The sequence below is a fragment of the Neltuma alba genome, unplaced genomic scaffold (genome assembly GCF_004799145.2).
Source record: "Neltuma alba isolate B1F8T4 unplaced genomic scaffold, ASM479914v2 tig00012824_pilon, whole genome shotgun sequence".
Classification (NCBI taxonomy): domain Eukaryota; kingdom Viridiplantae; phylum Streptophyta; class Magnoliopsida; order Fabales; family Fabaceae; genus Neltuma; species Neltuma alba.
In genome coordinates this window covers 389,106-460,692 of record NW_021637216.1, presented here as the reverse complement: position 1 = coordinate 460,692, position 71,587 = coordinate 389,106, and the positions used below count along the sequence as shown (strand labels likewise).

At 32.4% G+C, this 71,587-nt stretch overlaps 7 protein-coding genes across 7 annotated transcripts; 6 read left to right on the top strand and 1 right to left on the bottom strand.

Moving 5' to 3' along the window:
- Positions 1-3,493: 3,493 nt before the first annotated feature.
- On the top strand, positions 3,494-4,257 carry LOC114731354 (uncharacterized). The gene is made up of 3 exons (XM_028918495.1): positions 3,494-3,588; positions 3,672-3,784; positions 3,884-4,257. The coding sequence occupies exons 1-3, from the start codon at positions 3,494-3,496 to the stop codon at positions 4,255-4,257; spliced, it is 582 nt and encodes a 193-aa protein (XP_028774328.1).
- A 7,705-nt stretch (positions 4,258-11,962) lies between these two features.
- Positions 11,963-17,173, top strand: LOC114731353 (fatty acyl-CoA reductase 2). Its single transcript, XM_028918494.1, has 8 exons — positions 11,963-12,359; positions 12,610-12,713; positions 12,792-12,991; positions 15,265-15,365; positions 15,458-15,641; positions 15,756-15,917; positions 16,512-16,593; positions 16,769-17,173. The coding sequence occupies exons 1-8, from the start codon at positions 11,963-11,965 to the stop codon at positions 17,171-17,173; spliced, it is 1,635 nt and encodes a 544-aa protein (XP_028774327.1).
- A 9,860-nt stretch (positions 17,174-27,033) lies between these two features.
- LOC114731352 (fatty acyl-CoA reductase 2-like) lies at positions 27,034-38,064 on the bottom strand. Its single transcript, XM_028918493.1, has 9 exons — positions 37,806-38,064; positions 30,741-30,965; positions 30,515-30,618; positions 29,695-29,894; positions 28,443-28,543; positions 28,174-28,357; positions 27,893-28,054; positions 27,613-27,694; positions 27,034-27,435 (listed from the first exon to the last, which is right to left on the bottom strand). Exons 1-9 carry the CDS (start codon positions 38,062-38,064, stop codon positions 27,034-27,036), a joined length of 1,719 nt encoding a protein of 572 aa, XP_028774326.1.
- A 142-nt stretch (positions 38,065-38,206) lies between these two features.
- LOC114731351 (fatty acyl-CoA reductase 2-like) lies at positions 38,207-38,652 on the top strand. The gene is made up of 2 exons (XM_028918491.1): positions 38,207-38,486; positions 38,576-38,652. The coding sequence occupies exons 1-2, from the start codon at positions 38,207-38,209 to the stop codon at positions 38,650-38,652; spliced, it is 357 nt and encodes a 118-aa protein (XP_028774324.1).
- A 6,901-nt stretch (positions 38,653-45,553) lies between these two features.
- LOC114731350 (disease resistance protein RFL1-like) lies at positions 45,554-50,539 on the top strand. The gene is made up of 10 exons (XM_028918490.1): positions 45,554-45,687; positions 45,821-45,911; positions 46,007-46,096; positions 46,212-46,310; positions 46,427-46,588; positions 47,690-47,792; positions 48,270-48,748; positions 48,897-48,927; positions 49,010-49,925; positions 50,233-50,539. The coding sequence occupies exons 1-10, from the start codon at positions 45,554-45,556 to the stop codon at positions 50,537-50,539; spliced, it is 2,412 nt and encodes an 803-aa protein (XP_028774323.1).
- Positions 50,540-50,559: 20 nt separating this feature from the next.
- On the top strand, positions 50,560-54,571 carry LOC114731349 (uncharacterized). The gene is made up of 5 exons (XM_028918489.1): positions 50,560-50,707; positions 53,433-53,502; positions 53,590-53,702; positions 53,802-54,369; positions 54,466-54,571. The coding sequence occupies exons 1-5, from the start codon at positions 50,560-50,562 to the stop codon at positions 54,569-54,571; spliced, it is 1,005 nt and encodes a 334-aa protein (XP_028774322.1).
- Positions 54,572-58,537: 3,966 nt separating this feature from the next.
- On the top strand, positions 58,538-62,780 carry LOC114731347 (fatty acyl-CoA reductase 2-like). The gene is made up of 11 exons (XM_028918488.1): positions 58,538-58,950; positions 59,398-59,501; positions 59,575-59,774; positions 60,714-60,814; positions 60,898-61,081; positions 61,213-61,374; positions 61,425-61,457; positions 61,563-61,644; positions 61,865-62,057; positions 62,131-62,254; positions 62,630-62,780. Exons 1-11 carry the CDS (start codon positions 58,551-58,553, stop codon positions 62,778-62,780), a joined length of 1,734 nt encoding a protein of 577 aa, XP_028774321.1. The 5' UTR covers positions 58,538-58,550.
- The last annotated feature ends 8,807 nt before the right edge of the window (positions 62,781-71,587 follow it).

Genomic DNA, 71,587 nt, shown 5'->3' with positions numbered 1-71,587 from the left:
AAACAGTACTACTCCCAACAGACATCAAGAAGTTGTTTATAATAGCATGTTTGCTAGGGACAGGTGGTAGATCCCTATGCAATATTTTATCATATGCCAACAACAATAATCCACCACAAATTGAACTGCGGAGAATTAGCGGCTGTGAAGATGTGGAGTGCTTGTGTTGTTGCTCTAGTAGTTGCCCCTTTTGTTCCTCTTCCCAACTCGTTGGACATCTATACCTCCGGGAAATGAACAACTTGAAAGATTTGGTGTCACCATCTGCTGATTCCTTGCATCAATCCACCCTATTTTCTCATCTCACACATCTCCAAATGTGGCGATGTAACAGCATGAAGGCTCTGATGCCGTTTAGGTTATTAGCACTCCTCCAAAACCTGCGCACCATTTGCGTTCGTTTTTGTGGGCAGATGAAAGAAATAGTTGGAGAGGATCATTCTGTAATGGAACTTGCTGCTAATGGCGACCTCATGGCCCTTCCTCATCCTACTATCATTCTTCCCAACTTGACATCTCTGGAATTAGACGACATGCCAGAATTAGATTTCGTATACAGAGGCATCATGCTTTGCCCTTCCCTCCAAAGATTCTATGCTCATCATTGCAAGAAACTAAATCCCCCTCAGATAGCGATCTCAAATAATGGAAGTGTGCTTCTGATGGAGGACTTATGTGGTGATTACTATTGGGGAAAGTGATTAATCAGGTCCATATCCGCCCCACTCTGACTTTCTTTTATATTATGTTTATGATGAATATCGTTACTGTCTCTGTTTATTTCGCCTCGTGCTTCAAACAATCATTCATATGTTTCCTTTTGTGTTCTTTATTTCTCTCCATTTGCCTGCGTTGTAGTTGATTTTTGTGATCATCACCAACCTTGCACGCTCATATCAGTTTCTGAATGCCTGCCAATAAAAAACAATTAATGTTCCAATAATTGGCATTTTTTTGGTTATAAATTATTACATCGGATATCATAAATAAATCTCTACAAAAGGAAGCCAACTTGTAAGATATATAACCTCATCATCTCTTAATTTTTTTTTTTTTTCACTTGAATGATCGAAGTGTGCACCAGCGCTACTACTCAATCCGGGATATTAATCATTATGAATATATCTCATCTCCTAAGTTGCTAATGATATTTTCAATTATTCACTCAGTTAAATATAGTTGCAAAGTTGTTTGTGACATGCGTCTTAATTATTCTAATTCTTTTTTGTAATGTCATACGCAGGATACGGTTTTTACTGCGTGGGACGCTGAAAGTGATCAGGCCTAGCATCTTTTAAGACATCATTTAAGAACTGCTTTTGATTCTGTATTTATATTGTCTGCTTCTATATTTGTTCAACTGCACTATTTTAAACGGTACATTTATGGTGAAACTAAGTTTGTAATGCAACTACTTGCTTGTTTTAACTAAACTATTTGTTGGAAGAATGACACGAAGACTTATTCAAGGGAATTATTTATATTGAACTCAAGTCGCATTGCATAGATAAATTTACATATAAACTCTGAATATGGGACTTGTTTATGAATAAAACCTTGCAAGTTCTACTAAAATACTCTCAAATATCTTAAAATCGGTTGTCCTCAGTTTCTATTTGTAGGACAACATTTTGGAGAGTAATATTTTTTCCTACTGATAAGATAAATTAGAAAATTCGAGAATTATTTAGTACTTTTTTTTTTATTAGTAGTGACCTAAGGGAGAAAATGTGGCTCATTATAAAGGTTCATATATCATAATTACAATGATTCCGTCTTTTTCTAATTTATCTCTTTACAAATTAACATAGCTTGATCTAATAGGTGCGCTAGTAGTTGACTGGGAAAACACATCTTTAATACTCTTGCGGTCCTTAATATAGGACTTAATTCTTCAGTTAATTTTGATTTTAAATATAAGACATATTTTTTATATTTGTCAATTTTTTTTAAATTATCCCTATAGATATTTTCTTAACTATAATTAAGTAAGTAAAAGGGAGGATTATCATTTTTATCATTTTAAAGACAGCAATTTATTTATTTTTTATTTTTTTATTATGTACTGTTATATTTAAAATGAAACCATTTATCAATTCTCGTTAAGTTGTCAACGTTTTGTTTAAGTGAAATTATTATAATTTTATATGCATTAGATTGTACATAATTTTCAACATTTATAAAAATAAGTATTCCAATTACAAATACAAATTGATTGTAAACTTTTAAAATTTTTATGTCACAAATTTACGAAAATGCACACGGCATATCTATCCTTCGAGATACTACATGTTAATTATGAATGCCAGCCATACAGAACAAATAAGTATTTCGTCATCATGCATCAAAAAGCTGACTTTGAGAAAAATATCATATTGGATTTGCAGTTGAATTATTTTAAAAATTGAGGTTTAAAATTTAATCAAACTTTTAAAAACAAAAACGAAAGATGCCATATGAATGGCAACGGAAAGAAAGAAACAGAATTCATCTCTTTTGAGAATAACGTTGTGACAACAACTAACGATTAATTATAATTATAAATGGATAAGTAGTGTCTTATGTAAATAATATGTTTTATATAAAATTGGAAAACAGGTATGAGAAGATCCAAATTATTTATAGAAAACAGGCACACACCAGCACTCCACGTGTGACTCTATTTTCAGCAGGCCTGCATTATCTTCACTTTATATAGCAAACCAAATTATTTAATTCAACATAAGTCAACATGTTGAAAACGACAAATCAATCAGACATCGAAAGGCAATATTGGGTTCTTATCAGTTCCTATTTTAGTAGCTGCCGGCACCATGAGAGACAGAGATCTTTCTTCTTATCGCATGTTAAATGATTTCCAGAGTGTAAGTATATATTGCCATTGCTTGCTTGTGAAGTAGCAGAGTTAAGCTTGTGAATTGAAGGAAAAGAGATCTGAGATTGCAGCACACACGCACAGAGAGAGAGAGAGAGAGAGAGAGAGAAGGGAGATGAAAGGAAGTAAAGGTGGTGAAGTGAGAAGGATTCATATAGTGTACTTCCTCAGTTTGATGGGTCGTTCTGAAGAACCTCATCTCGTACGTATTCATCATCTGGCTCGTAACGGGGTCTATCTTCGAGGTGGCTTCATTTCCCTGTTTCTTTCACCGCATATTTGTTAGACTTAAGAAAGTTGCTCTCACTTTTGACCTCTGTATTTGGTACTTTGTTTCTCATTTGCACATGTCATAATTTGTTGATTCTCACCTCTAATGTTATATGCTTCCCTCTTCTGTCTTTTAATACTCTGTTTCTTAAAGGTTTTAGACTTGTCTTTATAACATGAAAAACCACATTATTAAGCGTTTTATTCGTATGTTAAGATTTAGCTTAAACAAAGAGACAACAATGGCATGAATTACGGTTGTGGTTTTTGAGATGGTGGGTTTACGAATTACAAGCTCCTCTGTCTTTGTGTGTAGTGCCCTCTTCTCGCTTTTAGAGGTCATGATTTATGAACTTTGTTTATGTGATCAAAGATGTGAAGAGATGGATTGGAGAAGTGAGAGGGAAGGATTTGACAGAGACACATGCATGGTCCTACAAGAGGTAGAATGAATGGCATCTTTATACTCTGTTTTTGATTTTGAATGAGTTGAGGTGTGTGATTTGTGGATTCAAATTTTAAGCAGGAGATACAAGACAGGTTACGTGTGGCAAGACTTGTTAGATGATGATCTCATTACTCCAATCTCTGATAATGAATACGTCCTTAAAGGATCTCAAACACACCCTGCCTCTTTTGGTATGTCCTTCAAATGAAATAGTGGAGTGTTGTCATTTGGTAATAATTTTCAAAATGAGTTATGTATGTATTTGTTGAGAAGCCTCTTTGATTATGCAGAAACTTTTATATTTGGTGAAAGGAAAACTTCCATGTTGAACAAGGAGATTCATGTTCAAGTACATGATAGAGAGGGCAAGCAGTTGAAGCAGAAGCAACCATTGATACCGGAAGAACTTCAACTTGAAAGATTTCCATATTTCAAACCAAATTCTCTAGATCAGGTACTATCAGAAATAAGCTCTGATAGGTCCACATTACCAGATGGAAGTGAATCTTGTAGAGTTAAACCAGACAAACTCGTGGACAAAGGCAAACACAACCCAGACACATCATTTTCAACTTCATTATCATCTTCTTCTTCATCATCATTATCTCCCTTGAAAGGAAGTAAGAGATTTTCAACAGGAGCTTCTGGTTTGTTTGCAACTTGATCACCTGTCGAGCCTGAGATCCAAACGACGACGTAGTAGTCATGCTGAACCAAGCTCATAAAACTGTTTCTAAGAACTCTAACACCCTCAATGATGGTAATGTTAACGCACAGATTCACAAACATGATAGGTTTGGAGGATCAGCTAGGAATCTTGGAAGTTGTTGGAATCCCCAGCAGGAGCATGATGAAGCCAGGTAAGTAAATAAGAAATTGGGCCCAGAATATTTCAAGTTACAAAATATGACAAAATCGAAGTTTTTCTTCATAACATGAGCTTTCATATTTGCAGAAAAGGCTGTGATGAGAAGAGCACAAACAAGAACAAGAAGCTAGGCGAGTTTCTGAATCAGATTTCTCACAAACCATTTGGAGGGTCAATTTTCTCTAGATGAGAGGAGGCAGAAAATACAAGAAAATACGTTGTAGGGAAGAAAAACAGGGCATGTTTGGAGCCAAAAAGCCCATCAGGGTGAAAGATCCATTTTGTTGGACCATCATATATAGATCATCAAGTACAAGATTTCAAGTTTCATTTAGTCATGCAATTTTTTAAAAAATGCCGAAATGATAATTCTTTTTGGCTTCATCAGATTCCACGAGCACTATCCAAATTAATGACTTATTTCATGTTATATGTTACTTGTTAATTAAACTAAATTAAGAATTCAATCTATCTTCGACCTCTACTTTTGATTTGTAGCTACAATTCTTCTGCCCGCCACCAATTTTGGGGCTGGGCTTTTTTAAAAAAATTAAAAATTAAATTCCAGTCATAATCTAAAATTTCATAACCTATATTAATTAATTCAACTTTTAAAAATCATTATATATACTATGGTTGTAGTCTTGTGGTCAAACTTTTTTTTGTGTTGAAGGAATTAATTCTCATCACCATGAGAGCGTTGAAGCTTAAGCTTACCTCCTCGACTTTTCCTAGCACTAATTAAGCAGAATTAATAGCTGCTTCTATATTCAGAACATTGATTCATCTCCTATCATCGTTTACCATTAATTTTTTATTTATAAAAAGACAGTTATATGTATCAGATAAAAAGATATTATAACACAGAGTGTATATAGGGACAAACATAAGAAGAGAATAAGTTCCTAAATTGAGGTTTGATGAGTCTTATTCATCTCCCAACTGAAGACAATTTGTCATTAATTCTTTGATGAGTCTTTTGAATTTGTATTTACATTAAAGACAAAGGTGCCAATGCCACAGCTTCTTGTCTTTGGTTGCGGGTGTATTTGGAATCACATTTGGAGACCCAAATTGACTTCCCAACTGGCAAAAAAGGTTTTTTGAATTTGGGGTGTGTTTGGAATCACAGTTTTGTAATCTAATTTATTTGTGCAAATGGGCTTCAGGGAGAAGCTCCCTTTTATTGCTTTCTCCGGTGTGTCCAAAAAAACGGTTGGAGCATTAATGGTAATTTAAAATTTTCACCTACTTATCATATATTCATTTTGGGTGTTTGCATGCGTTTATTTTCAGTTGGGAAGTCTGAAAAACGAGAATAACAGAGGCGCAGCTAGAAGTCTGAAAAATATTTTCAGTTGGGACCAACAAAGTAATTTATATATATCTATTAAATATATTTAATTTAGTATTTTAGTATTTTTTTCAATTTCTTCCTAACAATAAATTAAATTTCTTTATTTGTAATAATTTTATTTTCAATACTTTTTATAAAATTATCACATTATATATATAAATAATATTATATATGTATTACTTAATAAAATTCGTGTCCTTTTAAGTCATTTTGCATCTAAACTTACTTTTTTATTAATCATCCAAACAGGTTTTAGTTTCTCAAACAGAATTTTTTACAAAACTCAATCTTAATATAAATCACATTACACTATCTGACTTTTACTTAGGGTGTGTTTGGATGAAACAAAACCGTGGTTTGGAAAAGTGATTCTGGAGAATAGATTCTGGGAAGAATAGATTCTAGAAAGAATAGATTTTATGAAAAAGTGATTTTGAGAAGTGAGAGTGTTTGGATAGTTTTTATTAGAAGCACTTTTTATATATATAAATTACTAAAAAAAACATAAGTTAATATGATAATTACAGAAAAGATAGATTTTATGATATATTTTAATTTGAAGGAATAAAATTGTTAATAATATATTTTTTATTAACATAATTAATAATACATAAGATAATATAATTAATAAATAATTAATATGTATATATATTTATAAAATATAAGATTAAATATGTTTATAAAAAAATAACAAGATACATATCCTATAGGCTCTCACACTCTCCCTTTTTTCTCCAAAAGCAAAAAAATTTTGCTTTTTCCAAAACCATGGTTTTGGTTTTTGGGTGGGTGTTTGGGTGATTTAGTCCCCAAACCATGGTTTGAGGTGTCACCCAAACCATGGTTTGAGGTGTCACCCAAACACAGTCTTAATCTGACTTCTGTAAAAGTCAAATTAAAACAAAAGTTACTTCAACCACTACTAATCCAAATACATCCTGCAATTGGTAGATGCTATGGTCTTTTCCCCCTAGGCTTTTAATTAATAATAAAATGCACAAAATATTTTATTTAAAGTTTTCATTTATTGACACTAATGTTAAATTGTAAATTACCATAAATTGCATGGTGAGTATCTGTAAAGATAGTTTTTTTTGGGGGGGGGGGCTTAAGGGGTAGAAAAGGGTTCCTTGATTTTCATGATTTTTCATCTCTTCAAGACCAGAATTTAAAAATTGGTTTAGTTTCATCTCCAGAGGACCAGAAATGAGAAGAAAGGGGATTAAGAAAAAAAGAAGAGGGAAAAGTCAAAAGAAAGAAGTTTTACCTCTTTTATTTTTCTTCAATTAAAGTAACCCAATTTGATGGGCTAGCCTGCCTACTAGTAGCCCGTGACCAAACTAGGTGGGCTAGTTAGGCCCTTCTTGCAACAAAGTTTGCTTGTATTCCCAACTCTACACCTATCAATAAACAGTGGTTCTTGGGAGAGGAATTATGATGAGTTAAATATAAACAGGGATTGTGAGGGATTAGTCTCTTTGCTACATCTAATCTCTGTTGATTCTCGGTTTTGACTTTTCAATCCGTGTAAATTTATTCAATCCTGTTTTGGATCTTATAACACTTTACTCTGACTCATAATACTATATAACAGATGGTGTATAAAAAAATACACACAAAAATGCTTTTGCAAACCTTAACCTGCATTTTACTAACTAAATTTATAGGGAGCCAAACTAATAAAAAATGGATATTTATGAGACTTTCAATATGAATATCTCTAAATGTTTATTTTATACATATATATATATATATATTAGGTATACATTTTCCCTGCTTCATTATTTTTTACAGTTATGTCTATATTAAATAGGGATGGAATTAGAAAGTTATTAGATTTTAAAACAGAGTTAATAAATTTTAACATTTTTTATTTGATAAAATATGTTGAAAGTGCTTTATAAATAGGATTAAAAAAAGTAAAATAAATTATGAAATTCAGGTTAATCTTATCAATAACAGGGGCTACTATAATTTGGTCAGCACAAGATAACTCACTTGGCAAATAAAATCTAGTTAAGAATAATCTACTCTTTATCTTGCATATCTTGAGAAAAATTAATGTTTATTGTGATAATAAATATCTTGGTCATATGAAAAAACTTACGTAGATGAAAAGTTGAACGCATCCGATCAGTGTTCTGAATGTTTTGTTTATCAAGATTTAAGAATACTTCTGCATTTAGGCATCCATTAATTGATTAGATGGAATATTGAAAATACTACCCCTCCTCCTTAATATACAAGTTAAATAATTAATTTATGAACATTAAAAAAATTAATTAAGTTAATTCTTCGTAATAAATATGTATTATTGGTTTTCCTAAACTAAGAGATTTAATCATATGCATTAGAATTACTTCTTAATTGGAAGTTCCCTTAATATAAGCAATCAATAAGGATATTTTAGATAAGAAATTATAAATTTCATAGGCAAAGTGAATTAAGATATGATATCTTAGATTAAAGTGAGTCCGGTATGTAATTGTTATAATTTCTTCTATTTTTAATATAAGAGCTAATTTGACATTCAATTTGGTCTTAAATATAATATCCCAAATTACTTTATCTCTCATATTTATCCATATTTTCTCAAGGTAGTCCTTATGGTAACTGTCAATGTTAAAGGTTTCATCAAATGATAATTCTAACTAATATACATAATTAGCAAGGTATTTTGAAAAAGACAATGCTTATTTATTATAAATAACTAATTTAATTAATTTTTTTAATTTATTTAAATTAGTCAACTAATTTTTATATTGAAGATTAGATATACTATTTAGGACAAGAAATAATATAAAGAGAAAAGAAAAATGAAGAAAGAGTTAAAGTTTAACGCACATTGCCCAAAATAGGCTGTCCGCCGAACTGAAACTGACCACAACGACACTGCCATCTAACTAAAATTGATTCAACCAATTCCTTTGATTGAATTGACTACATTAAATTGATGAATAAATGAAAAATACTACTCCTCCTGTCCTTAATATAAGACCCATTTAACTAATTTGATTAGATTAAAAAAATTAGGTAAGTTAGTTAATTATAAAAAAAGTGACACATTTTTCCTAAAACACCGTAATCATCTTTCTTAATACCCCATCTCCCTCTTCTACTTGATTATGGTTGAGGGAGTATCCATAGGGGTAATTTAGAAAAATTAATAAATATGAGAAATGGGTCTTATATTTAGGACTAAAACCAACCTAAGAATTGGGTCTTATATTAAGGATCAGAGGAGTAGTATTTAGAAACCGAATTTCATTATTTATTTATTTTGCGTTCAACCCATCAGTTTTGACATTATATTACATATTATCTTCTCAAACGTGTATTCATTTTTAAACAATATATTGGATTGCGGAGGTAGGAAAACTATTAATTGATTTAATTCCAAGAATAAGTGATGTTTTTTCATTAGTATTTTTTACACACTCCTTCTCATTGGTATGACGGTATAATTACTCAGCCTCAGGGAGTCGTTGCCTGTCATTATTGTCGTATCCCCATTTTCATAAAGTTCCAACTAATAGCGACAACCACACTATCCGTCAATGATATTGACGTTAATATGTTAGATAGTACTATCCTTAATATAAGATCCTGTTTAACTTTTATTTTAATCCTAAATATAAGACTCCAATTCACTTTGTCTCTCATATTTACTCAATTTTTTCTAAGATAGTTCTTCTAATAATTATAGTTTTAGTCAATACACTTTATTAGCAATGATATTTTAGGAAAGACAACACCTATTTAGGACAAATAACTAACTTAACTTACTTCCTTAATCTCCTCAAATTAGTCAACTGGCTCTTATAATTAGGACCAGAGGTAGTACTACTTTGATCCAAAATATAAAATTTATTTTATAATATAAATTACATTACAAAACAGGTCTTATATTTAGGATCAGAGGGAATATATGGTGTTGTATTTCATTTTCATATCTCTATGTGTGTGTCTAATTTTATATCTATAAATATATAGAGAAAAATCATTATATGTTACCCAAACAACTTAGAGGATTTTTTGGGGTTGAGAGATGACTTTGTAACATATTATAGGCCAAGACCAGCTGTCATGAAGGAAAATGGAGTTAAAAAGACTGTTAGGGTAAGGCCGTAGGGGTGAGATTGCTGCGTTTTTTATTATATTAGGACAAAATTATACCAATAAATATTTTAGGGTACTAAGTGCATATCCAAAAATAATTGAGAGTGTGCTGGGTGCATCTTTGCTCTTATTTTAATCTTTTTATTTTCTGAAATATGTGCTTCTTTGAATTTGATGGCGAAAAAAAAAAGAGTACGTGCTTCTTTAATCTGCTATGAAAATACCTTAATTAATTCGCACATGCCAATAACAATTAAAAGCATTAAAACAAGGGCTAAAGTATATATTTGGTCCTTTAACTTTGCACAAGGTTTTAATTTAGTCCCTTAACTTTAAAAATTATACATTTGGTCCTTTAACCCTAAAATCATTTGGATTCGATGATATTTTTTGTAATAATTATGGATGTTTTGAAAATTAGACTTAATATATTAGTATTTAAGAATATTTTATCAACATTTAAGATTTTAATGTCATCATTTTTTAAAAAATTTTTGAGGTTAAAAGACTAAAAGTATACTTTTTAAAGTTAAGGGACCAAATTGAAATATTGTATATATAAAGTTAAAGGACCAAAAGTATACTTTAGCCTAAAACAAATGGGGCTTGGGTCTAACGGAAGAGATTAGTATTTTACAACGTTGTGAGATAAGGTTCAAATCCGTACTGGGATATGTGTTTACATTTAGTACCTGACAATACCTCAAACATAATTGCTCTCAATATGATGATACCTGTGCCTACAAAAAAAAAAAAGCATTAAATTTGTTGTAAAATTCAAGTGGTTTCCAACATTACTTTAATTTTTTTTTGCCAGAATATTACTCTAATTAATTATACTAAGTTTTAACATCACATTAATTTCTACTCTCCCACTGTGGTTATTAAATATAAGCATATATGAAAAGAAGTATATAATACTCATTAAAACTACCAAAATTTCGTATAGGAAGAATAAAAAATTGTCCCTTCTAAGATAGGATGAAAATTTCTTTTAAAAGGCTTCTTGTAAAAAGGACTTTTCAGACAATTCTCCCTAGCTCATCAATAAACGACCCCACTCTTCCCATCTCTCTTTGATTTCCCCGACCTCCACGCCACACTCTCTTTCCCTTCCCCCTTTTCCCCCCGTCTTTCTCTTATTTGTATTCCTTGGTGTATGCCATTACTCAAATAAATTCCATGTTATCTTTTTCGTAGTACATAATACTTCACTTATTTTTCCATTTAATTGAAAAAATAGAATTAAAAGGTAAAAATCTATATTTAATTCTTTTTTTCCCTTCATATTTCATCATGCTCTTGATTTTTTTTTTCATAATATCTACAAATATTTAATTCTATCTTTTTATTAAATTAAAAAGTAATTAAAGATATTTACTTTAAAATCTATTTTTATACAATTCAATGAAAAGGTAAATAAAATAATATGAATAAAAAATGTCAACTTGAAATTTATTTTGGTAATGGCACACATACAAATATGAGAGACAGAGATATGGCAGGGGAAGGGGAAGGAGAAGAGAGAGTGGCATGGGGGGAATTAAAAAGAGATGGGTGGAGTGGAGTCGTTAATTGATGAGGGTGGGAGAGTCATTAAAAATCGAAGAAGAATTATTAAAAACTTTTAATTAATTTTTCTTTTACTGCTCTCTTTATCAAAATTGTATAACCTCGCTTCTTTAATTTTTGAGAGAATTATTAAGAGGTCTCAAGAAAACAATTTAATTATCAAAAAGTTCTAATAACAAGTAACTAGCCTGAACTTGTTGTCATTTCCTACCCTAGACGTTGTCATTGCATGCTTTTCACTTGTCAATAGACTTTAGGGTAATTAAATTCCTTTCTTAGGATCTGATTGTAATTTTCCTTTAATTTTTCTTGCTACACCTGTAAAATATTAATAACGAAACTGTTTGTGTATATATAGGCGCATGCTCACAGATGCACGAGTACGAGCCATGAACTGAACCTACTGAGAGACCAAAGAGTGTTGGTATCCCTGCGACATTCACTTACCAAACAATGAATCCTTACCTGATGAGGCCCCTCTTCTCAGTTTCTGCACCTCAAAACTCTTCATCATCCTACAAGAGTCACCCTGTGATTCTTCAATCCTTACTCCCCTATCACTATTTTTCTGCCAACAGTATTCTTAACTTCGAATATCGTCAAAAGCACATTCAGAAGAGTCGTGGGGTTGTCTGGAGCCAGAATAACAGTGAAAGCTATGGCAGAAACCTCAGTATTATCACTGGTGTTCTTGAGAAGCCAAGAGAGAGTCTTTTTGATGAAGCAAGGACGACGACGTCGTTCATTATGCCTTCAGAAATCAAAACCTTTGAAGGCGGTATTGGTATCGTCAACTTTTTTAAAGGCAAGAACTTCCTCATCACTGGTGCAACAGGGTTTGTGGCCAAAGGTAATAGTGTTTCTCTTTCTTTTCCTTGCATGAAATTTCCCAGAAAAAGTCGGGTGCGTTTCCTTGAAATTATTTTTAGGCCTGATGCGTGAGTACTACTCACACACACACACACACACGCACACCTACTTTCTTATCTGTTGTATAACACCACTTATCATGAGGCCATTTGCCCGATGGCGTCATGTTTTGTGTTGTATTAGTTTCGACAGTGACTAATAATTAACACAAAAGCATTCCAAATTTGCAGTTCTTGTAGAGAAGATATTAAGGACGGTTCCAGAAATTGGAAAGATTTTTGTGTTGATCAAGGCAAAAGACAAGGAAGCAGCTATGGAAAGACTCAAAGCTGAAGTGAGTTTTTTGCCCCTATTATATAGCACAATCACTTGGAGATACTAAATTAACATGTATATTGTGATGAACATACAGATCATAGAATGTGAAGTGTTCAAGAAAATCAAAGAAGGTCATGGAAAAAGGTACGTGGAGTTCATGATGAGGAAGCTGATCCCAGTGGTTGGGACAGTGTGTGAAGCTGATCTGGGGATGGATGCTCACACTGTAAATGAAATTGCAAATCAAGTTCATGTGGTCGTCAACTCTGCAGCCACCACCGCCTTCGATGAGAGGTTAGTCATCATATATCACTCTGGCCTTGTACGCTACGCTACTCACCTGTAACTCAGTCTCGTCTATTAAGACGGAAATATGTTAACTTGATAAATTTTTTTACGTTTGTCTTATTAAAGAAAGCGTATTGAAAAAAATATTGTGAATTTTCTCTCACATATTTTCGTTAATTTATTGTATTTATATGAGAAAAATTGGAAAAGATCATTAATTATCCTATAAATGACTTACATTTAGAATTAGATTTTTTTCCCCCTACAAGTGACTTACCTATAAGAATACAGAAGTATTTTAGTTATGCACGCATGTGAATTTATGACATGAGTACGACCATATTGGGGGCGTTTTTAATGTCATAAGCTTATTTAAGTTGTTGTAATTAACTTCTCATGGATGTGGCTTCTGTCCATGTGAAGTTTGACACATACCCATACTGATATGCATGTGCGTATATATAATTTTATTTCTTTCTTCATTTTTAAATTAATAAGTCTCCAAACACTTAATTTTTATATTATTATGATTTTTATATATAATATATTTTAATATTATTGAATTTTACATCATCATCAATTTACAAAATTATTGCTTTTGGATAGTTCATATTTATAGTTAATTTTATTTTTATATTATAAATAATTTTTCATTTTGATCGTAGTGAAAAAAGCAAGAAAACCCTTGAATTTTACAGCTGAAAATCTAAAATAAAAATTATTTTATAATTTTCCATTAAAAATAAATTTATCTTTTATGTACTTTATATAAAAACTTTTAATATTGATTATCTTCCCAAATTAAATTTAATTAATTTAAACAGAATGTGGTCTGATCAATGTCGATATCACGTTACGAACAAAATGAGCAATTGATTGAACATTAATTACGATAGGTGTGTGCGTGTAGGCGGCAAAAAAAAAAAAAAAAAAGGGGGTGCGCGCATGTATATATGGTTAGCGAAATATATACATACTAACCTCATGTTCTTAATATAAAAATTAATTTGATTAATTAAAGTAGATTAAAAAAATTAGTTAAGTCAATTGTTTGTAGTAAATATATATTGTTTTCACTAAAATACCTTTACTAATCATGTATATTAGTTTAAATTATTATCTGATAAAACATTTAACATGTACAACTACTATAAGGACTGCTCTGGGAAAAATAGATATATGAGAGATAAAATGAGTTAGGATTTTATATTTATAACTAAGATCTTATATTTAAGACCAAATTGAATATCAAACTAGCTCTTATATTAAAGAATGGATGTAGTATCTACTAATCCTTCCCAAAAGAAAAACGGGAAAAGTAGAATACTTATATTAAGTTCTCTATATCTATTATATATCAAGTTTTTTAATCATATATGATCATATGTTCTATTTATAAAATATTATCATTTAATAGTATTTAATTATAAGAACACATGAAACCAAAAAAAAAAAAGACACATAAGTATATATGATCAGATAACATAACATAATATAAAAAATTTGATCTAAGTTTTTTCCAAGGGAAAATAGCTCATTGCATCAAATAAGGAAATAATATACTCCCCCAACAGCTTGTTGTATAAAATAAAAAAAATCATGAAAGTTACATAGACCATATTAATTAATATTTTCTACTTTTATCCATATTAAAAATTACTAAAATAAGAATTTAATTATAATTTAATATAATTTAATATTTTTTATGGCTCTTTGAATGTCATGTGTTTTTTTTCTCCTTTGATAGGAGTAAAGCTAGAAAATTTTAAATTTTAAAGATATATTTAATAAATAATTGCTCTTTTCGATGATGTCGTGAGAAGTACTTTCTTTGATCCCCAGTATAAGTCACTATCAACTAATTCATCAAAACCCAAAAATAATAATTAACCCATTAAATATGTCTTAAATTGAAATTTTTTCCCTGATTTTATTCGTATTAAATGAGGTTTTGAAAGAGAGAGAAAAATATAGAGAGTACTGTTATTTAAACATGAATTGCAAGAGTAAAATTGACAAATAAGCAATAATTATTATGTAAGTGATGACCAATATATATTATGAACCCACAAAATGGTTCTAAAAATGATTTATATATTGTGGATCATAGGACGTGACTTATAATAACAATGGGAGGAAGTACAACATCTCAAAATAACAATTAGAAACTCGTTCATTAATCACATTTGGAAGAAAAGCAAATAGCAAAACATACCGGCCCCTACTTACATATGAGCTGGAAACGCTCAAATTTCTGTTCTGAATCAATTCACTTTCAGGTACGATGTGGCTCTAAACACAAATACCAAAGGGCCTTTTCGTCTCCTAAACTTTGCCAAGAAATGCAAGAGTCTTTGTCTTTTCTTTCACATATCAACAGGTATAAGACTAGAACGTACAGTAATATATAACTGATTTTTTTATATATATAAATAAGTGAACTTAAATCCAATATATGCATGTGATATTCAGCTTATGTTGGTGATGGAAAAAGACAAGGGACAATAATGGAGAAGCCACTTTACATCGGACAAAGAAGAGTTAGGGCAATAACAGAACAGGATATAGAATTTGAACTAAAGTTGGCATCAGGAATGCTGGATTCATTCCAACAGGATCAAGCAACTCAGAAGATGAAAGAGTTGGGTATGAAGAGGTACATACAACGTAGGATTGTTTTTATATATGTTTACTTGAAAATTGGAGATCAATTTGTTTGGCTCATAATTGTTGCTTAAAATTATATATTGAAATATATATATATGAACAGGGCGAATATGCACGGATGGCCAAACACGTACTCATTCACAAAGGCGATGGGAGAGATGTTAATAAACAGCTTCAGAGATGGCATACCAATGGTCATTCTTCGTCCCACTGTGGTTGAAAGCTCTTATTCTGAACCTTTTCCTGGTTGGATTCAAGGATACAGGTCCTATATATATATCCTATCCTATCATCCCCCCATTTTCATTTTTCGTTGCATAATCGAATTCAGATTCTCTTATTTTTAAATTAATCATCACCTTCCAATCAGTTTTAAAAATCCATATATAATTAACCAGATGGTCAGATTTTACTTTGAATAATGGCCATGTTTTTGCCATCGCGTGAGAGGATCCGTACGTACACAACAAAATCCTTTCGAATTAACTTCATATATATATGCTTGCCCAAACAAACTCTAATTACAGTATTCTTTCAAAGACTTTGGATAATTTAATGTATTTGTTCTATGTAATGAAACTTTATGTAGTGTCCTTTCAACTTTAAGTTCAGAAAACTTTCAACAATAATGCTTTTCTTTTCACAATTTACGTATGTGATCATATTTGTTCTAAAATTTGGAACAACAACAACCGCAACCAGACAATGAAAAATCGATCAAACAATATGGCGGCTGAATTAAAGATTTTAGTCAAACCACAATAATAAATTGTAACTCATCATAATTATTCCTTAATATCATTGGATTTTTCTGTGCTATTTTTCATCCCATAATTATTTATTTTTTTCGTCATGACAGAGTTGTTGATCCCGTTATATTTAATTATGGGAAGGGTCAACTCCCAGGATTTCTTGGAAAACCCAATGCAGTTGTAGACATGGTAAGTTTAGGTCAATTATTTTTCATTCACAAATAATAAAGGTTAATTTCCCATTTTAAAATCAGTATGTATGACTTTGAATAATGGGTGGCATGATGCCATCAAACTATATATATATATATATATATATATGTTTAGCCAAAATATTAATGATTAAATCGAACGCATAATGCAGATTCCAGTAGATATGGTTGTGAATGCCACAATGGCAGCAATTGCAAAGCATGGGACTGCCGCAACGTCAGATTTAAGTGTCTACCACATTGGATCTTCCGTAGCAAACCCTATTTCATTTGGAGCTGTGTTTGATTATGCTCGTAGCCATTTCAACTCTTTTCCATTGGCACAGTCCTCAAATGGGAAGCAAAGTCTCATTCAGAAGATGAACTTTTTAGACTCTTTGGATGACTTTTCGTCTTACATTTCAATGGAGATTGCTAGGCAAACTGGATTGTTACATGCAACAAAGCTTGGACCTGATCTCCATAAAACCCTCCAAAAGAAGTCCACAAAGAAAGCAAAACTTTTCATTCACATGGCTAAGCTCTACGAGCCATACGCGTTTTATAAAGCATGGTAAGCAAAATTCTCAGATATGTCCATCTTCTATATCGATATATAGTTATATAAAGAAGAATGATATATAATTTTGGACCTGATTAGATTATACTATATTAATGTCAAAGAAAAACCTTGACACTTCTTAAGCTTCCAATTTTTATAACTTTTTTACAACTGAAATGTCCTGATATTTAAAGTTAACTTTCCAATTAGACTTTTGTCATCCTTCGTAGATTTAGTTGTTCAAATTTTTTTTAACAAGAATCAGTAAGAAGCACACTGTCCTTTTGAAAGCACATCAGATCATTTTCGGTTCCTATTTCCCAATACTCTAATTAACATGATTTTAAACATCTTATATTCTCAGTTTACAAAACAATATTCAGCTTGTAGAGAATAATTGTATATAGTCTGTAGAATTGAGGGCGGAAGTACTGTGGTTTCGTAGGTTGATAATGGAAATACCCAGAGGCTATATGGAGAAATGTCAGCTGAAGAGATGAAGGACTTTGGATTTGATGTGAAAAGCATAGATTGGGAGCATTACATATCCAAAATTCATATCCCAGGTGTGAGAAAGCACCTTTTGAAGTGTTGAATTCTTCAAGGAAGGGCTACGTGTAATAGTAATTTCATCACTTGATATCTGATACTTATTATGTATTTAATTATGCTTATTTCGATGTTCTGCTTGTTAATCGATCGGTGTATTATGTAGAAGAAACAATGTGCGCTTTTTATTTCGTTAATTACTATTAATTGATCACTCATTTCATGAACTAAAGTTTGTAAGAAAATATTCTAATATATTATGGAATAATCAAAACGATAATGATATCCTTAAAAGATAATAAATGCAACGATCATACGAAATAAAAGAAATTATTCTAGAGGTCAACATAATTTTTTGTCCTTGAAATTTAGGCCTATTTTGATTTTGGTCTCTCAAATTTTAAACTTGTGGTTTTAATCCCTTAAGTTTAGTTCATTTTAAAATGTTAATACTTAGAGATGTAATGGTGTTAAAAGCTACTAAAATACTGCCCTGGTCCTTAATATAAGACCTCGTTTGACTTTTATTTTGATTCTAAATATAAGACTCCAATCCACTTTATCTCTAATATTTATGCATTTTTTCCAAGATAGTCCTTCTAACAATAGTAGTTTTAGCCAATACACTTGATTAGCAAGGATATTTTAGGAAAGATAATACCTAAATATTACAAATAACTAACTCAATTTCTTTCCTTAATCTCCTCAAATTAGTCAACTAGCTCTTATAATTAGGAGTGGAGGTAGTATCGTAAATGGTATTAAAATGGTAATATGGACTCACCAAATGACACTTATGCGAATCTTATATGGATAACAGAGGATAAAAAAAAAAGAATAAGTCCTCAAAATGCTGCTATTTACCTTCATTTTTTTCTCATTGTTTGTTTGAGGAGTTATTTAATTACTATGCTATGTTTTGAGAACTCATCCCCCTTTATACAATCATTCTCTACGTTGCATTTTGGGGACTTATTGTCTTTTATTATTCACACAAGATCCAGTTACATGCCATCTAGTGATTCCATATCATCATTTTAACACCGCTTATGATGATTTAGCAGATTTTAATACTGTGTATGCTCTGGGAACTAATGCGTGTTTTAAGATAGATTAAATTTTAAGGACTAAAACCATACATATGCTTGAAATTTGAGGGACTAAAGCCAATTATGAGCCTGAATTTCAGAACAAAAAATCATATTAACCCTATTCTAAATCTTTAAATTAATATTGAAATCTTTAAAAATCTTTTAAATCTATTTTTTCCCTTCCTTTTTGTACTTTCGTCAGTGAGCCAGAGATTAATGAGCTGAAAGATGTGTTAATTGGGTATACTGTTAACCTTGTGAAATTCATGTTATTTATACACATTTCTCTTATGCCTCGTTTGGTACAATGAAAGAGTTTTTGAAGAAAGTGGAAGTAGAAATGGAAATAAAAGTGAAAATAGAAGTGGAAATGAGATTAAAAGTGTGTTTGGTGTGACCATGGAAGTGGAATTTAAATTTTAATTAAAATATATATTAATAATATGAAAATACTAAAATATCCTTGCTGAAAAAAATCACTCTCTTTTTCCCAAGGGAAAAAAAAAATCCATGTTCGAAAAGAAGCACTGCACGCCGTCGGGGGAAACTATTCAGGAATCAGAACTGTTGTGATAGGATTCTTTCAATTGCAAATCTGATCAAACCACTTTCCCATAGCAATTAATCCACTCAAAACACCCATATCTTGAAGAAGTTAGCTTTGCTTCTTCTCATACTCCACATACCGGTTCCTACAATCCAGCTACGCTGCTATCAATGGCGGCTATTAACACAGGATTTAAACAAGAAATCTTCCAAAAAATTAGCATAAGAACAAAAAAAAAATTACAAAGAAGATGGTGGCAGCTATCGAAGTCAAGAACCAAAATCATAGGACAAAAAATAATAGCAGAAAATCTGACAAGAAAATACTTCCATTGTTTCAGCATCAAAGCAAAGAACCACCTCTGTTAGAAATAAAAATAGGCTGCGAATTGTAACAGAGATTTCTTCAGCTTTACACAAAAAAAAAAAAAACAAAGCACTATCGTCTCTGGAGAAGAAGACTCGCAGATCTGGAGAAATCTCTCCCTCTCGATGGTAGAAACCACACTCTTTGGAGAGATCCGAATGTTGATATCTTCCATTGTCATTGAGGGAAGAAATAGATGAAGAGGATGAAAGATCGTGAGCACCCAAAATGAAAATCCAAGGTTGAAACCGCTGCAATCATACATCATCATCGTCGCAAGGCCAACCTTGCCTCGTCTTCATCGTCCTCGGGAGGTCAGCGTTGTCAAAGGTGGAGGAGGAAGCGAGAAGGGAGAAGATGAGATCGAAGGGGATGCCGGAGGGGGTACATGGTCAATGATGGAGATGGACGCTGGAGGAGGATGGCGTCAGGTTTGAGGGAGAAGGGATGGGCAAATTGGTCAATTGATAAAACAATTGAGGGTACAATGGTCAAAAAATCTCACTTCCATGGAACCATCTCTGTTCCCTGGTCTACCTAAGGAACCGAATTCCATCAAATTTGGTGGAACTCAATTCCCCAGAGAACCCATTTCACACACACCAAACACACAAAATAATAGATTCTACTTCTACTTCCACTTCCACTTCCACTTCCACTTCTCTCTCCCTAGTTCACTCCCACCAAATGGGGTATTATTTATCATACTTTTTGGTGAATTAATATATATTTAAAAGTATTTATGATAGAAAAATGTGCATAGTTAACAGTTGGGCTAAAGTTATGAATTTTTGGTTAATTGTGAATACTTTATCCCTAGCTCATCATCTTGGCTTTAATAGTTTGCCTTGTTTTGTTAGGTGGTTGAAGCTCACCAATGGAGCCATTTGAAGCAAATATTGATCCCATGAAGTTGGAGAGATGCATAGGAAGCCATGACACACTAAAAAAAATCAAGAAAAGAGAAGATGCAAAATGGAGCATTGTTGGCCTCGACCAATAAAATCTCTTGGCCTCGACCAACAGCATTCCAGAGAGTAATTAGCCACAACTAAGGCAAATCTTGGGTACAACCAAGATCAAGACAGAAAGGAATTGGCTATAGCCAAGAGAAATCTTGGCTACAGCCAACGCAGAATTACTGATACTTTGCGTTTTGAAGACAACATATGTTCTAGGGCTTCATATACTATAAAATTTGAAGGGATGCATCGTTTTCACTGTTCTTCACCTTTGCTTTGGAGGCTCATTTTGGGAGGTTGCTTTGCTAGGGTTTGAGGTATTTAGAGCTATGGAAGCTAAGATTTGAAATTTTGAAGAGATCCAGGCCCATTTTCTTTGGTTTTGCCATCTCCTTCCTCTTTTCTTTTCATTTTTCTGATATGGCTATAGTTATGTCTTGTAGTTATGGTTATTTTCTGAACATGAGTAGCTGAGTTTTTATTCTAGGATTATTTTGAACCCTTATATGGACTAAGTACTCATTTGCCCTTTATATTTGTGGTTAATGATATGATTATGTTGATTTTACTCCATGCTTAATGCTTCTTGTTGATTGGCCACCAATGAGATTTTTGGGTTCACTTGATTGATGTTTGAAAGGGCTAGGTTAGTGTAGAACTTGGGTAAAATTACGTGAGAACTTGAAGTTTGCAAGTTGAATGGATGGTTTTGTTAATAAGATAGAGATATACTCATTAACTTCACATAATCATATAAGTTTGCAATGAAAATTAGGGTTTAATTGATAAATTGAGAGATTAATGAATTAATTGAACTTAAACACCTATTTAGAGACTTGAGAGAACACTTAGAAGTAATTTAGTATCCTTGACTAGCTTAATCTATAATTAAGAAGAAAACATGATGGGGATTTAATTAAGTATTTTTGAAATACAATGAGAATAAATAAGGGAAAATGACAATAAAATACCACTTGAATTTCAAAAAGACAAATAAGGCACCTGAATAAGCAAAATGACAAATAGGGCACTGGGTACCAATCTGGAATTCATATTTTCAGCCAAAAGACCAAAATGCCCTGATGAAATGCGGGAAGACAGACGCTGAAAGTGAGAGAAAGGAGAGAGGAAGACCGACGCAGTGAGAGAAAGGAGAGAGGAAGACCGACGCTGATGAAATGCGGGAAGAAGGAAAGAAGAATGTTGGAAATGCTATTATCTTACTCCTTCGCATCACCATTCTGTAGAGATTGTTGATTTTGGTTGTGGGAAAGAGGATTTGTAGTGAGAGAGGGAGTGAACCGAAGCGGAAATCAGAAAACAATGGCAAGCAATTACGTAACATAACTGCTGTCATATGCCTGCTGGTTTTTGGTAAATCCCACTACGTGAATGGTAAATTTCACTATACATGTAGTTAATTATGAAAGTTAATAGTTCAATGTTTATTGTGACGTACTTCAAATGCACGTTCACTGAATGATTTATTTATGCTTATAAGTTGCCTTTCCTGTGAAAACAGGTTTACAAAACCCATTGAAGAAGTAGTTATTTTCACTATAAAAGTTGTAAATCCCAGTATATGTTTTGTAAAATTCAACGTGAAATTTTATTGGTTTTTACAAACAAGTTGCCCATCCCTTGAAAACTGGTTGCAAAAGCCATTTAAGAAGTGATCATTTTCACTATAAAAGTTGTAAATATCACTGTGTGTTTTGTAAAATTCAGCGTGAAATTTTATTGATTTTTAGAAACAAGTTGCTCATCCCCTGAAAAGAGGTTGCAAAACTCATTTAAGAAGTGGTAATTTTCACTACAAAAGTTGTAAATATCACTCTATGTTTTGTAAAATTCAGTATGGAATTTTATTGGTTTTTAGAAACAAGTTACCCATCCCCTGAAAACTGGTTGCAAAAGCCATTTAAGAAGTGATCATTTTCACTATAAAAGTTGTAAATATCATTGTGTGTTTTGTAAAATTCAGTCTGAAATTTTATTGGTTTTTAGAAACAAGTTGCTCATCCCCTGAAAACTGGTTGCAAAAGCCATTTAAGAAGTGATCATTTTCACTATAGTGGTTGTAAATTTGATTATAAATGTAGTTAATTATGAATTTTACAAAATACATATTGTGATTTACAACTTTTGTAGTGAAAGTGACTACTTTGTTAATGGGTTTTGCAACATGTTTTCAGGAGATAAACAACTTGTTTGTAAAAACCAATAAAATTTCACGTTGAATTTTACAAAACATATACTGGGATTTACAACTTTTATAGTGAAAGTGACTACTTCTTCAATGAGTTTTGTAAACCTGTTTTCACCGGAAAGGCAACTTATAAGCATAAATAAATCATTCAATGAACGTGCATTTGAAGTACGTCACAATAAATATTGAACTATTAACTTTCATAATTAACTACATGTATAGTGAAATTTACCATTCACGTAGTGGGATTTACCAAAAACCAGCAGGCATATGACAGCAGTTACGTTACGTAATTGCTTGCCATTGTTTTCTGATTTTCGCTTCATCTTTCCCACATGTTCATCTTTCCCACAGCTTCACATTCTCTGAAAATGGTTTTATGCGAAGAACAGAGACAGAACCAAAATTTTTTAGAGAAATGCTAGGCAATAACATTTTAAGATGTGGGAACCCATCGAAAATCAGCGTTTTCCTCTCTCCTTCCTCTCTTCTTCCCGATTTCATCAGCGTTTTCCTCCTCTCTCCTTCCCGTATTTCATCAGTGTCTTCCTCTCTCCTTCCTTTCTCCTTCCTCTCACTTTCAGACAGGGCATTTTGGTCTTTTGGCCAAAAATCTGAATTCCAGATTGGTACCCAGTGCCCTATATGTCATTTTGCTTATTCAGGTGCCTTATTTGTCTTTTTGAAATTCAGGTGGTATTTTATTGTCATTTTCCCAATAAATAATCCTAGGACCCACTTTGTCCTTAGAGTTGAAGAATCACTTTTTCTTTTTCTTTTTATTAATTCCTAATTTTGAAAATAGTTTTCCTTCACTCTTGATATATATATTTGTGTAACTCAAACTAAGCAAAAGTATAATAATCAATACTTGACCAGATTTTATAACCAAATTTTTATAAGAATGATACTTTACTCACCACTTAATTATTTGTCCCTATCGGCGTACTTGCGGAGTGAACACCTACGAGGATGGACTGACATTGAACAAGCTACTAGCAAGCTAGATCGTTTAAACGTGACATTGAAAACACACACAAAAAAAAAAAAAAAACCTCTCCTCCGTGAGAGAGAAACTCTCTCCCCTGTGAGAGCACAAATAGCCCCCTGGTGAGAGCTTCAATTCGGCGTTCTCTCCCCGGCGGTTGCCGGGGGAGAGTGAGTCTGGTGTGTGTGTGTTAGATCTGTGGATGGTTCAACTCGGAGCTTCAATAGAATGTGCGAGAATGCAAACGGAATGGCTGAGGACGAGATTAGAACTAATGAGGATATATCTGAAGGTAGAGGAGTTTGAATTTGGACAAAAGAGATTGGGTGATGACGAGATCTACAACTTACAGGCCAATCGGAGGTTTCAACTGAGCACATTCGATTGATGGATTTTCTGTTTTTCCGGCAATGGCTTTGGGTTCGAATCCGCAGCAGGTGAGGGATCCGGTTCTGAAGATTCTGGTATAGCCCGCCCTCTCAAACATCTAAGCTTTGGATCGAAGAGTCTGAGTGTAGAGCTGTTTTCGAAGGGCTATGATATAGCTCAAGGTCAGAAGAATCTTTTGCCTTGGCTTCATAAAGGAAAAAGCTCCGGTACTCTTTCTTCCTATGGCTTCTCAGATCTAGTTTTGCCTGGAATCCGTGTTTGGCTAGTTCATCTAGTTTTTGCATCTTGGTGGGCTTGGATTTATGGAAAACCTTATGATTCTGTAACAATGAGTTCGAATGGTTGTGTTTACTGCTGGTTTGTTCCTGTGGTTTTGTTTGAGATGGTTCTTGCTATGACCTTTTCAGAGGTTATTTGGAGCTTTAGTTGGTTTCTCTTTCAATATAAGGATGTTATTGAGGGAGTTGTTTTCAATCTGAGTTTTACTGGTAGCTTAACTGCTCGAAGGGAATCAAGTTTTGTTTCAGTTGTGGTGTTTTGGAAGTTTAGGGGCAAGTCAAATTTCATTGTCGTAATCAGAAGGACCTTGCTGAAAATCAAGGATGATTTAAGATGGGTGCCACGTGGTTACCTTTGGTATTTGATTGATTTTAAGAAACAAGTGTTTTTTGATGGTCCTGGTTTATTTTGGTTGAATGCATTTGTGGAGGCTATGAAGACATATTATCGGTGGGCTGGAATTCTAGAGGAGAAAAGGCTTCTAGTTCTTTATGGTGTTTATGCACAGCAAGGCTGTGGCTGGTGGAGCTTTCTTCATGAGAACATTTTCTTTCTGGAAAATGTTTCTCAATGCTGCAACTTAGCTTTTTTTAATAAGCTAAGGAGTTGTTTAATGGGACTGTGGCCTTTATGGTTGGGTTTTTTACCCCCCAATCCCAATTGTTTCTTCTTCTTCGTGTTTGTGACTCCTCTAGTTGGATTGCTGACTGGTACTCATTCTTCTTGTGGCCTTTTCTCAGATGCTGTCATGGCAGAGGATCAGCGCTTCTTGAGTGTTGGATGGCTAGTGTTTTCTTGTCTCTGTTTTGTTGCCGTTTTCTATTTTTTGTTCTGGTTTTATTTTTCTTAATACATTGCTCTTTTCTGACCCAAAAAAAAAGAACAAGCTACTAGGAATTTAGGATATATAGATAGAACGGGGAGGAAGATGATAGCATGTGAGGCAGTGAAGAAATTATGTCAACTCTTTTCCTTTGACTTCTTTGCTCCTATCTCCCAGAGTAGCCTCTCCTCTCATTGCCACATCATAAATATACATATTTTGGTGTGAAGTTCATCTGCGTCCTTTTAAAAACCAAACTATAGATTAGATCCAATCAATTGAACCAATAGCATATACTGAACAACGCCAATAAAAAATAAGATCTATTTTGATTTCTTACTCGCTATGTGTGTGTGTGTGTATAACCAATTTAGTTGGTTTGTGTTTAATTTACTTTGGTTTGAACACCCCTTATTCATTGTCTTAATGGAATTGGCCATTATTTGGGCAAAAACTCTTGTGCCGCCTACCAGTGGGATTCTTTATTTCTCCTAACCTAATCTCGAGATTTGATGAAAAATATTATTAAAAAAAAATCTTCGAAATATTGTTCTCAGATTAATAATACATTTTGTGAAGTCATGTCTCCTTTGTTTTTTTTTTTTGGTCTGAATCGACTAGATTTCATTTTCTTGTAAGAATAATTAAAGTTTGCAAATAAAATTGAATTTCCAAAGACGGTAGCTAGGTCCCTCACTTGAGTTAATATTTATTGAAAAGAAACATAAAAGAATTCTGAATAATATTTTACACTGGCAGGATGTTGATTGCAACCATGGAAAGTGATTAGAACCCAAAAAAACATGGAAAGAAATTCCCTCATCAATGTTTCTTCATTTTTTTTCAAACGGGAATGGCTAGCTAAAGCTTGATACGGATCAAGAGAATAGATTCGTGAGAGTCATATCTCCTTTCACGGGCATATATTAAGCTGCACAGATTGGAACAACGAATTAAGTCCTATCCTGAGCCCTTCCTTCAAGACTTCAACACTTGAGAAGGTGTTTTCTCACGCCTGGGATGTGAATGTTGGATATGTATTGCTCCCAATTTATGCTTTCCACGTCAAATCCAAAGTTCTTCATCTCTTCACCTGACATTTCTCCATATAATCTCTGGGTATTGCCATTATCAAACCTTGCCAAAAATCCAACCACGTACATAGGATGTTAAAAAAATTAAACATTTCAATTAGAGTATTGATAAATATTAACTGAGAATGATTAACTAGTGTCTTTAAACAAGAAGAAAAATATCGAAGTAATTAAGAATAGTGTGCTTGTATTGATTCCTGATAAAGAGGAAAAGACTGAGCAACTAAATTTCGGAAGAATCACAGAAGTCTAATTAGAAAGTCAGTGTCAGGCATCTATAAGGACTTCTCAGTTGTGAAAAGTTATGAAAATTGGAAGCTTAATTAACTAGTGATAAAGTTTTGGCAAAACCAAACTTTTGATTCCAAAGTTTGGATTTGGTTGTAATTCAATCTTAAATTTTGACTCAATACGACTTAGTCCTTAATATAAAGACTAGGTTACAACTGAATCAAAATTACAAGAACTAAAAGATTAATTTTTTTTCAAGATTTTTATTTGATGTTCCTTGTCTAATCTGATCTTATATAATACCCAGGGACATAGAGTCAAAGGTAGCGTATATCTGAGAATTCTGCTTACCATGCTTTATAAAACATGTATGGCTCGTAGAGCTTGGCCATGTGAATGAAAAGCTGTGCTTTCTTTGCGGACTTCTTTTGGAGGGTTTTATGGAGATCAGGTTCAATCTTTGTTGCATGTAACAATCCAGTTTGCCTTGCCATCTCCATTGAAATGTAAGAGAAGTCATCCAAAGAGTCTAAGAAGTTCATCTTCTGAATGAGACTTTGGTTCCCATTTGAGGACTGTGCCAATGGAAAAGACTTGAAATGGCTACGAGCATAATCAAACAGAGCTCCAAATGAAATAGGGTTTGCCACAGAAGATCCAATGTGGTAGATACTTAAATCTGGTGTTGCGGCAGCCCCATGTTTTGCAATTGCTGCCATTGTGGCATTCACAACCATATCTACTGGAATCTGCATTATTATGCATTCGATTTAATCATTAATCTTTTGGTTAAACATTTATATATATATAAATATTACTTTGATGGAATCTTGCCACCCAGTATTCAAAGTCATACATACTGATTTTAAAATGGGTAATTAACCTTTATTATTATTTGTAATGAAAAATAATTGACCTAAACTTACCACATCTATAACTGCATTGGGGTCTCCAAGAAATCCTGGGAGTTGACCCTTCCCATAATTAAATATAAGTGGATCAAGAACTCTGTTTTATGATGAAAGAAGAAGAATAATTATGTGATGAAAAACAGCAGAGAAAAAGGCAATGATTAAAAAATAATTACGGTCATTTTATTCTTGTGGTTTGTCCTGAAATAATTAAACATAAGTGAACTCCGTTTTGCAATGAAAAATGAAAATAATTGTTTTTGGGGGGGGGGGGGTGGATAGGATAGGATAGGACCTGTATCCTTGAATCCAACCAGGGAAAGGCTCAGAGTAGGAGCTTTCAACCACGGAGGGACGAAGAATGACCATTGGTATGCCATCTCTGAAGCTATTTATTAACATCTCTCCCATCGCTTTTGTCAATGAGTACGTGTTTGGCCATCCGTACATATTCGCCCTGTTCATATATATATAATTATATATATATATCAATACTTTCAACAAAAATTATGAGTCAAACAATTTGATCTCCAATTTTCAAGTAAATATATAAAGACATTCCGACGTTGCACGAACCTCTTCATACCCAACTCTTTCATCTTCTGAGTTGCCTGATCCTGTTGGAGTGAATCCAGCATTTCTGATGCCAACTCTAGTTCAAAATCTATGTCCTGTTCTGTGATTGCCCTAACTCTTCCTTGTCCGATGTAAAGTGGCTTCTCCATTATTATCCCTTGTCTTTCTCCATCGCCAACATAAGCTGAAGATCACATATATTGGATTTAAGTTCACTTATTTATATATAAAAAATCAGTTATATGTTACTGTATGTTCTAGTCTTATACCTGTTGATATATGAAAGAGAAGACAAAGGTTCTTGCACTTCTTCGCAAAGTTTAGAACACCAAACGGTCCTTTGGTGTTTGTGTTCAAAGCCACATCGTACCTGAAAGTAAAGTAATTCAAAACTGAAATTTAACTAGCAAAGTGATAGGAAAAGTTTGGAGTGGTGAATTGGGAGACAATTCTAGCAGCAGATGAAATTTAATATAACCTCCGGTACTAAATATAAAATCTTTGTAATATTTTATAAGGTGGATTTTAGTAAAAGGAAAAGGGAGAAGATTCTTCTATCTCCTTTCTCCCTGTCTCTCTATTCGCTCTAATAATTCTCTCCCCTTCTCTATATTTTTCTCTCATCTTTTCTTCCTGTCTCTTTCCTCCATCTCTCTCCTTTTTTCCTTCGTCTCTCCTTCCTCTTTCTTTTCATTCTCACTCTCTCTCCTCTCTCAATTTTTTGTCCCCATTTTTCTTTACATAACAAACGCGATAACTATTTTTTATTTTAAATACTCTTACCAAATGAAAACTATGCAAAATTTCTATTTTCATACCAAACACACTTTTATAATCCAACCCAATTCATTTTTATTCTAATTATGCTTCATTTTTCTGTCCAATTGCCTTCAAAAGCTCTTCCATCATACAAAACAAACACTGGAGTGATTAGATGTTATTGCAACAAGACTAATGCATCAAGGATATAGTTTTAGTCCATATTCTTTATTAGGAGATTTGGACTAGTCTATACGAGACTTGGATAGTCCAAATATTGTTTGTTTGTTTTTTTTTTTTTGCATTTATAATTGGTAAAATAAACAATTTCTGTAATAAGCTGATTGTTATGTAAATATTTTATTTAAGATAAAAAATATTATAATTAAATTTTGGAATACGAGCTTAATTATTAGACGATATAGTTATAAGTGTAATGACAACGCAAGACCTTATTAGAAAATCAATGCCAAACAACGCCTAATTATGAAAAATTGTAAAAAAAATTTTTGGGAGGGGGGGTGTTTGGTGCTAAAAATTGAAAGCTTAGGTTTTGACGGAGCCTTTATTTGGCATTAACTGTCTAAACAGATCGTAAATTGTTATTCTCTTAGTTATAATTTTCTATGGTAGCATTGTATTGTGCAGTTAATAAACATGAATACTAAAATATTTTTAATTACAAAGACCTCCTTGAAAACAACAAATTAAATTGTTGTTTTTTAATTTATTCAAACAAATGATGTTAAATTCTATAACTACCTTTCATCAAAGTTGGTACTGGCTGCTGAATTTACAATGACATTCACTTTGGTTGCAATTTCATTGGCTGTGAGAGGGTCCATCCCAATATCAGATTCACAAACACACCCAGACACTGCCACCAGCTTCTTCATCAGGTAGGCCTTGTAGTTTACTCCGTACACTTCTTCAAGGCTCTTCAACAGCTCTGATTCTATGATCTGTGCTTGCAAGTGATGGGTGATGTCAAAATAATACTACATCGGTCCTTCATATAAGATGTACTTAACTAATTTGGATAAATTAAGAAAAGTAATTAAATTAGTTATTTGTCAAAAATATGTGCTGGTATTAGATTGAAAATACCCTTTAATGTAAACTCCCTTAACATATGCAATTAATAGGGTTATCTTGGATAAATAAAGGAGACAAAATAGATTGAGGTCTTATATTCAGGACTAAATTCAACCTCTCGATTAGGGACCGGAATATAGAGTGAGATCTATTATTATTGCAACATATTTTCAAACTCCGCATAACACATAATTCATAGACTAGAGTTCGATTCAATATAATAAATTCTGTAGTATAAAGGGTATTCTACAAAAAATTGAAACTCTTTGAAACTCAGGTTCTCGTTTTTCATGTGCTCTGACATCAGCATATATCATATAAAATATAAATTATATAGCAAATTATGTTTGTTCACAAACTCTTTGAAATTAACTCCATAAAATTTCATCCAATGCATAGGCCTCTCTGAGATCTTGTCCTGGAATACATTTACATAGAATGCAACGATGTTTTATGGTGATTAGAGTACGTATAACTAATTAATTACCTCAGTTTTCAATCTGTTTAATGCTGCTTCCTTGTCTTTTGCTTTGATCAGCACAAAAATTTTTCCCACATCAGGTGCCGTCCTCAACATCTTCTCGACCAAAACTGCAACGTTATTGGAGATACATATATTTATCAATATATAAACCTTTACAACAATATATATTCTTTTTGTTTTGGACGTTAGTAAAGTGACAATAGTAATACTGCAAAGAAAGTGCAAATACCTTTTCCCACGAAACCAGTAGCGCCGGTAATAAAATAGTTCTTTCCTTGAAGAAATCTGGCAATACCAATACCATGACCCTGTTTCCTCTCTGAGCCACTTTCTCTTTTTGGGCTGTGAATAGCACTGTTAATAATTTTCTCTGGCTTCTCATTATCAGAGAAATAAGTTTTCACATGGCTGCGTTTCCGCCGGGTATTGATGGTTTTGGGAGGTCCAAAATGTACTGTTTGAGGTTTCAACAGTGGAAAGGAAAAACTAATATTGAGGGAAGAAATCATTGGTTTGAGCAGCAAAGGGACCGATCGGTCAGAGAAAGATCGGTGCTCAGAGTTTTTGGCTTGTGCATGAGTATGTGGGTGAGGAAGCTGGACCAACCTCACTTAAATAGAACTTTTAGCTGGCTAGGGGTCCCATTAAAGAGCAAGTTAGGTGAGATCTTATTAAATATCATTGGAGTATTTGTTTTTTTTTTTTGAATGGAAAAGTGATCAGTCTCTCTAAAATTCTGGATAGACCGTTCGGTTCATGATCATCAACTGTAAATTAAAAGAGCATGGTAATGAAATCCAAGATCCATTGAAGTGATCACGTTTTAGAGGATTTGGAGAGCAAGAACCATCTGAAAGAGACTATATATATGTAAATTTTGGTATAGTTCTTTTTTTTCCCCCAATTGAAGACGGGTACAAATGACTTGAAGTTACAAGGGGGATTAAACCCACTACAAGCTCTCATAACATAGGGAGTTTTTATACCACTAGTTAGGTTACAAGTTCCATTGGCATAATTAAATTGGTATTGATGGTTAGGATGTGACTCATTCATATAAATGGTCATATGCACCTTCTGAAAAACCACACTAGATTAAATCCAATCAATTTAACACTACAAAAAAAAAAAGACTTTCATCAGCGACATTTTGTGTGACTTTTAGCAGCGATATTAAGAGTTGCAATTGAAAATCTTACTGGCAACATTAGGAGTCACTGTTGAAGGTTCTTCTAGAGGCGACAATACTTTCAGTGGTGACTTATTTTGTTGCTACTGATGAATTTCAGTGACAATTGCTATGGTAACGACTTGCCGATGACTTTTGTCACCATTGAAAACTTTCATCAGTGACAAAAGTCAATTTTTTTATAGCGGAACCAACAACAACAGAGTAAAACCAATCAAAAATTAAGATCTCTCTTGGTTTCCTACTTGCAATAAGTTGGTTTGTTTTAATTTAGTCGGTTGGAACACCCCTTATTCATGTCTCAATGGAATTAGCCATTAGGCAAAAACTCTTGTGCCACCTCCCAGTGGGATTCTCTCTTTAATTCTACTTTAATCTTGAGATGTGGTGAAATATATATATATATATATATATATATATATCTTCAAAATATTGTTTTCAAGGTCTAAATCGACAAGATTTCATGTTATTATAATAAAGCTTGTAAAACTGAATTTCCAAAGACAGCAAGCTCCATTTGCCATGGGCCTTGAGAAACTTTATTTTGTTTATACCAAGTTTGGCAGTTTCCACCAATTTGTGGTTAATTCGTAGTACGTGTCATGGGAGAATACAGAACAAAACTTACGATATCATAATAATTAATGACATTTTGAGACCTACACGTTTTAAATCCCAATTCAGCACTTTAATTTTTTTAAAGACATTAACAAGATAATATATAGACAAATTAATTCTAATAATAATATATACAAATAAAAAATCCCGTAGGCCTCAATTGAAAACCCCAGAAGCTAATTTTGAAATCTTGGAAGCCTAAATTGGAATCATCATTAATTAGGAATTTTTTCACTTTCATTCTTTCATCATTTTTAACTTGTATATACTATTTTCCAACTTAGCTTTTGATATTTTTTAAAGTAAAGGATGGATATGAAAAGGGGAAAAAATTCATCATAGTTTCCAACTTATTAAGCTTTTGGATCGAGGTTTCCACCCGAGACTTTCGGAATTTTCAATTTGTATGCTAAGAGTAACTAGAATATTTTTTTCAATTTACCCTTTTTAATTATCAATAAAAAACCAATAAATTTAATTCACATTTTAAGATTTCAAAGTGTTGAAATTATTATCATTCTCATTATTTCGTCGCAAAAGTCACATCCTTGTGAACTACTCTATTCTTCATTGATGAATGATATTAATGTTATGACTATGAATAGTAATGTATCGTGTTTCACTTCCACAGCTCTGTGTCTGAACATTTTGTTGAAACATCGATATCGAAAAATCTAATAACAAATAAATTGGACGTCAGATCACTTCCCTTTTTGGCTTAAAATTTTAAATCATTTCAGAAAGAGAGAGACATATAATTAATATAGAATATGAACACATATAAGTTCAAAGGCATGGACAACTAAATAAATAAATGATGCCCTTAGCTAGCTTAATTTGTGTTTGCAGCACTGAATTCCATAACTGTACTGCTGTAAAATTGTCTTTTCCAATTGAAGAACCTGTTTGGCAGTTAGATATATATAGAATACTAGTAAGTATGGAAAAAAGAGGAAATGATTTTAACGGAGGCAAGGCTGTGTTAAAATTTTTACTCATGGAAACAGAAATAAAGCATATGTAACTATCGGGGAAGATTGATAAAAAAGAAATTTGATAAAGAAAACCAAAGACATGCCAATTGAACATTTGAACTACGTACTTTTTAAGGTATGCCTAAATATTAGTAATAAAAAGACCTTTCAATGTGCCTCTTGGTTTAGCTAATCCAGATTCTCTTAATTAAATATGAAATCTGTATATAATTGTGAGGGAGGGTAGAGATATGAATTCATTTAATTTGACACAAGAAAATTAATTGTCAAAAGGTTTTGAGTCGAGATAGAAATAGAATAATAAACAACATAAATACTCCCGTCAACCGATTTCTTTTATGAGATATATAACTAATGAGTATAATTTGCCAACAGCATATATTAATATTTTTTTGGTATTGAAGGCAAAAATAGACCTTTCCCAGCTAAGTTTGTTACATCCAATTACGTTTGTCATATATACAAAAGTTAGGATTAATCGAACCTATATTATTATTCCTCTGGTCCTATTTATAATGCATGAGTTAATGACAACCCGAAATAGGAATAATCCTATTTATAATACATGAGTTAATGACAACCTGAAGTAGGAATAAAGTTAAAAAATTATTATATTTTAAAACAGAATTAATGCAATTTTAACTCTTATTTTATATAAAATATATTAGAAATGCCTATAAATAGGAGCAGACGAGTACATGCTTTAAGTTTTATGAGCCCATATAACAACCCCACTTGGTTCATTAACTATTTGGTTAGAATCATCTTCAATGACCATGCCTATTACCATGAGATGGGCAGGAGGTCACGTTAGTCCGGTCATAAGATGACTCTTTTTTTCTTGGCCGGAGCCATGAGATGACTCTTTATAGTCGAGGAAAGAGTAGAATTATATTATTATTATTATTATTATTATTATTCAGTGTTATGAGAAATAATTATATTGCAAATAAATATGTGTAATATGCAATTTTTAAATATTTTTATAAAAATAAGGATAAATGACCTGCAAGTCCTTAGTTATAGTTTCAACTAATGCTTTTGTTTTGGACTGAAAGTTTCAACCAATGTTTAATTAAGCCTTTGTAGTTTTGCTTTTTATTAGATCTTCATACTTTTACTTGTTTTTAATTAGGGTTAATATAATCTTTGATCCTTCAACTTGCTCTCATTTTGGTTTTAGTCCCTCAAATTTTAAACCATAGGTTTTGGTCCCTGAAGGGGCAAAATGATCCAAGTTTTTATTAGATTATAGGGTCAATGTTATAAATAAAAAGAAACTTGAGAGACCAAAACCTATGATTTGAAATTTGATGGACCAAAATCAAAATGAAGATAAACTTGATAGACCAAAGTTTGTATTACCCTTTTTAATTAAGTACTTGTAGTTTCTTTCCTTTTTATTATGCTCTTATCATTTCACTTGATTTTTAATCAGGTCTCCAAATTTATTTAATTCTTTATTCTACGAATCTTGATAATATTCCTCTGTAAATATAAAATATAATATTTTAATTATAATAATATTAAATATTATTCTATAAATAATCATTTTCTAGAAATAATAAATTATTATATTAAATTTATTTTAATATTTTTAAAATTTTTAATCAAAACTTATATTTATATTTTTCATTTTATAATTAAAATTTATTTTATAATTATAAAATTTGATTGATAATAATAAAATTTACTAAAAATAAAATATAATTGCGATAAGTTTATGATCAATAATTCAAATTAATTAATAATTAATAATTATACTAGATATTTTTAAAAATATATAAATATTACTTTAAATTTATTAATAACATTTTATACTTGAATATTATTTAATTAATTAATTTTAAATTAAAATATAAAGAAAATTCAAAAATAAATGGATCTGGTTAAAAATCAAGTGAAGCTGCAGGAACCTAGTAAAAAATAAGTGAAAGTATAAGGACTTGATAAAAAGAAAAAAATTATAAAGACATAATTAAAAATTGGTTAAAACTATAAGAATATGTAAATTAATTATACCTGAAAAATATATTTAATAAGGTTACTACTATTCTTCTCTAGCTCTATTTATATGCATGTGTGAGAGAAGGTTTTTTTTTATGCTATTTATAAGTCACATTATTAATTTCTTATGTAAATATATAATTTTAATTTTAATTTATTATTTTGTATACTATTATTTTCCTGAAAAGTGTATATATTAAATAGAGATAAAATTAAAAAATTATTAAATTCTAAAATAGAATTAATGAGATTTAAGATTTTTTTATTCCTCTAAAATATACTTAAGTTACTTTATAATTAAGATTGAGTACATTTTCAAGCTAAAGAACGAATAGAGATTCTTTTCTTGACTAAAGCAAACGACAATGAAGTTAGGAAGCAGTTAAGGAAAAGCCAAAAGCTGAGGTGCGTTTTGCCGTTTTGACTTTTCTTGTTGTAATCACTTCCGTTTTTAACTTGACTAGGATTTATTTCTCATGTGATGCACGTAAATAAACCAACAGAATCGAATCGATGCAATAAACAAGAGTACTCTCTCTCTCTCTCTCTATATATATATATATAAAGGGGGAAAATAATTATAGTGGAGGTTCAAACAACTAATTATAAATATCTTCTTTAAAAGAATGAAAATTACAATGAAAAATGCACCAAGAATTCGATCTGAAATAAAATTTCTCTTAGAAATCAATAAGCAGCAAGCTAAGTTTGATTTATTAATAATAATAGCAATAATAGGAATAGGAATAATAACAATAGCAATAGCAATAACAATAACAATAATAATAAAAGTAATACGTTTACCAAAAAAACTAATCGAAATAATGTCAATAGCAATAATAATACTAACAAGAATAATAGTAGCAATAACAACAATAGCAGCAGCAAGCCAGCAATAATAATAATGACGATGCTTGCATTTAGTTCCAAGTGATCCTTGGTTGTCATTTGAGCAATTTGTAAATGTTAACTTCTCTTCTCCTAAGGGCCCTACACATTAAACCCAAATAGATGTCATTAATACTAAGTAACAAAAATAATGAGACACTTGGGGAATTTAAGAAACAATCAAATTAGTCAAATTAGCAACTAACTCATGCAGACACCACTTAATAAAATTAATCAGCTCCATACAAAATAGGGACTCATGAAATACATAGAGATCAGATCTTCCTTCACTTTACCATTCTCTTGGTTTTTGTATCAGAAGAAACTAACAAATGCTTGTCATAATGACAATGATTGCATTTAGTTCCGAGTGATCCTTGGTTGTCATTTGAGCAATTTGTACTCCTCTGGTCCTATTTATAAGGCACTTTCAACATATTTCACACAGATCAAGAAAAACCTTAAAATGCATTTAACTCTCCATTAAAATATAAAAATTTTCTAACTTTACCTATATTTAATATATACACCTTTCAAAAGAAATAACTATCTACACTATAATAAATGAAGGACAAAATAGTACATTCACGTTGAAAATTTAATGAAGCAACTTATAAATAGGACCCAAAAAAAATCTTCTCTCTTTGCCTTATAAATAGGACCAGATGAGTAAATATTAACTTTTCTTCTCCTAAGGGCCCTACACATTAAACCCAAATAAATGTAATTAATACCAGGTAACAAAAATAATGAGGCATTTGGGGAATTTAAGAAGTGATGAAATTAGTCAAATTAGCAACTAACTCATGCAGACACCTCTTAATAAAATTAATGAACTCCTATAATTAAGCCCACTTAGTAAGGTACCAAAAGCTTAAATTAGATGCATGTATATATTCCATAAAAAATAGGGACTTATGAAATACATAGAGATCAGATCTTCCTTCACTTTACCATTCTCTTGGTTTTTGTATCGGAAGAAACTAACAAAGCTGGACAAGCATTCCCAGGCACTACTTGCTCGTGAAAACAAGCTTTGTCAGACCAGGAATATGAGTGTCGCATATATACTCCTCCTAATTTATGCCTTCTAGGTCAAACCAAAACTTCTTTATCTCTTCATTTGACGTATCCTTCATTAACTTTTGTGCATTCCCAATGTCAAACCTTGCAGACACCATCAATTTTCTGTGTTAACTTGTGTTCTCACGTGCGAAATATATATATATTTATATAAACAATAATACGATAGTGTTTTGAAGAACCCCAATGTTTGTAAAAGCTTCCTCAAGTGATTATTTTTAGCTGTTGCATTTTCTTAAAGTGCATGACAGATCATTGATCAAATGAAACAGTTTTCATCATAGTCCTGAATCGAAGGGCCAAAAATTGACACTTGAGCAAAACTTAACTTATCTTCTGGTTTAGAGAATCTAGATTTTTCGGAGGAGCTTCCTTAATTACCTTGCTTTAAAAAATGTGTAGGGTTCATAGACTTTGGCCATTTGAATAAAGTAGCTTGCTTGTTTCTTGCAAAGCATTTGGAGCCTGTTATAAAGGGTGGGATCTAGATGAGTGGTATTTGGTTCCATCAAACCATTTTTCTTTGCCATTTCATTTGAGATGAAGGATGAGAAATCATCGATGTTGTTGAAAAAATTCATTCTGGAGATGCTAATATCATTCCTTTTTGAGTCAGGAAGTAGATTGCACTTGAAGTGATCATACCAATACTTAACCATATCACCGTATGAAATGGAATTTACCAAAGATGACCCAAATTGGTACACAGTCAAGCTAGTGTTACCAAAATTGCTATGCTTTGCCATTATAGCTATTGCAGCATTCACTACCATATCTACTGGAACCTGCAAAAAAAAAAAAAAAAAACTTGATTCTCAAAGTCACAGACTCACTTGTGAAAACTTGATTCTCAAGTCACATACTCACTTGTGGTGTCACAACCAAGTTTTTATCATTTTGCAGGTTCCAGTAGATATGGTAGTGAATGCTGCAATGGCTATAATGGCAAAGCATGGCAATTCTGGTAACACTGGCTTGACTGTGTACCAAATTGGGTCATCTTTGGTAAATTCCATTTCATACGGTGATATGGTTAAGTATTGGTATGATCACTTCAAGTGCAATCTATTTCCTGACTCAAAAAGGAATGATATTAGCATCTCTAGAATGAAGTTTTTCAACAACATCGATGATTTCTCTTCCTTCATCTCAAATGAAATGGCAAAGAAAAATGGTTCGATGGAACCAAATACCTGTTAGCGGCAGTACCTGCAGGATAAATAGTTAATCCAAGTCACGTCCTAAGGATGCTGTCCTTAAGAGCTATTCCGTAACCACTGGTAGATAAGGATGCGGCACTCCCCAAGATTAAACGGATCCTTCCTGTAAAACAGAGTGAGCAGAATAACAGAAGATACTAGTAAACTCAACAAGTAAGAGAGCACACAAAAGGGGGAAGAGAGGAGCTCAAAAACTCTAGAGCTGTGTGTCTTTGCACCTCTAGCTAATACCCCTTATATAGGCTCCAAGATATGAACATTTGCTTGCCTCTTAATGACAAAATTTCAGTTTTGTACGTTGAAGACATTGAATGACTTATTTGCATGATTTGAACCGTTGGAGGCAAAGAAATGAAGCATTCCGTTTTGATTTTCAAAATCATCATTTAATATATTAAAAATGTTTAAAAGCTTTCAAGGCGTTGCTCCATTTTGAATTGATGATTAAATCATCCAAACGGTGGCATTGTGGTTTCATAACGCATTGAAACCGTTTGGCACTTTAAGTGCAATAAAAACCCACCGTTTGATATTTGAAATCTTCAACACCCATTAAGAATTTTTATTGCTCCATGTTTAAGGCATTAAAAATATTCAATATTTAGTTTTTCTTTATTAATGCTCAATTTGTTTTTTATCTTCCCACATTCCCAATTAATGTAGGATCCTTTCTTTGACACACCCACAAAATATTATAACAATACCACTCATCTAGATCCCATCCTATATAACAGGCTCCAAATGCTTTGCAAGAAACAAGCAAGCTACTTTATTCAAATGGCCAAAGTCTATGAACCCTACACAAATTTTAAAGCAATGTAATTAAACAAACTCCTCGTAATCTAGATTCTCTAAAGCAGAAGATATGTCAAGTTTTGCTCAAGGGTCAATTTTTGGCCGTTCTATGCAGGACGATGATGAAAAATGTTTCATTTCGGTTTTCTAACAATTATGTAAGAGTCAAAACCATGCCTTTTTTTTAAGAAAAAAATTTATCCAAACACTATTATGCATGTCAAAATCAATTATAAACAGAAACTAAACACCCTGGCCTACACATGTAAAAATCAATTATTAACATAAAATCATGCATGGTTGTCTCATAATTTCAAACACTCCTATATACATAAACCAAAAATCATGGCTATCTCATAAGGTTTTTTTTTTTAAAAGAAAAAACTACTATGATTTTGGCGCTCATAATTGTTTGTTTCTATCTGATTTTTCAGAATAAATCATACAAGACTCCTTTAAGTTTTCCTTAAATCATGTCAATCTCTCATTTATTTCAAAATAAATATAAATCTAGGTAATTTATATTTATTATTTCAAATTTATTTGCAGTGTAAAAAATAATATGATCTCTAATTTTCTTTTCTACGTATAGGTATTCTCCTATTAAAATCAATAATATTCGAGCACTATTCTTTTTCTCTACCACAAAGATAATCCCTGATTTTTCCTTTTTTGAGAGGGGGGCTGTGGAGAAGCTAATTAAGCAGCTATAAGTTAGCTAGGAGATTAAAATAGTCATTAAACTCAGAACAATGCGTGAAACTTATTAATCAATCATCATCATCATCGTGTGCAATATATGAGTATGTCAAATCAGAGCCAAATGGTAAATAGCTAACGCCACGTCCAAAATTCCTTCTGGGTCCGAAAATACTCCTTCAAGCTGCCCTTTCCCATACGATAAAGCTAATGGATCCATCATTCTGAGTTGTTATAATTAGTGGCACAAAAGTTAAAAAAGAAGACACGATTGATCATCAATAGTATTTTGAATGTTTTGTATAAATTAAAGATTTGAGTTATACATATTAATTAATAACATACAACGTTACCTATTTCCTTCTATCCATCCGGGAAAAGGTTCTTTATAAGTGCTTTCAATCACAGATGGACGAAGAATGACAGTTGGTATATCACCTTTCATTTTGGTAATCAGCATCTCACCCATCGCCTTTGTAAATGAGCAAGTGTTTGGCCATCCATGAATTTTGACCCTACAAAAATTATAGTGTCCAAAATTTTTTTAAAAAAATATAATTAATTGGTCCACATAGGTATTTATAGTTTAAAGATTTTAAAATCAAAATCAGTACAAAATACTCCCATGGTTCTAATTACAATAGCTAGTTAAGAGTTTGGTTTTGATTTTAAATATAAGATCTCTATCTATTTTATCTCTAGTATTTATCATTTTCTCCCAAACTAATTTACTTAACTTATAAACTGATATATAATCTAATATTATGCAAGAGTATTTTAGAGAGATCAAGTCATATTTATTAGAACTAATTTATGGTTAATACAATATTTGGTCCTTATACTTTGCCCCCATTTTGGTTTTTATTCTTATAATTCCAAACCATAGGTTTTGATTCCTCAAGAGGCAAAATAATCCAACTCCTTGTCAAAATATGGGATTAACATCTTAGATAGAAAGAAATTTGATGGACCAAAACTGATGGTTTGAAACTATAGGAGGATATCTGTGTTTAGGAAAAAAAAAATCTGCATCCACTTCTTTCCTGGCCGGCTGCTTTTCTCCTAAGCCGAAGGTAGCAGGCCCACTAATGCCCACTTCTTAGCCCAGGCCCACGATAATATCAAGCAGTTTCATTAAAGATCCCTAATTGTTTAATTATGCGTTTTCTAATTGCTCATAAACTGGGGGTTTCTAAAATCAAAGCTATTATATGCTGCCTGGGGTGTATTTGGCAGACTCCAATTTAAGGAATAATTATTGTTGTTGTTGTTTTATTAGTTTATTAGTTTAGGGAAAACTAGAAATTCAACAACCAATTTATTTATTTAACTTATGGTAACAAAAATATGGACGGTGATGGAATTACGTGGCAGGACATAAACTGATTTCAAATAACAGCTAGGCGACGGGCCACTCTGACAACAATCCGCCTTTCTCATCCATGCACCATGCTATAAACCCCACTCAGTTATGCAGACGGTAATAACTTGGCGTACTGTTCCAGTTTTATTTATGAGTCAGGGAGGAAAGATATTTTTCGGTTATATTGTCAATTTGCTTTTTTAATACTCTTCCGATTCTTAATATAGGACCTAATTATTGAGTTGATTTTGATCATAATATAAAACCTATTTCTCATATTTATTAATTTTTCTTAAATTACTTTTATGGAGCTTCCTCAACCATAGTCAACCAGAAGAAGAAGAGAGGATCTTAAGGAAAATAACTATGATATTTTAGGAAAAACATATCATATTTCTTACAATTAACTAACTTACCTAAATTTTTTAATCTAATCAAATTAGTTAAATGGGTCTTATATTAAGGATAGGAGGAGTAACAATTTTACCCCTCATTTTTTTGGGAGTGAATTTTTACCTCTCATTTATCTATCTTCTACTTTTTTGTTACTGAAATCTCATAATACCCTTGAAGCTAAAATGGGTCGGGTGCAATTGAAATGGGTGAGTTGCATTATTAATTATTAGTATGATGCCCATACATTTACTGACGGCTTCCTTCCATTTGAGTAAACAACAAAACTCTCATGCTATAATAAACATTTCCTTCTATTATTGTCTTGATTATGCAGCTCACTTTAAAATGATTGCAAGTATTCACAGGAGATTTTTAATATTTTAAACCAATAACTAAATTTACTAAATAAATATGTGGTTATTTAATTTAATTAATAAAGAAAAACAAGTTTTTATATGGAATATGTGAGTATCCAAAAGTTTTTTGATCAACATCTTTATTTTTCTCTAATTGAATCCTCACAAAATATATCTTAATAAATTAGAAATATAAATATAGAATAATGTATTATTATAAATGTGGTCCTTCAATTTTGCGTTTGAAAAAAAGTTGATATAGAGCAACATGCACCCATCCGTGGTGGAGAATATTCTAGTTGGGTAAACTGTACTCCTCTATATGGGTTGGCAAAAAAGAAAAAGAAAAGTACTTTATTCCTATGAAGTATTGTGTATATTAAACAAAGATGAAATTAGAAAATTGTTAAATTCTAAAACAGAATTAATGAGATCTAAAGATTTTTTTTTGGTGACTGGATTTCTAAGTTTTAATTCTGCATTATGGAAGCAACTGCAAATCGGATCACTAAACCACCACAAAGATGGAGAACTGACGGTGGCGCAAGGAGGGAACGAGCGTCTTGCTTCCGAACCTACGAGCTGTGATTGGTCGCTAAAGAATTGCTCTGACTTTGCCGGCGAACTGCGACTGGTTGCAGACTTACAGCAGCATCTCCAAAATTTAACTCTATTAACCGTAATTGTGACACAGGCATAGCTAAACTTTATCAACGTATAGGAAGGAGAAATAATCACTTTTTTTCTCTTCCCAAGTTCGAACTCATAATTTCACACTTTACAAAACTTTAAGGAAGATGTTTGATGTTATTGGACGATAAAACCCAGCAAATTATGATCACTGAAGTCATGGAAACACAATTACAAAGTAATCAAACTTGGATATTTCATTATTAGACACTGTTTCAATATTATCAAAGGATAAGCAAACTTGAAAATTATCGATATTAATGTTCTTTGTTACTTTTCATCTCTTTGTCCATATTCTATGTTAAAGTTGTACTACATTCGGTCTTTAATATAAAAAATAATTTAATTTTTAATTTGATTTTAAATATAAGATTTCAATCCATTTTTACTCTCACATTTATTTATTTTTTTAAAGTAGTCCTTGCAATAATTGCATATGTTAAAGATTTCATTAAATAGTAGTTCTAGCTAATATATATGATTAGCGAGGGTATCTTAAGAAAAAAAACATCTTTTTAATATAAATAACTAATTTAATAAACTTTTTTAGTATATTTAAATTAGTCAACTAACTTTTATATTAAGGACAGGAGGAATTCATTTTGCATTCGTTAATTATTATCAGGCAATGAATTGACTTGCACTATTTTGTTATTCAGTATTAATTAAAAAAAATCAGGATCTCCAAGCAATTTCTGCATGAGATGAGGGAGAAAAAGGATGAAACACAGAAGATGATAAAGAGTGTGTTTGGATTAGCGGTGACAAAAATAACTTTTTTTGAATTTGACTGGGTAAAAAGTTAGATAGTATAATATGATTTATGTTTGGATTGAGTTTATGAAAAAGTCAGTTTGAGAAGTTAAAACTTGTTTGGATGATTAATGAAAAAGTAAGTTTAAATATAAAATGACTTAAAAGGATATAAATTTTTTTAAGTAATACATACCTAATATTATATGTATATAATGTGACCATTTTAAAAGAAATATTAAAAATAAATAAATTTAATTTATTATTATGAAGAAATTAAAAAAATACTAAATATTTAATTAAATATATTTAATGGATAAATATATATAAATTAGAAATCATATACATATAATTTCTGTTTTTCTCGGTTTTTTTTTTCAGCCACAATGAGTGAAATAAACACATGTAGAAAGCCAAAGTGGATACCACTAGCCTGTTGGCCTAGTGGTGTGGGTGTGTGCGTGATGCGGGTTCGATCCCGCTCTATTGTAACTCAAAAAAAAAAAAAAGCCAAATTGGATATTTGAGAGGTAGGTGAGAAATATTAATGCTGACCCACTGGCAAAAACAAAATGAGTGAGCTTCTCCTTAAAAGGCCCGTTTACCCCTAAAAGTCAGATTGCAAAAACGGTATTCCAAACACACTCTAAATTCAAAAACCCGTTTTTGTCATTTGGGAAGTCAGTTTGGGCCTCCGATCCCAAACAGACCCAAACACGTCCGCGGAAGCAAATAGCGCAAAGTCAGTGGAAAACATATATATAAAGCACTCTGCGATAGCTGGGAAACAATATTCTATATAAACAATGATTTATTTTTCTGGGAAATGTTACGCTCATATGAATATTTTATAATCCATATTTTCTGATCTCGAAATCCCCAAGGTTCTTAATTACTTATAGAATATGCCTATTTCTCCATTTTGTGCTGAGGCATCAAAGCAGCAGCACTACTGTTTCTCACCGGAGTCAGTCTCAGTCGTCCGCCATGCTTCGATCCTCAACTTGAAATTAGCATTCAGTAGTTTTCTCTTTTTACTCTGCTTTTCCATTGGATTATTATTATGTGACCTCATTTTCATCTTCGTTTGTTGTTGTTTCTGCTTCTGCCTTTTGCACAATTGTTCATTCTCTACTTGGACAGATTCAAGGTTGGTCGATCTCTGAAGCTTCTCTGCGCACAATAATCTTCATCCCTTCATTACTTTGCTCGATCAAATTGCATGCACATTAAGGAAAGATAGATGATTTTGTATGTGCGGGAAAAGTAGATTAGATTTATTGGCGAAAACTCAAGCCCCAAACTGCGGAACTATATATATGACTTCAATTTTAATTATTATCACTTTGGTTCAGTCTCTGTATATATATATTGCATATGCAGGAACAGTAATAATGAAAAAGGTAGGTGGTGGAAGGCCAAAGGATAATGATGTGCGGGGACACGTTGAGGTACTGGCGGAAGGACGAAGATGGAAGTGTAAATATTGTGAATTGGAATTCTCAGGAGGTGCCAGCAGAATCAGATCTCATATTAATGGAGAAAAAGGCGGAGGCATTCGAGTCTGTCAAAAATTTGTTTCAGACAAAGGAAACTCCAATGATCTCAGAGACAACCTCCAACATTGTCACCAAGGTTACGTGATTATATATTATTATGCTCCCTTCTATCTTTTTTATAAGTCATGCAGAGGGGATTTTTTCTTTTTGTTTTTTTGCCAGCTTTTTTTTAAAGATATCATATGTGATATTTATTACATTTCTCCCACGTTGCCGTTATTTAATGTTGACCCAATTATTTACAGTTACGCTATACTGTAGGTTTAAATGAAGATAAAATTAATTAGATGCTCCTTCACTTTTCAGACAGAGGTGAAGAGTTTTAATTTTAACTCTTCCCTTAGTTCTGGTAAATTTTTTTACAAGTCATGCTCAGGGAATTTTTTTTTCCCTTATAAGAAATCTCATTGGACGGTCTATTAGATTATAGCATGCCCAATGAAGCAGGACAAATCCAAGCTGATGCCAAGTATCAGGAAGGGGTTCGAGTTGTTGGGTCTTCTTCTGTTTCCGATGGGGAGAATCAAGACTTGAAGGTTATACAATATGTGTTTGAATGCTTAAGGTTAGATTCATACTTCTGACTGTATATGTGCTTCTAATATGTATAGATGAATGTATTTTATTTTTTGTTTTCTTTTTTCAAATCACTCTAATTCTATGCTTTGATAAATATATCATTCTAATTAATTCTTCAGTCCTGAAGATAAGGTTTTTTGTTCCCCACTTTCATATTTGTCTCAAGAAGAATTTGCCACGCTTAAAGCAGGGGCTTTTTTGGATTCATTGGTGAGTATTTATTTATTATATTTTTATATTCTATTTTAATATTAATGACAAAGGTTTTAGTTATATTAATAATATTCAGTTTCATGCATCCTTAGGTAATAGATACTTTTGCGGAGATGTTAACCCATATTGAGCGAAAGAAGAAAATTACACCTTCGAATTGGTATCTTCCCGTGGCATTTTCGGTGATTTCCGATTCCCTTCTTTGTTACATGATGCATGTCAATAGTTGTTTAATCTAAAACTAGTTCTTTGTCATTGGCAATAACTCTTGACGGTTCATCCGTGATGTAATTATAGGAGGCAGCACTCAAAGGCAGCATAGGTCACTTCTTGGGCTTTGTCCATCGCCAAAAAATAAAAGAAAATTATATGTCTGACCTGAAATCCTGTGAGAAGGTATGTCAGTCTTTTCAACTCTTTATAGAAAAGTTCCTCTATCAACATGATTACTTTTTTTTTTTGTTTTCCTACTGTGTGCATGTCAATTTGATTTTTGTCATCACAAATGATAGGTGTTTATTCCCGTTCACATTGAAGCAAAGCCAAATTGTGGACATTTTTATTTATACATTATCCATGTAAAGAATGAAGAGATTGAAATATGGGATTCTCTGCTCGATACATGTGTGGCTGAAACAGATCGCAATGAGAATACAAGAAAATTGGTGAGATTGGTGAGTGTTAGATAATTGCAATATTGACAACATTAATCGATCAACTATATCCGGTTGCTTGCAATGGAAAAGCTCTTCAAGAAAGTAGCATTTACGAAATTTCTTTCCAAGAAGGAAATCAACATCGTCGAACAGCCTAATGGGTGCGTGGACGATTATTATGTAAAATTATATAAACTTTACTAGAAAAAGTTCTTATGATGACCTTATCATATATATTTCTTTTAATTTGTAGATTTGACTGCGGTATCTTTGTTATGAAGTTCATGGAACAATCATATAATTATGTGAAGAGAAACTCTTCATTTCAGGTATGACCTCTTACAAACATGTAGTCATATAGACTCATGGGTAAGCACTAACACATGCCCGCACAGTCCTACACGAGCACGCAAGTACTCTCTTTTACCCCATGAGGGGGAAATGGAGGGAAAGGTAAGGATGAGAAAATTTTAATGAGATCAATTTTAAAAAAATTGAAGAAATGGGATTTTAAAATTTTAATAAAGAGAATATGTAAAATAAAAAGAGTACTACAAATTAATTAAAGACTTTTAACCCAATTTCTTTAATTTTTTAAATTGGTCTCATTAAAATTTTCTCCCTCTTTTCCCTCCCTCCGTTTTCTTTATCCCAAACAGACCCTTAGTCATACAAATGATATGGACGACTGCGTAGTTTGAGAGTGAAAAAGAAAGGGAGGTGTAACAACTCAATACGAGGATATTCATAAGAAAGGCCACGTGTCAAGAAAATGGAAAAGGGAATGTGTTTATCATGAGGACGTTGCAAATGTGGGAGTGAGTAGTGTAGAGGTGGTTACACTATATTAAGGGAGAGGTGAAATGAGAATGGGGTGTGGATGATTTGGATGATCTTTTCTCTGGTCCCATTCTTCGGGAATCTTCTCTCTGTGACTCTCTTCTTCTTCTTCTTCTTCCCTCTTCCTTGTGTCTCGTCCCTCTATTTCCCTTTTAATTCATTTTACAGTGTTCTTTCAATGTATTTTCAGATGCCTGTAATTGTTACAAATTAGATTGAATCTTAAATACATACTTGTTATTCCGTTGTGTTGAGATATTACGATTTAGATCGTTACAGGAGGATTTGGCTATGAAGTTGCTCAACAGTGACCTGAACCAAGAAAAATACAATCTCTATGACAAAGCAAGACGGCACTATGCACAAGTTGAACAGCAAGATGGCAATAAAAGATTACGAATTGACAGAGTGAATAGACAAGATCGTTTAGAAGAATGTATGAGTATCAGCATACAGAATTTATATCCACCTCCATTTATTTGTCATTTATGAATTTGTTGAAGTTTTTAAACTTAAAAATTTTCATAACTTTTTTTTTGCCAAAAAAATTGTCATAACCTTAAAAAATTACTCTCATCAAATTGTAACCTTCTCTCATATTTTCGTCTTGGCCACTCTCTTCTCCATAACTTTTTGATTATTTAATGAGGGAAAAGTGCGGAAAAATACTTAATGCCGCCTAAATTTTTTGGTGACTTACATTTTGAATTCTTGAAATCTTCCAAAATGTGATTTCCACATAGGGACGGACAGAGTATATATACAACTGCTTAAAATTTGAATGCCATATTATCTAATTTAATTTTTTTACTTTTCTCACTATCTTTACTTAATTATTTATTACTATTTTTGTTGCTAGAATCTTCCAAAGATTATATATTGCCTACAACAGTTTTGATAGGGTGGACGTTTCGAATTTATACTAAACAAATATGGGAGTGGATAATGGATGACAAGGTGTCAGCAATTGGCGTTTGGGGAATGGGGGGTTCAGGAAAAACAGCCTTGGCAACCCATATTCATGACAAGCTTTTAGAAGAAGCCAATGGTGACATTCAAGTTATTTGGGTGACTGTATTACAAAATATTGACATCTACAAGTTGCAAAAAGTCATAGGGAAATCAATTAAATTGGATATATCTAATGAGCCTCGTAAAAGAATTGCCAGAAAATTATTTCAAGCATTCAAAGAGATGAAGAAGTGTGTTATTATTTTAGATGATGTTTGGGATCATTTCTCTCTAAAGGACGTTGGATTTCCCATGTTAGATAATCGAATTAAACTGATTTTGACCACTCGCATTAGGGAGGTGTGTCAAGACATGGACTGTGAGAAGGTAATAAAAGTGGAACCTTTAGTTATAGACGATTGCTGGGATTTGCTTGAAAAGTTTTGGGATCCCATGAAGAATTGTCTTTGGAAGTGAAGGGCATTGCATGGCAAGTGGTACAGGAATGTGAGGATTTGCCCCTTGCTATTGTTAGAATCGCAACAAGCATGAAGGGGAAAACGCAGGTTAGAGAATGGAGTCATATGTTGAAATGTCTTAAAAACTTGGGCAATGGGCAATATGAAATGGACAAATGAGTATTTCCAGTTTTGAGATCTAGCTATGATTTCTTAACTAACAAATTGCAAAGATTCTTCTTGTATTGTGTCTTCAATATCGCTGGTCCTTTTTGGGATGAAGATGCTGATCATTTGATAAGAAGGTTTGTTTATGAAAGCATTGATGAGACAACGGAGTTGAGTGTGCAGTATGACGAAGGTTACAACATGATGCATAAATTAAAGAATCACAGCATGTTGGATTATGATGATAATAATTATTACTGGATGACACACAAATTTCTTGCAGTCCTGGCTACTGGTATTGTAGAAGACACTGGTAAAATTATGGGAAAAGCTTGTAAGAATTTGACAGAAATACCAAGTGATGACCAATGGAAAGAAGATCTACAACAAGTTTTTCTAATGGGAAACAAGATACAAACAATTCCAAATGGCATATCTCCTAAATGTACTCAACTTTCGACGTTGCTTTTGAATGATAATGTAAAACTCAACCACATCACTGATGAGTTTTTCAACAACATGCCCGCTCTTAAAACACTTGATTTGTCTAAGACTGCAATTCAGCGTTTGCCTGAATCGGTATCCAACCTAAAATGTCTCATTGCATTGTTACTTTCAGGATGTAGGCAATTGAGGTACATTCCTTCATTAGGAAAATTGAAACGGTTAATATCACTGGATCTATCTTGTACTGCCATCGCTGAGGCACCTGCGGGTTTGGAATCATTGGTCAATCTTAGATGCCTGAATCTACTCGAGGTTGATAAGTTGGTAATATCACCATCGCTCATATCCAAGTTGATCAATTTAAAGTGTCTTGAGTTGGGTTGGGCCCAATGCTTAACGGATGCAACAGCACAAAGTGTACAAGGTTTGGAAAAGTTGGAAGTTATATGTGCCTACTTTCATGACATTAGCATCTTCAATACCTTCATGAGGTTTGTGGCCGAAAATCGTGAAATCAGAAGTTATCGATTAACTTTATGCCATGAAATTTATAATTTTTTTGATGATGATGATGAGAAAATAAACACAGAATATTCTTGATGGTACGAATTTCAAAAATAGAGAAGCAGTAGTACTCCCAAGAGACATCAAGAAGTTGTTTGTAACAGCGTGTTTCCTAGGGACAGGTGGTAGATCCCTATGCAATATTTTATCACATGCCCACAACAATAATCCAACCCAAATTGAACTGTTGGCAATTAGCAACTGTGAAGAGGTGGAGTGCTTGTGCTGTTGCAGTTGCCGCTTTTGCTTCTCTTCCCAACCTGTTGGACGTCTACACCTCTGGGAAATGAACAACTTGAAAGACTTGGTGTCACCATCTGCTTGTTTCTTGCATCAATCCACCCTATTTGCTCATCTCACACATCTCCGAATTTGGAAATGTAACAGCATAAAGACTCTGATGCCGTTTAGGTTATTAGCACTCCTCCAAAACCTGCGCACCATTTGCGTTGAAAGGTGTGAGCAGATGAAAAAAATAGTTGGAGAGGATCATTCTGTAATGGAACTTACTGCTAGTGGTGACCTCGTGGCCCTCCCTTGACATCTCTGAACTTAGAGGATATGATAGAATTAGATTTCGTGTACGGAGGCATCATGCTCTGCCCTTCTCTCCGAGCATTCTCTGCTTCTTCTTGCAAGAAACTAAATCCCCCTCAGATAGCGATCTCAAATAATGGAAGTGTGCTTCCGATGCAGAAGTTCTCATTTGGTAGATACTATTGGGGAAAGTGATTAATCAGGTCCATATCTGCCCCACTCTGACTTACTTTTATAATATGTTTATGATGAATATCGTTACTGTTTGTGTTTATTTCTTCTCGTGCTTCAAATGATCATTCATATGTTTCCTTTTGTCTTCTTTATTTCTCTCCATCTGCCCGCGTTGTACTTGATTTTTGTGATCGTCACTAACCTTGCACGCTCATATCAGTTTCTGAATGCCTGCCAATAAAAGCAATTAATGTTCCAATAATTGGCATTTTGTTTGTTATAAATTACTACATCGAATACCATAAACAAATCTCAACAAAGGGAAGCCAATTTGTAGGATATACAACCTCATCAGCTCTTAATTTTTTTTTTCCCTCATTTGAATGTTCGAAGTGTGCACCAGTGCTACTACTCAATCCGGGATATTAATCATTGTGAATATATCTCATCTCCTAAATTGCTCATGATATTTTCAATTATTCATTCAGTCAAATATAGTTGCAAAGTTGTTTGTGGCATGTGTCTCGATTATCCTAATTCTTTTTTGTAATGTCATATGCAGGATACGGTTTTTGCTGCATAGGACGCTGAAAGTGATGAGTTAAGCCATCATTTAAGAACTTCTTTTGATTCTATATTTATATTGTTTGCTTCTATATTTGTTCAACTACACTATTTTAATCGGTACATTTATGATGAAACTAAGTTTGTAATGCAACTACTTGCTTGTTTTAACTAAACTATTTGTTGGAAGGATGACACGAACACTTATTATTGAACTCAAGATGAATTACATAGGCAAATTTACATATAAACTCTGAATATGGGACTTCTTTATGAATAAAACCTTGCAAATTTTACTAAAATACTTTCAATTATCTTAAAATTGGTTGCCCTTAGTTTCTACCCGTAAGGCAACATTTTGGAGAGTGATTTGTTTCTACTTATAAGACAAATTAGAAAAGTTGAGAATTATTTAGTACTTTTGTTTTTTAATTATTAGTGACCTGAGGGAGAAAGTGTGGCTCATTATAAAGGTCTATATATCATAATTACAATGATTCCGTATTTTTCTAATTTATCTCTTTACAAATTAAAATACCTCGATCTAATAGGTGCGCTGTTAGTTGACTGGGAAAATATATCTTTAATATTATCATTTTTATCTTTGACCAAAAAAAATATTATCATTTTTATCATTTTAAAGACAGTAATTTTTTGTTGTTGTTGTTTTTTTTATTATGTACTGTTATATTTGAAATGAAACCATTTATCAATTCTCGTTAAATTGTCAACGTTCTTGTTTAAGTGAAATCATTATAATTTTATATGCAGTAGATTGTACATAATTTTCAACGTTTTAAAAAATAAGTATTCCAGTTACAAATAAAAATTGATTGTAAACTTTTAAAATGTTTTGGTCACAAATTTACGAAAATGCACACGGCATATCTGTTCTTCTTTTTTTTTTTATTTTTTATCTGAGCATATCTGTTCTTCAAGATGCTACATGTTAACTATGAATGCCAGCCATACAGTACAAATAAGTATTTCGTCATCATGAATCAAAAAGCTGACTTCGAGGAAAAATCATATTGTACTTGTAGTTGAATTATTTTCAAAATTAATGTTTAAACTTTAATCAAACTTGGAAAAAAAAAAAAAAACGAAAGATGCCATATGAATGGCAACAGAAGGAAAGAAACAAAATTCACCTCTTTTGAGAATAATGTTGTGACAAGAACTGACGATTAATTATAATTATAAATGGATAAATAAACAGCAGTGTTTTATTTAAATAATATGTTTCATGTAAAATTGGAAAACAGGCATGAGAACATCCAAATTATTTAAAGAAAACAGGCACACACCAGCACTCCATGTGTGACTCTGTTTCCATCACGCCTGCATTGTCTTCACTTTATATAGCAAACCAAATTATCTAATTCAACATAAGTCAACATGTTGAAGACGACAAATCAATCAGACATCGAAAGGCAATATTGAGTTCTCATCAGTTCCTATTTTAGTAGCTGCCGGCACCATGAGAGACAGAGATCTTTCTTCTTATCGCTTGTTAACTGATTTCTACAGTGTACATATATATTGCCATTGCTTGCTTGTGAAGTAGCAGAGAGTTAAGCTTGTGAATTGAAGGAAGAGAGATTTGAGATTGCAACAGAGAGAGAGAGAGAGAGAGAGAGAAGGGATATGGAAGGAAGTAAAGGTGGTGAAGTGAGAAGGATTCATATAGTGTACTTCCTCAGTTTGATGGGTCGTTCTGAAGAACCACATCTTATACGTATTCATCATCTGGTTCGTAACGGGGTCTATCTTCGAGGTGGCTTCATTTCCCTGTTTCTTTCACCGCATATTTGTTAGACTTAAGAAAGTTGCTCTCACTTTTGACCTCTGTACTTGGTACTTTGTTTCTCACTTGCACATCATAATTTGTTGATTCTCACCTCTAATGTTATACGTTTCTCTCTTCTTTCTTTTAATACTCTGTTTCTTTAAGGTTTTAGAGTTGTCTTTAAAACATGAAAAACCACATTATTAAGTGTTTTTTTTTTGTACGTAAAGATTTAGTTAAAACAATAGATAACAATTACGGTTTATGTGATGGTTGGTTTACAAATTACAAGCTCCTCTGTCTTTCTGTGTCGTGGCCTGTTCTTGCTTTTAGAGGTCATGATTTATGAACTTTGTTTATGTGATCAAAGATGTGAAGAGATGGATTGGAGAAGTGAGAGGGAAGGATTTGACAGAGACATATGCATGGTCCTACAAAAGGTAGAATGAATGGCATCTTTATACTCTGTTTTTTATTTTTTTTGAATGAGTTGAGGTGTGCGATTTGTGGATTCGAATTTTAAGCAGGAGATACAAGACAGGTTACGTGTGGCAAGACTTGTTAGATGATGATCTCATTACTCCAATCTCTGATAATGAATACGTCCTTAAAGGATCTCAAACACACCCTCCCTCTTTTGGTATGTCCTTCAAATGAAATAATGGAGTGTTGTCATTTGGAAATAATTTTCAAAATGAGTTATGTAAGTATTTGTTGAGAAGACTCTTTGATTATGCAGAAACTTTTATATTTGGTGAAAGGAAAGCTTCCATATTGGACAAGGAGATTCACGTTCAAGTGCATGATACAGAAGGCAAACAGTTGAAGCAGAAGCAACCATTGATATCGGAAGAACTTCAACTTGAAAGATTTCCATATTTCAAACCAAATTCTCTGGATCAGGTACTATCAGAAATAAGCTCTGATGGGTCCACATTACCAGATGAAAGTGAATCCTGTAAAGTTGAACCAGACAAACTCGTGGACACAGGCAAACACAACCCAGAGACATCATTTTCAATTTCATTATCATCTTCTTCTTCATCATTATCCCCCTTGAAAGGAAGTAAGAGATTTTCAACAGGAGCTTCTGGTTTGTTTCGCAGCTTGATCACCTGTGGAGCCTTAGATCCAAACGACGACGTTGTGGTCATGCTGAACCAAGCTCATAAAACTGTTTCGAAGAACTCTAACACCCTCGATGATGGTAATGTTAACGCACAAATTCGCAAACATAATAGATTTGGAGGATCAGCTAGGAATCTTGGAAGTTGTTGGAATCCCCAGCAGGAGCATGATGAAGCCAGGTAAGTAAATGAGAAATTGGGCCCAGAAAATTTCAAGTTACAAATTATGACAAAAATCAAAGTTTTTCTTCATAACATGAGCTTTCATATTTGCAGAAAAAGCTGTGATGAGAAGAGCACAAACAAGAACAAGAAGAAGCTAGGCGAGTTTCTGAATCAGATTTCTCACAAACCATTTGGAGGGTCAATTTTCTCTAGATGAGAAGAGCCAGAAAATATTAAAAAAAATACGTTGTAGGGAAGAAAAACAGGGCGTGTTTGGAACCAAAAAGCCCATCAGGGTGAAAGATCCATTTTATACAGATTTCAAGTTCTATGTAGTCATGCAATTTGAAAAAAAATGTCGAAATGATAATTCTTTTTGACCTCATCAGATTCCACGAGCACTATCCCATTAATGACTTATTTTATTTCATGTTATTTGTTACTTGTTAATTAAACTAAATTAAGAATTTCAATCTATCTTCGGCCTCTACTTTTGATTTGTAGCTACAATTCTTCTGCCCGCCACCAATTTTGGGGCTGGGCCTTTTTAAAAAAATTTAAAATTAAATTCCAGTCATAATCTAAAATTTCATAACCCATATTAATTAATTCAACCTTTAAAAATCGTTATATATACTACACTTGTAGTCTTGTGGTCAAACTTTTTTTGTTTTTAAGGAATTCATTCTCATCACCATGAGAGCGTTGAAGCTTAAGCTTACCTCCTCGACTTTTCCTAGTATGAATTATGCAGAATTAATGGTTGCTTCTATATTCAGAACATTGATTCATCTCCTATCATTATTTACCATTAATTCTTTTATAAAAAGACAATTATATGCATCAAATAAAAAGATATTACAACACAGAGTGTATATAGGGACAAAACATAAGAAGAAAATAAGTTCATAAATTGAGGTTTGGTGAGTCTTTTATTCACATCCCAACTGAAGATAATTTGTCATTAATTCTTTGATGAGTCTTTTGAACTTGTATTTACATTACAGACAAAGGTGCCAGTGCCATAGCTTCTTGTCTTTGGTTGTGGGCGTGTTTGGGACCATATTTAGAGGCCCAAACTGACTTCCCAACTAGCAAAAAGCGTTTTTTGGATTTGGAGTGTATTTGGAATCATATTTTTACAATTCAACTTATGTGTGCAAATAGACTTTTAAAGAGAAGCTCCTTTTTATTGCTTTCACCGGTGCCTCCAAAAAAGCTGTTGGAGCATTAATGGTAATTTAAAATTTTCACCTATTCATCGTATATTCGATTTGGCAGTCTGCATGGATTTATTTTTACCTGGGAAGTCTGAAAAACGAGAAGGACAACATGGGCGCAGCTCGGAAGTCTGAAAAATATTCAGTTGGGACCATCAAAGTAATTTATATATATCTATTAAATATATTTAATTAAATATTTTAGTATTTTTTTCAATTTCTTCCTAACAATATATTAAATTTCTTTATTTTTAATAATTTTATTTTCAATACTTCTTTTAAAATTGTCACATTATATATATAATATTAGATATATTTTACTTAGTAAAATTCATGTTCTTTTTAATCATTTGCATCTAAACTTACATTTTTATTAATCATCCAAACAAATTTTTGCTTCTCAAACTGATTTTTTTTACAAAACTCAATCCAAACAATGTTAAAGGTAGTCCTCATAGTAACTGCCAATATTAAATGTTTCATCAAATGATAATTCTAACTAATACCCATGATTAACAAGGGTATTTTAGAGAAGACAATATCTATTTATTATAAATAACTAACTTAACTAATTTTTTTAATCTATTTAAATTAGTCAACTAACTTTTATATTAAATATGAAAGATACTATTTAGGACCAGAAATAATAGGAAGAGGAAAGGAAAATGAAGAAAGAGTCAAAGTTTAACGCACATTACCCAAAATAGGCAGTCCGCTGAACTGAAACTGACCACTCAAGCTGAAGACAAGAGAGAATCAAACGTAACCACAACCTAAACTTACTAAGATCCACGACACTGCCATCTAACCAAAATTGATTCAACCAATTCGTTTGATTGAATTGACTACATTAAATTGATGAATACTAGTATTTAGAAACCGAATTTCATTATTTATTTATTTTGTTTTCAACCCATCAGTTTTGACGTCATATATTATCTTCTCGAGCGTGTATTCATTTTCAAACAATATATTGGATTGCGGAGGTAAGAAAACTATTAATTGATTTAATTCCAAGAATAAGTGATATTTTTTCATTAGTATTTTTTACAAACTCCTACTCATTGGTATGACAGTATAATTACTCAGCCTCAGGTAGTCGTTGCCTGTCATTACTGTCGTATCCCCATTTTCATAAAGTTCCAACTAATAGCGACAACCGCACTATCCTTCGATGATATTGATTTTAATATCTTAGATAGTATATCGTGTCGTATTTCATTTTCATAACTCAGTGTGTGTGTCTAATTGTATATCTAAATATACATATATATATATATATATATAGAAAAATCATTATATGTTACCCAAACTTAGATGATTTTTTTGGGGGTTGAGAGATGACTTTGTAACATATTATAGGCCAAAACCAGCTGTCACGAAGGAAAATGGAATTAAAAGGACTGTTAGGGTAAGGCCGCAAGGGTGAGATTGCTCCGTTTTTATTATATTGGGACAAGATTATACCAATAAATATTTTAGGGTACTGAGTCCATATTCAAAAATAATTGAGAGTGTGCTGGTGCATCTTTACTCTTATTTTAATCATTTTTTTAAGAAATATGTGCTTCTTTGATGGCAAAAAAAAAAAAAAAAAAGAGTACGTGCTTATTTAATCCCTATGAAAATACCTCAATTAATTCACACATCCAATAACAATTAAAAGCATTAAAACAAACAGAGTTTGGGTCTAACAGAAAAGACTAGTCTTCTACAACGTGAAGAACTAAGATTTGAATCCCTACTGGAAGATGTGCCTACCTTTAGTACTTGATAATGCCTCGAACAGGATTGTCTCCAATAGAATGATACATGTCCTTACAAAAAAAAACCATTAAATTTGTTATAAAATTCAAGTGGTTTCCAATATTACTTTAATTATTTTTTTTTGCTTGAATATTACTCTAATTAATTATACTAAATTTTAACATCACATTAATTTCGTACAGAGAGAATGAAAAATTGTCCCTTCTAAGATAGGATGAAAAATTTCTTCTAAAAGGCTTCTTGTAAAAAGGACTTTTCTGACAATTCTCCCTAGCTCATCAATAAACGACCCCACTCTTCCCGTCTCTCTTTAATTTCCCCGACCTCCCCTCCACACTCTCTTCATCCCCTTCCCCCTTTTCCCTTCATCTCCCTCTTATTTGTATTCTTTGGCGTATGCCATTACTCAAATAAAGTCCATGTTATCTTTTTCGTAGTACATAATACTTTACTTATATTTCCATTTAATTGAAAAAATAGAATTAAAAGGTAAATATCTATATTTATTCTATTTTTACCTTCATATTTCATCATGCTCTTGATTTTTTTTTTCATAATATCTACATATATTTAATTCTATCTTTTTCATATTAAAGATATTTACCTTTAAAGTCCATTTTTATACAATTAAATGAAAAGGTAAATAAAATATTGTGAATAAAAAAAATCAACTTGAAATTTATCTGGGGTAATGGCACACATAAAAAATACGAGAGACAGAGAAATGGCAGGGTAAGGGGAAGAGAGAGCGGCGTGGGGTAAAATTAAAAAGAGATGGGTGGAGTGGAGTCGTTAATTGATGAGGGAGGGAGAGTTATTAAAAATGAAAGAAGTATTATTAAAAACTTTTAATTAATTTTTCTTGCACGCTCTCATTATCAAAATTTTATAACCTCGTTCCTTTAATTTTTGAGAGAATTATCAAAAGGTCTCAAAGAAAAAATTTAATTATTAAAAAATCTTAAACCAACCTGAACCTATTGTCATATCCTACTCTAAAACTTGTCATTACATGCTTTTTACTTATTAATAGACTTTAGAGTAATTAAATCCCTTTCTTAGGATCTGATTATAATTCTCCCTTAATTTTTCTGGTTTGTGTGTATATATACACGCATGCTCACGGATGCACGAGCACGAGCCATGAACTGAACCTACTGAGAGAGACCAAAGAGTTTTGGTATCCCTGCGACATTCACTTGCCAAACAATGAATCCTTACCTGATGAGGTCCCTCCCCTCAGTTTCTGCACCTCAAAACTCATCATCATCCTATAAGAGTCGCCCTGCGATTCCTCAATCCTTACTCCCCTGTCATTATGTTTCTGCCACCGGTATTCTTAACTTCGAATATCGTCAAAAACGCATTCAGAAGAGTCGTGGGGTTGTCTGGAGCCAGAATAACAGTGAAAGCTGTGGCAGAAACCTCAGTATTATTACTGGTGTTCTTGAGAAGCCAAGAGAGAGTCTGGTTGATGAAGGAAACAGAAAGACGACGTCTTTCATTATGCCTTCAGAAATCAAACCCTTTCAAGGTGGTATTGGCATCGTCAACTTTTTTAAAGGCAAGAACTTCCTCATCACTGGTGCAACAGGGTTCGTGGCCAAAGGTAATACTGTTTCACTTTCTTTTCCCTGCATGAAATTTCCCAGGAAAAGTCAGGTGCGTTTCCTTGAAATTAGTTTTAGGCCTGATGCGTGACTACTCCTCGTATATATACCTATTTTCTTATCTGTTATAGAACACCACTCATCAGGATCATGTCGGGAAGTCACGCCTCTGATACTCCACTCTCTAATTTAAGAGTATTTTTCTTTGAAATATCGTAAAAAAAAAAAAAAAAAATAGAACTACACAACTTCATGCTTGTAAGATATTAAAATGTAACTCATCTCATAGGAAAAAAAAAAAACATACTTTGGAGATTCTGACATTATCAAAGGCATTCGAGAGTAGGACATTAGAGGCCCTTTGACCAATGGGGTCATGGTTTGTGTTGTATTAATTTAGATAGTGACTAATACAATTAACACAGAGAAGCATTCCAAATTTGCAGTTATTGTGGAGAAGATCTTAAGGATGGTTCCAGAAACTGGAAAGATTTTTGTGTTGATCAAGGCAAAAGACAAGGAAGAAGCTATGGAAAGACTCAAAGCTGAAGTGAGTTTTTTCCCTTATATAACACAATCACTTGCAGATACTAATTAACATGCATATTGTGATGAACGTGCAGATCATAGAATGTGAAGTTTTCAAGAAAATCAAAGAGGGTCATGGAGAAAATTATGTGGAGTTCATGATGAGGAAGCTGATCCCAGTGGCTGGGACAGTGTGTGAAGCTGATTTGGAGATGGATGCCAACACTGCAAATGATATTGCAAACCAAGTTCATGTGGTGGTCAACTCTGCGGCCACCACCTCCTTCGATGAGAGGTTAGTCATCATATATTACTCTGATATGGTCTATATGTTAGTTATTTACAAGTGATTCTCACATGCATATCAAGAAAGGAAAAAAAAAACATTAGACTGATAAATTTGTCCACGTTTGCCCTTATTAAAGAATGTTTTGCATTTTCACTCATCTATTTTCTTTGGTTTATTGTATTCACATGGCTAGAATTGAAAAAGATCATTATCATCATACAAATGACTTACATTTAGAACCAAACTTTTCTCATGCAAATAACTCAACTAGTAGTATTTTAGTTACACACGTGAATTTATGACATCAATACAATCATATTGGTGGCGTTTTTAATATCAAAAGCCTATTTAAAGTTGTTCTGATTAACTTCTCATGGATGTGACTTCTATCCATGTGAAGTTTGACACATACCTATCCATACAAACCAGCCTGTGTGTATAAATAATTTTATTTCTTTCTTCATTTTTGGGTTGATTGATATTAATTAGCTACAGTGGTCATAAAATGAAATTTTCCCTATATTTAATGAGTAATTGCTCTTTCCAATGAGATGGTTAGAAGTATCCCATTTTGATTTATAATATAAGTCACTTTCAACTAATTCATCAAAATCCAAAAATATAGTTAATTAGTTAAATCTATCGTACTAAATTGTCAAAAGTTGAGGATTTGAAAGAGGGAGAGAGAACTGTGAAAAATACAGTCCTATTTAAACAAGAATTGCGGGAGTAAAATTGATAAATAAGAAATAATTATTTTGAAAGTGATGACTTATGTATACAGTGAACCCAAAAAATCCTTCCAAAAATGCCTTATATATTCTGGGTCACCGGAAGGAAGTAGAAGAAATACTATTTGGAAGAAAAGCAATTAACAAAACATACCCCTACTGACATGTGAGTTGGAAATTCTCAAATCTCTGTTCTTAATCAATTCACTTTCAGGTACGATGTGGCTCTAAACACAAATACCAGAGGACCTTTTCGTCTCCTAAACTTCGCGAAGAAATGCAAGAATCTTTGTCTTTTCTTTCATATATCAACAGGTATAAGACGAGAACATACAGCATATAACTGATTTTCTTTTATATAAATAAGTGAACTTAAATCCAATATATGTGATATTCAGCTTATGTTGGTGATGGAGAAAGAAAAGGGACAATAAGGGAGAAGCCACTTTACATCGGACAAAGAAGGGTTAGGGCAATCACAGAACAGGACATAGATTTTGAACTAAAGTTGGCATCAGAAATGCTGGATTCACTCAAACAGGATCAAGCAACTCAGAAGATGAAAGACTTGGGTATTCAGAGGTACGCACATAGGGATGTTTTTATGTACATGTTTACTTGAAAATTGGAGATCAATTTGTTTAGCTCATAATTTTTGCTTAAAAGAATATATTGATATATAAATTTACATATGTATATATTTATAAGAACAGGGCAAATATGTACGGATGGCCAAACACGTACTCATTCACAAAGGCGATGGGAGAGATGTTAATAAGCAGCTTCAGAGATGGCACACCAATGGTTATTCTTCGTCCCACTGTGATTGAAAGCTCTTACTCTGAGCCTTTCCCTGGTTGGATTCAAGGATACAGGTCCCATCCTATCTTCCCGTGCGCCATTTTCATTTTTCATTGCAGAACAGAGTTCTTGATCCACTTATATTTAATTATTCAAGACAAACACAAGAATAAAATGATCATAATTATTTTTAGTCATTGCATTTTTCTGTGCTACCTTTCATCATATAATTTTTCTTCTTCTTTCTTTCATCATAAAACAGAGTTCTTGATCCACTTATATTTAATTATGGGAAGGGTCATCTCCCTGGATTTCTTGGAGACCCTAATGCGGTTATAGATGTGGTAAGTTTAGGTCAATTATTTTTCATTCACAAATAATAAAGGTTTAGGTTTATTATATACATGCAGGTTGATTTTACTAACAGATGTGTGCCCTAGTAAAATAGAACAGGCCTAACCCAACTCCATTTGTATTAGCTGTGTTAAATAGGACTTTGAATACTGACTGGGTGGCAAATATATGTTTAAGCAAAAGATTAATGATTCGGTGGAATGCATGCAGATTCCAGTAGATATGGTTGCGAATGCCACAATGGCGGCAATTGCGAAACATGGGGCTGCCACAACACCAGATTTAAGTATCTACCACATTGGATCTTCTGTGGCAAACCCTATTTCATTTGGAGCTGTGTTTGATTATGCTCGTCGCCATTTCAAGTCTTTTCCATTGGCACAGTCCTCAAATAGGAATCAAAGTCTCATTCAGAAGATGAACTTCTTGAACTCTTTGGATGACTTCTCTTCTTACATTTCAATGGAAATGGCAAGGCAAACTGGATTCTTACAAGCAACAAATGTTGAAACTAATCTCCCAAAAGAAGTCCACAAAGAAAGCACAGCTTTTAATTCACTTGGCTAAGCTCTATGAGCCATACATGTTTTATAAGGCATGGTAAGCAAAATTCTCAGATGCGTCTAATGATACTAATGTCAAAGGAAAACCTTATCACTACTTGAGCTTCCAATCTTTATAACTTTCAGAAGTCCCAATATTTAACGTTGACTTCCCAATTGGACTTTTATCATCCTTCATAGATTTAGTTGTTCAGAGTTTTCCACTTTAACAGGAATCACTAATAAGCACACTGTACTTCCTTTACTTTATTCTTTTTTTAAGCCACTAATCATTTTCGGTTCCTATTTCTCAATACTCTAGTTACATGATTTTAAACATCTTATATTCTCAATTTACAACACAATATTCAGTTTGTAGAGGACAAGTGTTTATAGTTTGTAGAATTGAGCGTGAAGTACTATGGTTTGGCAGGTTTGATAGTGGAAATACCCAGAGGCTATATGGAGAAATGTCGGCTGAAGAGATGAAGGACTTTGGATTTGATGTGAAAAGCATAGATTGGGAGCAATACATATCCAAAATTCATATCCCTGGTGTGAGAAAGCACCTTTTGAAGTGTTGAATTCTTCAGGAGGAAGGGCTATGTGTAATAGTAGTAACTCCATCAGTTGATATTTGATATTCATCAACTACTATCATGTATTTAATTATATTGCTTATTTCGATGTTCTGCTTGTCGATCGATCAGTGTACGTATGATGTAGAAGAAACAATATGTTTTGATTTCGTTAATTACTATTAAATGATCACTCATTCCTGCTTTTCTTTGTTACTTGATAAAGGGAATCGCTTTCTGCGGTTGTAAATTGTAATCAACATCTTACCGAGTGTATATGAAATATTATTAAGAATTCCTCTCAAGTTTCACTACAAAAAAACAGCTGATTAGCGACGGAAACAAATTCCGTCACTAATTACTGACAGAATTTGCGACAGAAACAAATTCCGTCGCTAATTTCTGACGGAATTGCGACGGAAATTCCGTCGCTAATTTTTTTGACGGATTAGTGACAGAATTTTTTCGTCGCTAATATTTGCGACGGATTAGCGACGGAATTTCCGTTCGTCGCTAAATTCCGTCGCTAATCCGTCGGAAAATCCATCAGTAAATATTTAGTGACGGAATTCGCGACGGAATTTTTTCCGTCAGAAATTTCCGTCACTAAATTGTTTATCACAGAAGTTTTTGTCACTAATTCTGTCGCTAATTCTATTCCGTCGCAATTTCGTCACTAATCCGTCACTAATTTTAAATTTCGTTATTTTAAATTATAATCTTACAAAAATTATATTATAACAATTAAGAATATAATAATTTAAAAATATTTTTAATTATAAAATAAATTGATATACTTATGGAGTTGGTGTTAATGAAGATATCGTTATCATTCATGTTATCATTATGTATATACTGAAAATAGAAAGATAATTTCTTAGAAAACTTATTTATATTTTGTTAAAATAAATTCCTCTTGATTATTAATAATAATTAAAAAATACAATAAGATTATTAATAACTTTTTTATAAAAAATGATATAAGAAAGAAATAATTTTATCATATGTAAAATATATTGAAATATATAACATGTGATAGAAATTCAAAACGATTTAATAAATTTATATGAATGCAAATTAATATTGAAGTGAATTTTGAATTTCAATCATTAAACAATAAAATTTAATCACGATATAATTAATACCCATGATAGATTGATTTTGGTCTTAATACAAAAACAAATGGTATATATAAAAATTTTTAAGAAAATAAATAACATAGGATATATATACAAGCAGGAGAATACTGTTTGTCATAATCTATTCAAATTATTTAATTTTTATATAGAATAATTTATTAGATTTTATTATAGTAGTTATTTTTTGAATAACAAGATTTTTTGACTAATTATAAATGATTTTCTTCAAATATATAAAACACATATAGATAATATAATATAATGTAATATAATACATATATCATTAAATTGTATATCTTATCAATGTTAATTAAAAAATAAATTTAAAAAATATTTATAAAAAAATTATTTATGATTTAAAATTCAAGATTAGTGCGGTTAGAAATTAAAATTATATTAAAAATATTTTTTAAGAATAAAAAATTATTTAAAAAATATTAAAAAATTATTTTTTTATTAAAATAGTTATGATTAAAATTATCATATAGTATATTTTCAGTTTTTAATAATATATATAATTGTTTGTGTAAAATAATATTATATATATATATATTTAATTTTATATAATAAGTCAACAGGTTCATTGCAACTCAACTGGTAAAGCCGCACGCGCGCACAGAGGAGGTCCTGGGTTCGAGCCATGGAGAAGTCACTTTGAAGAGAAAATTATGTGGTGGTGACACGTGGCAGGCAAAGGTGACATGTGATGTGGCAAGCAGAGGTGAGGTGGCGACGGATTAGTGACGGAAAAATAGTGACGGGAAATTTCCGTCGGTAATTAGCGACGGAACAAATTCCGTCGGTAATTCCGTCACTAATCCGTTTCTGTCGCTAGTCCGTCGCTAAATTCCGTAACTAAAAGCATGTTTTTTTGTAGTGTTTGTATTGAATTTTCTTTTTACACTAATATTGCACTTAAAAATTCCAGGAAAAATTTGAACCGCCCTAATTTGCGATAAAAGATCAGAGAACTCCATAGGGAATTATACATACTTGACCTTGTTAACATTCGCAGAAACATCCCTGGGATATTAAATTATACGAACGCTCTCTAACTCTCCGTTAACTTTTGTCTATTTTTCATCTTGTAATTAAAACACATCTTCCATGTATTTCAACGTCTGCGGCTTCCCTTTTTTCAATGTCAGCTGATCTTTGATTGCAATTTCGGCATTTGGAAAGGGAAGGAACTGGGATTCCCATGATCGTACGGAATTCGGTTTGGGGGATCTCCAATCTGACACCGTGTGAAGTGAAATTTGGAGTGAAAACTATATTTTATTATTCACAAATCACAAGTGACAGATATATATGCAAGAGCACGTATATCTGATATCTTAATTATACAATCTTTTCTCTCTCTACAGTATTCTTTCATATCCCTCCATATCAGCTCGCCTCTCTCAGGATCTAATGATATCGTATCTCAACCTCTAACAAGTAATAACTATGTAAATGTCTCACAGACACACATTTTGCTACTTTATATATAATACTTAATTAGTCTGTACGTGTAACGTGCGAGCACGAGCCATGTACTGAACCTACTGAAAGAAACCAAAGAGTTTTGATATCTCTACAGCATTCACTTCAAAACAATGAATCCTTACTTGATCAGATCCCTCTTCTCAGCTTCTGCACCTTAAAACTCTTATAAAGTCACCCTGAGATTCTTCAAACCTTATTCCCATCGTACGATTAATGGTCGACCAAAAGTACTCTTAACTTTCAGAATCAAAGGCGCATTCAGATTGAAAGGTTGAAGAAGAGTTGTGGTGTTGTTTGTAGCCAGAACATCAGCGAAAGCTATGGCGGAAACCTCAGTACTGCTGCTCCTCAGAACCCAAGAGCAAGTCTTGAAGGCAGCACAACGACGCGTTCATTGTGCCTTCAGAAATCAAACCCTTCGAAGGAGCCATAGGCATTGTCAACTTTTTTAAAGGCAAGAACATCCTCATCACTGGTGCGACAGGGTTTGTGGCCAAAGGTAATACCGTTCATCACTTTTGTTGCATGAAATTTCCCAGAAGAAGTCAGGTGCATTTAATTCTTTGAAATTATATATGTTCAAGATATTTTCAGTCCTGATGCACGACTATTTTCTTACCTGTTATCATCACCTAAAGTTGTTACTTCATACTACCTCCTTTCGTTAATATATAAAAGCTAGTTTGACTTTCAATTGGTCCTAAATATAAGACCAAAATCTACTTTATCTTTCATGTATATTCATTTTTTTTAAATAGTCATTGTACTAGTTACACATATTAAAGATTCTATTAAATGGTAATTCTAACTAATAGACATGATTAACAGGGGTGTTATAGGAAAGATAATACTTATTTATTACAAATAACTAATTTACTAAAAAATTTTAATCTATTCAAATTAGTCAACTAGTTTTTGTATTAAGAATTGGAGGTAGTATATCACGTGAAGAACATGTGAACACTGAAATGGTATAGAACATGCACCACTGAAGATGGTGTCATGTTCTGAGTTCTATTAGTTTAGATATAGCGAGGATTTAACACACAGAGGCATCCAAATTTGCAGTTTTTGTGGAGAAGATATTGAGGATGGTTCCAGAAACTGGAAAGGTTTTGTGTTGATCAAGGCAAAAGACAAGGAAGCAGCTATGGAAAGACTCAAAGCTGAAGTGAGTTTTTTGCCCTTATTATATAACACAATCACTTGCAGATACTAATTAACATGGATATAACGATGAACACACAGATCATAGAATGTGAGGTGTTCAAGAATCAAAGAAGGTCATGGAAAAAGTTACATGGAATTCATGATGAGGAAGCTCATCCCAGTGGTTGGGAGAGTGTGAAGCTGATCTGGAGATGGATGCTCACACTGGAAATGATATTGCAAATCAAGTTCATGTGGTCGTCATGCTCTGCAGCCACCAACTCCTTGGGTGAGAGGTTAGTCAGAGTTTATATATATTTCTCTAATCCTTATTTATAAGGCACTTATAAGATATTTTACAGAAATTAAGAAAAACATTAACTCCATTAATTCTATATGTCACGCTGGTCCTTATTATAAGTCGCTTGTAGAAAAAATTGTTTGTTCTAAATATAAATCTTGCAGGATATTTAATGATGGCCTTTTGATTTTAGCCTCATTTAATTTTTGGTGAAAAGAGAGAAAGACGAGAGAGGTGAGAATAATTTGTAAGCATGGAGAGGAAAAAAAACTTTAATAAGAGTAAATTTAAAATTTAATCCATTTATCAATATGTGAAAATGAGTTACAAATAACTCATAATAAGGATCGAAGTGGTACTTTAAATTTTTTTAAAACAAGCTCATCAAAATTTTTCCTCCCTTCTTTTTTTCTTCATTTCCCTCGTACCAAACATACTCTAATGGTTTCAGTGGAGGAAAAAAAAAAAAAAAGACTGGGAGCAAAGGAGGAGACGTGAATTCATGACATGATGGTAAGATGCTGATACCGTATCAGTGATGCGATCAACTTGGCGTCTGTTTCAAGTTAAAAGCTTATTCATAATTAATGTCACGTGGATGTGAACTCTAGCCATGTGAAGCTTGATAATTGACACGCACCGACACTAATACGTGTGGGGTGTTTGGTGCTGGGTAAAACACTTAAAATATTTTCACGCAACTGAAACAAAACTTATTCCACATATTCGTTTTGAATATTATAAAATCACTTCTATAAAATTAATCCAAACACCCCACAGAATGATAAATATTCTTTTTTTTTATGTAAAGACTGATGAAAATTCTATTCATATAAAGTTTGACACATCACATATATTAATCCTAGTTTATAATGTATTACAAATTTAAATTTTATATTTAGGATTGAAGGTAATATTATTTCTTTCTCCATTTTTGTGTTAATGGGTTTCCCAACACTTGGTACATTTTTTTTATACTTATTGTTTTTGACTTCATTATAATTCAATCTCTAAATGTTAACTCGGTACAATTAAATCTTTAAACTTAATTTAGCTCAATTGTAACTCAATTTTTTCACTTGATGCAACTTAATTTCTATATTTTTATTTGATAAACATTGTGTTACAATCAAGTTAAAATTATAAGGGCTAAATTATAACTAAGTTAAAAATATAAGAACCGAGAATTCCCCAAATTTTATATCATCGTAGTTAATTTCATCTCCATATTAATTACCTCTTTATATTATAAACAAATTTTCGTTTTGATTGTGCTTCATTTTTAATGAGTGCAAATCTAAAATAAAAATAAATTTATAATTTTCATTTTAAAAAAAAAATTCTTTGGAAGATAAGAAGAAAAGAACTCGAAAATTGTACAATCACAAATTATGAATTTACATAAAAATGTTTTGTTATTTACAAATCAAATATAATTAAAACCTGTTAAATGATAAAAAAAATAATTCTAGTTTAAGATTTAGTAATTTTTATCATATTCTTACGTCATTTTCTCATTTATCGTTTAAAAGATTTAGCATGTCATTTTTTTTTGATATTGATGGTGCCAAATTAAATTTAAATAATTTAAACACAATGCGGACTGATCAATGTCAATATAAAAAAACAAAAAAACCTTAACATTAAAGAAGGTGCAATTTGATGGCATCACTGATACGGTAACAGCATCATGTCATAATTTAAACACAATGAAATTGAGCATTAATTACGCTTTTGATCATATAGCATGGTAGCTAAGTTGGAAAAAAAAAAAAGATGCTAGTTAAGCTTTCTTATAAACTAAAATGCTCTATTAATTAAATCATTAAGAAATTGATAAATATGTTTTAAATTAATAACAATTTCTTATTTTACTCTCATTAAAAAATTTAATTGGAAAATTCTCTACTCTCCCTCACTTTTTTTTCCCAATATCCTCTCTCCCCCATTTTAAACTCTGTAATAGCCCAAAAAGAAAGTAATAAACATAGAAAAAAAATAGTAAGTATAATAATATAATGTTATTACTAATTTAATATTTTAATTATTGATTGTAATTCGTAAGAAACTTGTGGTTTGGTGATATTAGAAGCTATGAAGGGTGCCAGAGGTTCCAAGCACGAATCCATCCTGTTTCAAAATCCAAGTTTTATTTTGCCTTTTTCACATTGTGGATTATCTTAATGCCCTTCTTTTTGGGCGCCGGGGGGGGGGGGGGCTCCTATTAGATTTTTATTCTATTCTGATCTTGTTTACGGAGGGAGGAAGTCTCTAGATCTTTGGAGAGTTGAAACCCATCACCACTCGTTCTTTCTGTTTTTCCTTGGCCGTTGCCGGTATGTGTGCCAATGACCATCATCATCATATTACCCCTTCACTCAAGGCCTTGGGTTGCTGCATATCTTTCTCCTTCCCTGTTCGGTGTTCAGGTTTTCTCCCTTCATCGACGCTGTCTGCAACGGATTCGGGGAGAGGAGTAATCCGTGGTTGATTCTTCTTTGCTGGCTGAGGTTATGGTGTACGATTGAAGTGGGGTGCTTTCGATCGTGCGAACTCCCGTTCTTCCCCGGTGTTTCCTCCTCTGGTTCTTCTGGGTTTCTTGTTCCTTTAGTTGCTGCTGCTGCTGTGCTTGATTAAGGGAGTCTTCTCTATCGTCTTCTGCTCCATATGCTTGAGAGAACACTACTCTTTGGGTAAGTTGGAAACTCTTTCCTCTCCCCAGAATTTGCAACTGTCATGGTGGGTTTGGAATGTGTTGAGCTTCAATAATTAATTGAAGTTGAGTTGTTGTGGGCTGTGCGTGATGTAGAAAGGGATGATGGGATCTTAAGCGAATAAAACTTGGAAATTGAGATGATTGATGACCTTGTTTGATTATGATTGCACACAATGTGTTTGTTAGAATGTCTAAGAGAAAATAGATTATATAAATGGGTATTTTATAATACTTGGCTGGAAAAAAATTTTGAGCATGAGATTGATTTAGTGCTACTTATTGTGATTTGTATGATGAAATCGGTAAAACAATAGACTTGAGGAAATTTCATTGGATTATAAGGGTTGCTTGGAGGCTACGGTTATTAACTTGTGAATTAAGATGCTTGCTTTGCATGAAATGATTTTAAGATCCCCTAAGGTGTTCGATAAATTGTTTCAAAGGAAAAGAGTTCATTTAGATATGTGATTACATGCTATTTTGATAGTGGAGGGTAATTTAAATATCATTTTGGATTGATTATGATTTATATTTTGGTTTCTATGGGATGCTTGAAGAAAGCAAGAGTTATTTGCTCCTCTACACAAAAAAGAAAAAATGGATGTTATGGAGTTTTATGTTATTAGTAGGAAGGAAATTAATTTATAATTTAAATGCTAAGCTTGCTAGTTGTCAATGTCATACCACCATTTGGATACCTACGAAATGGTTGTGTTTTCTGAGGCTACTTGAAATTATTGATAAATAATTTAGAGAATATAAGTTTAAGTTAGAACAAGAAAAGATTGATTATAAGGTTTGAGCATGAGTTAATGGATATACTTCTTTTCCAGAAAAAATTAGTTTTATAGTATAAGTAAAGAAATGAAAATGGTTTTGTTTTGAGATATGTTGAAGTATGGATGGGATCCAACATAGAAGGGAATAATCCTATTAAATGATATGTTATAGGAATTTTATATAAACCATAAATTGGAATATCGATATTTTTGTGTTTTGGGACCTCAGGGTAGCGAGAATTGACCATATTACCGAAATAAATAAAAGTAAGTTATACTTTTGGAGTGCAAGAAGTGCGTGAATAGTGACCCATAATAATTGTTTCAATAGCATTTTATTTTATTTGTTATACTTTTGAGTTTTCTTAAGCATTATCTTTGACTCGCTATTATTTATTTTTCTTTAATTGTTTCATAGTATAACTCATTATCATTTAATGGAATTGACAAGAAAAGCTTTGAGATTTTCTTTGTAAACTTTCAGATAGATATGGTTTATATATTTTGAAAACGTCCCTATATGATTTTTTTTGAAAATGTTCCTATTCTTTGACTGAGAGCATTTGAAAGAAAAGTTTTGAAAATATTATTTGCAAACTTTCATTTTGGGATCATTTGTTATAGAATATTCTTTGAGATTTTTTTATCAGAAAAAAAGATATTTTCTTTTTGTTTTTATGGTAAATTGATCCCATACATACTTGTACATATTTTTGTGGGGACTACACACAAAACGCTAGTTGCTAACAGCAGTACTATTAGTTCTTAGCACGCCATGGTTAATATCAAGCTCACTTGTTATTCGTGGTTTCGGCTGGGCTTGTTATTCATGGCTTTGGCTACGCTTGTATTCGTGATTTTGGTTGCGCTTATGTAGTGCGCCTAGTTTCGAGCTCGCTTGATATTCATGGGCATCATTCCTACACTTGCATTCATGGCTTTAGCCGCATTTGTTGGTTACTTGCCCTCGTGAACTGTGTGTCCACACTTTTTACTTGTTTTGTTGAAAGTCCTCACTCCAAAAAGGGTTTTTCACACTATTTTACAATTTAATTTCATAAATAAGTCATTTAGTTAATTTTATATATTAAAAGTGTTATATATATTTAGGTTTTAATGATTTCTTTCAAAAATTAAAGTAATGATAAATCATTTATTTTATAGAACTGTATCTGCATAACTTTTCTTTTCATCATTTGTTTTATCATATTTTATAAATGGGATGTTATTCCATGAAATAA

What these genes read in the sequence shown, in the direction of transcription:
- LOC114731350 (XM_028918490.1), top strand. Translation starts at nt 45,554, where the DNA reads ATGCCCAATGAAGCAGGACAAATCCAAGCTGATGCCAAGTATCAGGAA. An exon ending in TATGTGTTTGAATGCTTAAG is followed by an intron (nt 45,688 to 45,820) that starts GTTAGATTCATA and finishes TTAATTCTTCAG; the next exon opens with TCCTGAAGATAAGGTTTTTT. An exon ending in CAAGAAAATTGGTGAGATTG is followed by an intron (nt 46,589 to 47,689) that starts GTGAGTGTTAGA and finishes AGATCGTTACAG; the next exon opens with GAGGATTTGGCTATGAAGTT.
- LOC114731353 (XM_028918494.1), top strand. Translation starts at nt 11,963, where the DNA reads ATGAATCCTTACCTGATGAGGCCCCTCTTCTCAGTTTCTGCACCTCAA. An exon ending in TGGAAAGACTCAAAGCTGAA is followed by an intron (nt 12,714 to 12,791) that starts GTGAGTTTTTTG and finishes ATGAACATACAG; the next exon opens with ATCATAGAATGTGAAGTGTT. An exon ending in GGTTGGATTCAAGGATACAG is followed by an intron (nt 15,918 to 16,511) that starts GTCCTATATATA and finishes TCGTCATGACAG; the next exon opens with AGTTGTTGATCCCGTTATAT.
- LOC114731354 (XM_028918495.1), top strand. Translation starts at nt 3,494, where the DNA reads ATGAACTTTGTTTATGTGATCAAAGATGTGAAGAGATGGATTGGAGAA. An exon ending in CATGCATGGTCCTACAAGAG is followed by an intron (nt 3,589 to 3,671) that starts GTAGAATGAATG and finishes AATTTTAAGCAG; the next exon opens with GAGATACAAGACAGGTTACG. An exon ending in AACACACCCTGCCTCTTTTG is followed by an intron (nt 3,785 to 3,883) that starts GTATGTCCTTCA and finishes TTGATTATGCAG; the next exon opens with AAACTTTTATATTTGGTGAA.
- LOC114731351 (XM_028918491.1), top strand. Translation starts at nt 38,207, where the DNA reads ATGGTAGTGAATGCTGCAATGGCTATAATGGCAAAGCATGGCAATTCT. An exon ending in TTCGATGGAACCAAATACCT is followed by an intron (nt 38,487 to 38,575) that starts GTTAGCGGCAGT and finishes AACCACTGGTAG; the next exon opens with ATAAGGATGCGGCACTCCCC.
- LOC114731349 (XM_028918489.1), top strand. Translation starts at nt 50,560, where the DNA reads ATGATAGAATTAGATTTCGTGTACGGAGGCATCATGCTCTGCCCTTCT. An exon ending in TATGCATGGTCCTACAAAAG is followed by an intron (nt 53,503 to 53,589) that starts GTAGAATGAATG and finishes AATTTTAAGCAG; the next exon opens with GAGATACAAGACAGGTTACG. An exon ending in AACACACCCTCCCTCTTTTG is followed by an intron (nt 53,703 to 53,801) that starts GTATGTCCTTCA and finishes TTGATTATGCAG; the next exon opens with AAACTTTTATATTTGGTGAA.
- LOC114731347 (XM_028918488.1), top strand. Translation starts at nt 58,551, where the DNA reads ATGAATCCTTACCTGATGAGGTCCCTCCCCTCAGTTTCTGCACCTCAA. An exon ending in GGTTGGATTCAAGGATACAG is followed by an intron (nt 61,375 to 61,424) that starts GTCCCATCCTAT and finishes ATTGCAGAACAG; the next exon opens with AGTTCTTGATCCACTTATAT. An exon ending in CTTATATTTAATTATTCAAG is followed by an intron (nt 61,458 to 61,562) that starts ACAAACACAAGA and finishes ATCATAAAACAG; the next exon opens with AGTTCTTGATCCACTTATAT.
- LOC114731352 (XM_028918493.1), bottom strand. Translation starts at nt 38,064, where the DNA reads ATGGTAGTGAATGCTGCAATAGCTATAATGGCAAAGCATAGCAATTTT. An exon ending in TACTGGTTTCGTGGGAAAAG is followed by an intron (nt 30,619 to 30,740) that starts GTATTTGCACTT and finishes ATAACGTTGCAG; the next exon opens with TTTTGGTCGAGAAGATGTTG. An exon ending in TAAACAGATTGAAAACTGAG is followed by an intron (nt 29,895 to 30,514) that starts GTAATTAATTAG and finishes TTGCAAGCACAG; the next exon opens with ATCATAGAATCAGAGCTGTT.